Source organism: Chenopodium quinoa, unplaced genomic scaffold (assembly GCF_001683475.1).
Source record: "Chenopodium quinoa cultivar QQ74 unplaced genomic scaffold, ASM168347v1, whole genome shotgun sequence".
NCBI lineage: Eukaryota > Viridiplantae > Streptophyta > Magnoliopsida > Caryophyllales > Amaranthaceae > Chenopodium > Chenopodium quinoa.
In genome coordinates, this window is record NW_018744239.1 from 4390511 (window position 1) to 4448450 (window position 57940).

Consider the following 57940-nt stretch of genomic DNA (forward strand, 5'->3'; position numbering starts at 1 on the left):
TTGTAATAAGGCTAATGAACATGTTTGTCATTCTTGTCCATTCTTGTCCTTTGGGAAAATTAATAAAAACACCTTTTTATGATTCTATGTCTCATACTACTATGCTATTTGATATTGTTCATGGTGATTTATGGACTTCTCCAATTGTCAGCTCTCTTGGTCACAAATATTATGTTCTTTTTCTTGATAATTACACGAATTTTCTATGGACTTTTCCTATCTCTTCTAAATCCTAAGTCTATAATCTTTTTCTTCATGTTGGAACATATATTCGAACTCAATTTGAGAAAGAAATAAGAGCATTCTAATGTACAATGCCGTGAATTTGATAATGATCCATTTAAAAAGTTTTGTCATGACAATGGTATGACTTTTCGTCTTTCGAGTCCATAGACTTTTTCTCAAAATGGCAAAGCAGAAAGAAAAATCAAAACGATCAATAACATTGTTCATACACTTCTTTTCCATGCTTCTATGCCGCCTTCTTTCTGACATCATGCTTTAGAAATTCCACCCATCTTCACATCATCCTTCCTACGAAGATTCTTGGTTACAAGTCTCCAACTCAGATTCTATATTAAAAACATCCTGATTATTCCCATCATCAAGTGTTCGATTGCTTGTGTTATCCTCTATTTCCCTCTACTAAGATTCACAAACTCCAACCTCGCTCTACTCCTTGCGTATTTCTTGGTTATCCAACCAATCATAGGGGTTATAAATGTTTTGATATTTCGATTCGGAAAATAATCATTGCTAAACACATATGGGTTGAAGAAACCGTGTTTCCATTTTCTAAAGTTCACACTCCCTAATCACACCTTATGATTTTCTTGGGGATAAATTGCATATCCTTGACACTCCCGTGATCAAGCACTATCTACATTCGGACTTGGATGTCACATCCGTCCAAACACCCAGCTAGCACCTCCCTTCATTCCTACTACTAGCACACAACAGCAAGGTCCGCAACCCACTTGCGGCTCTCCCCCTTTCTCCCGCAAGCAGGTTGCGAAGTACACTACACTCCCTGCTTCAGCAGCCTGTGCACCAATCTACTGCACAGCAGCCCGCACGCAGCTCACTCTCGCCCGCAAGAGACTCTCCCCCCCGATACCTAGCAGCATGGTGCTATCCCTGCGGGTCAAACGCGGGTGCTGGTGTGGGAGCTGTCTAGCGCAACAAGGCCGAGCAGCATGGGTCTATCCCATCTCTCCAGTCCACTTCTCACTCTTTTCTGCCATCCTAACCTCATCCCATGATGACTCGTAGTCGCCATGGGATCATCAAGCCGAACCTAAAATACCAAGATCGTTCTCTTCTCAATTCTACCTCCATATCACCCATTCCAAAAAAAATCCGGTTCATGCTTTACGTGACCATAATTGGAAAATTGCTATGTAGGAAGAATATGATGCTCTTATTGAAAATGGAACTTGGGCATTGGTTCCATGACCGTCTAATGTGAATATTATTCGTTCGCTGAGGATTTTTTGGTATAAAACGAACTCTAATGGATCTTTTAAGAGACACAAAGCTCGTCTTATTGGTGATGGTAAGACTCAAAGGGAGGGGATTGATTGTGATGAGACTTTCAGTCCGGTTGTGAAATCGGCAACTATTTGTGTGGTTCTTAGCATTGCTTTGTCTAAGTCTTGGCCTATTCATCAATTAGATGTGAAGAATGCTTTCTTACATGGTAACTTCAATGAAACAGTTTATATGTATCAACCTTTGGGGTTCAAGGATCCATCTCGACCGGATCATGTTTGTCTGTTGCGAAAGTCTCTTTATGGTTTAAATCAGGCACCTCGGGCTTGGTATCAACGATTTGCTGATTTTGTGGCATCCATCTGTTTTATTCACAACAAATCGGACACCTCATTATTCATATATCATCATGGTAATGATATTGCTTACATTCTTCTTTATGTTGATGATATTGTGCTCACTACTTCTTCAGAGTCTCTTCGGAAACTTGTCATATCCCGACTTAGCTCTGAATTTACAATGAAAGACTTGGGTCCTTTGAGTTATTTCTTAGGTATTGTTGTCACTCAGAATAAACATGGTTCGTTTATTTCAGTAAAGAAATATGCTCATGACATTATTGAGAAAGCAAGCATGGCTAATTGTAAACCGGCTTCGACTTTTGTTGATTCGAAAGGAAAAATGAGTTATCAGACCTGTTTCGGGGTTTTCTGATGTCCTGCGGGAGAGTTACAATTCCGAGACTGGAACCGGACGCCTGTACCTGCAAAATAACGGAGACTCCTGAGAACTCCGCCTCCAACGGTCAAGTTAGTACCTGATTAAGGAGTAATTAATGCGGAAATTAAAGTAATAAGGTCTCTCTAGGTGAGAGAGTTTAATGTTGGTAATCTGCTTTGTTAGCGAGATCAGCCGGTTATTAGTGTGTTCCGTAACGTTTCTGTTCTGTTCCGTTCTTCAGGTGAGATTAATTGCTTGATCCCCTTTAATGAGGATTAATTAAGTATTTATAGTCTTGAGAAGCGTGCCACTCTCTAGGTTTAGGGTAAACCTAGGGCTGACCGGGCCTCTAAACAGGATTGGGCCTTGTTGGCCGGTTTTCCCATTTGGCATGGGTGGACACGTGGCGTGTCTCAATTGGTCCGTAGAGGACGTATCTGTGATTGACACGTGGCAGGCTCCTATTGGCCTACGTGAAGGACACGTGGCGGAACCTGGTTGGTCCACTTGTCAAACGGTGATTGGTGGATAAAAATCCCCTAATCATTTGCCCCTCACAGGTGTCACGTGACTGGTCACGTGTCACCTGTGACAGGTGTCGCACGGTGACAGGCGACGGCCTGCTACAGGTGTCACCTTGCAAATGGCCGAGAGATTTTCCCGCCCAAATTTTGAATTTGGAAGCGACCCTTCGCCTTCTCACTTTGCCTATATAAGGAAGTGCTGACTTCGGTCATTTTCACATTTGAGAACTTTGCGAGACCATTCGGACCCCTGAACTTGCTCTGACATTTCGGACCTTTTCTGCCTACCGCCTGTTCTGACAAGCCGACTGCACCGGATTTCCAGAACTTCATCAACCGTCACTCGTTCAGGTAACTCAGTTCTCTTACTCTTAATTTTCTTTTTATTTTTTGAAATGGCACCACGGAAGCACACGACACGACCTAAGTTAGTGATCAGCCGGTCACCGGGGACGGCTGAATCTAGGACTAGGAGTGCCGCCTGCCCTTTTCTGGACCCATCTTTGCCCTTTATACAAAGTCCGACTGTATTTGTGTCTATGCAGAACGTGATGGCCAGAACAAAAAAGACTGCTATGATCTCAAACTTGGACGGCTCCTCCCAAAGGGTGCTCATTAGTGAAACATCTGACCAGGCGCCAGATGTAGAAGTGAAACGAGGCGGCTGCCAAGCCGACAGTTCTGAGGGAGGGGTCAAGGTGGTCCCTTCCCATTTCACCGTTGATATGTCTAATTTTCCTCCTTCTTCTTCTAAGGGAGAGGAGGCGGGCCCCTCTGGGAGAGGGGAGGAGTCGTCCTCTTCGGACTCGTTAGAGGACGAGTCCGAGTCCAGCTCTTCTGGCCACGCTTCTCCAGGCTCAGAAGAAAGAAACAGCCGCCTACAAGAGGCGAGGCTTTCTCATGCAGTTGAGAAGGGGGACAATTGGGCGGAGCCGTCCGCCTCTTACAGAGAGGAAAACACCCCCTACTACTGCACGGTACCCCGGGGCCGGATCGCAACCATGCAAGACAAAGTGGAGAGCTTTATAGCTAACCACAGAATGGGCCCGGAATTTTTACTGTTCGTGCCGGATCCAGAAGACACTGTCGTCTGGCCGGCTGGTACCAGCTATGATGACGGCTGCTTTGGCTGCTATGTGGCGGCCATCAAAGCTGGACTGCGCTTCCCATTACATCCGGCTGTTCAGCGGATTTTAGATGGGTATGATTTGGGGTTATGGCAGTTAGCCCCCAACTCTTGGGTAAACGTACTCGGCTATGTGGCCGGGTGCGAAATGTACGGGGTGGAGCCAAGCTTTGAGGCTTTCGCCCACATGAACTATCTCAGCCGGACCCCTAAGTCGGGAGGTACCGGCTGGTATCAATTAACAAGCCATAGGGGCTACCTCATGACGAGAGGTAAGGCGAACAAATGGAAGGATTGGCGGAACACCTTCCTTATCATCGAGGGTTCAGACACGGAGCTGAACAAACGCTTTAACAAGTGGAATAGGGATCCGCCTCTTCTCGCAGGCGGCCGCAGCATGCCGCCTGTTCCCCCAAAGGCTAAAAAAGAGATCCTAGACAAAGGACTCTTCAAAGTAGAGACTAGGGTGAACTCTACTTCAGGGGTACGAGAGCAAGTACCCCTAAACTGCGTCCCGAGCTTCAAGTGGCTCTATGACGAGTACTTTTTGGCCGCCTGTGGCCTCAGCAGTCAGTGCTCTAGAGGTAGCCGGCCTGACAAATACTCTGTTTTTTCACGCTTTGTTTACTTGGGATCTTTACTAACTTTGCTGTTTATTTTTTGCAGCTGACGCCATGAGTAAAATAACAGCATCCAAGACTGCGGCGGCCATGTTGCGGGCCTCTCTCATGCAACAGTCTTGTACCGACTCCCCCAACAAGGGGGCACCCTTGGTAGGCTTCGAAACTCTTCCTCTTTTAGGAGTTGTCTTATGTATATACTAACTCCAAGAGCTTTTTCAGTCGGGCACTCCAAGAGCTTCTTCCTCGCAACAGCCGGACCCCAAGGCCCGGAGGACGACTGTTGCAAGCTCTCCTGGGTCTTCCAGGAAAACAGTGGCGGCTGAGAAGCAGCCGGCCACTTCTTCTAAAACCCCGGCGGGGCCGCCTAGAAGTATGGACATCTACTTGTAAAAACTTTTACACTTGCTTCCTTCTTGACTAGGTCTAACTTGCTTTTTTACGCTTGATGCAGCCGGCCCTCAGGGGCTTGACTTGGTAGAGGTAGCCAAGTCCATGATCAAAGTAGTTCCTCCATCTGAAAGGGAGGCGGTCAGGGGTGCCGGCACCCTTGACCTTGATGGGATTGCAGGGGTCCTTGCTGAGGTATACTTTTTGAGTATTTGAATTCCAGGACGCCTGTTATCTTTTTTGTTTGGAATCTGACGCCTGTTTTTTTTGTACTTAGGCCCTGCTCCGAGTTAACGGCCTTCGCAAGCCGCTTGATCGGAAAAACAAAGAGGTAAAGGCTGCAAAAGCTATGGCCGCCTCTAACTGTGATAAGGCAATGTTTCAAATTGCCCAAAATGAAGTACTGACCATTGATATTCTTTATTATCAGGCGCAGGCTACCGCCGCTGTTCGGGCTCAGTTAGAGGCGACCCAGAAGAAGAATGACGAGCTGGAGGCGACCATCACAAATCTTAAGGCCGAGCTGAAACCTCTTCGCCAAAAAATGTACTCTTACGAAGCCATGGAGAAATCCTTGGCCAGCGTAAAAGAACGCCTGGTGAGCCAAGCGAAGAGTCTTACCCAAGAGCTCTCGGAAAAGGCCGAGAAAGAGAAGAAAGAGCTCGTCCGGGAGATGATGGAAGACTCCGCTCAAATCCAGCGCATGACTTGGGGCCGCCTGTTCCCCAATGCCGACTTTGCCTCTTGGGAAAGAACGTACCGCCAGTGTTCGGAAACATATAATCAAGAGATCCTGGCGGCTGCTGAAGAAGAGGCGTTGGGAGATGCGTTAGAGGAGGAGGAAGAGCCGGTTGTGGCACTTGTGCCACTTGGGGGTAAGGCATCAAAAGAGGATGCAGCTGAAGCCGAGTCCAGCAAGAAGAGTGTTGACCAGGCGGCAGCTGCTAATACTGAACTGCCCCCTTCTTAGGCTTAATGTATTTTTTCCACGGCCTGCGTGCCGTTTGCTTTGTATTTACCCGGCCAGGGGGCCGGGGCTTTGAATATTTTGCTGGTCTTTAATGACCGGCTTATTTTTAATGAATTTTTGTTTTGCTTCAAATTTGTCCAAGTATTCCATATCTAATATCCCATTGTTTACTAGACCGACTGTTGTACATGGCCGAACGTTGCAGACAGGTACGGATAGTTAGTACGCCGCCTATGCCCCTGGACGACTGGTTGTCTGTTTCCAGGATAGACGATCAGTCGGCCATTTATTCAATCGGTATCCGAACTATTTTGTCTGGATCCTTTTAGGCAGGCGTGCCTGTCTTTTTGTAATTTTAACCAAGTAGGAAAGTGGTCTGACCAAGTAAATAGAACATTACCTAGTCGCCAAGGAATTGAGTGGTAGAGATAACAAGCGGCGGGTACCGGTTGTTTCCCTATATTGCCAATGTTGTTGGCTTTTAACTCATAATTTGTTAACCTAGCAAGAGTAGTGGTTGAGAGCCCCTGTTTGTTAAAAACAGGCGGACGACTCATACCTTTTAGGCTCCATACTAAGTTTGAGTGACTATTAAGTTAACATAGGAGTTACTTAGTCTTCGTCACACTCTAGATTGAGTAGTAGAGGTACCAGGCGGCGGAGGCCGGCTGATCCTCTTGATTTGCCAATGTTTGTTGGCTATTAACTCAATAGATTACCTAGTAGGAATAGGGGTTTGAGTGCCCTTGTTTGTTAAAAACAGGCGGATGACTCAAACCTTTTAGGTTCCATACCAAATTTGAGGGAGTGACTATGAGTTAACGTTGGAGTTACTCAGTCGCCGTCACTTTTGTTTGAGAAGTAGAGGTACCAGGCGGCGTAGGCCGGCTAGACCCCTTGATTCGCCAATGTTTGTTGGCTATTAACTCAATAGGTACCCCCTGCATTTATCCCAAGTAATACAGGCGGTCATTTGACTCAGATGTCAACTGCTACCACTGGTTTGGTTAGTGATAGAGTTATCCTTGTCTCAAAAACGGCTACGTGGTTGCCCTTGGGGACAGTCGTATAGGTGCCGTGTAATTAGTTTATAGAACAATGTTCCACCCAAAAGGGAGCTGCTCTCTGCGACGAATTTCATCCGGAGGGATGCCGTCGGACGCCTGCTATGATGTTGGGACAGGTCGTATTTGTTTTGTAGATTTGATCAGTTGGCTTGGCGCCTGGTCTGATCATTCGGCCGGTGGCCTTGGTAAGTTCTTGGTGAACGTAGGTGCTAAGTAAAAGAAGGGTAGCCGCCTGTTAGGCACAGGGTCGGCCAGGCCCTAATCTTTTTAGCTAAGTATTGTGAGTAAAATACTCAATGGAGAGTAGCCGACTGTAAAGATACAGACGGCATGCCCCTCTGAAGATAGAGTGATACTCAATGGAGAGTAGCCGACTGTAAAGGTATAGACGGCATGCCCCTCGTAATACAAAATTGAATAGTAAGTGCAAACTTTATTAAGTAGCTCTTTACTTTACATCATTCAGAAGAAATATTTTTTAAGATTATCTACATTCCAAGTTCGAGGCAACGGTTGTCCGTCTGGTGTTTCCAGACGGTAGGTACCGTCCCTGACTTCCTCATAGATTCGGTAGGGTCCTTCCCAGTTGGGAGTTAGTTTGCCAGACTCATTAGCCCTACCAACTGCTTCCATTTTTCTAAGTACAAAGTCCCCTACTTTGAGTGGACGCCTGTGTAATTTTTTGTTGTATGATCTAGTCATTCTCAGGCGATAGATCTCATGGCGCAAGACAGCATTGCCCCTCTTTTCAGGAAGTGAGTCTAATGCCAGGCGCATGGCTTCCCAGTTTGCCTCTTCGTCATATAGCATTACTCGAAGAGTCGGCTCGTAGTGTTCTATTGGAAGAACAGCTTCCGCACCGTAAGTTAGGAGGAATGGAGTTTCTCCAGTCGCCCCTTTTTCAGTCGTCCTAATGGACCAGAGAACATGTGGTAGTTCATCCGCCCATAGGCCGCCTGCTCGTTCAATCTTTTTCTTGAGACCGTCTGAGATGATTTTATTAAAGGCTTCTACCTGGCCGTTTGCTTGTGGACGGCCGACAGATGCAAAGTAGTTTGCAATTCCTTGGTCACCCAACCAGCTTTTGAGAACAGGCGTCTCAAATTGGGGACCATTATCAAAAACCATAGACATGGGAACCCCGAACCGAGTGATGACATTTTTCCAAATGAATGAAATTACATCTTTCGTTTTGATTCCCTTTACAGCCTCCGCCTCTACCCATTTAGTGAAGTAGTCAACGGCAACAAGTATGTACCTTCTGCCGCCTATAGCAGGCGTATATGGACCCAGAATGTCCATGCCCCACTTAGCAAACGGTAGTGGGCTGTGAATGGTAGTGAGGTCAGTAGCCGAACGGTGAATTAGTTTGCCAAACCTTTGGCACTTGTCACATTTTTTCACCATCTCCATTGCATCTGCTTCCAAAGTAGGCCAAAAGTAGCCCTGCCGCCTTGCCCTTTGAGCAAGCATCCTACCACCTATATGAGAAGCACAGTAACCAGAGTGAAGATCATCTAGTATCTCTCGTCCCTTTTCTGGAGTAACACACTTTAAGAAGGGTTGAAGGTACCCCCTCTTGTGAAGTTCTCCCTTAATCATTTCAAAACAGGTGGCTCGTTTTTTAAGTGCTGCCGCCTGTTGAGGATCATCCGGCAGTGTACCGTTTGTCAGATATGCCCTGATTGGATCCATCCAGGTTGAGCTTCTGTCTAGGATTCCAATAGGGTTTTCCTCGATGCTTCTCTTCTCCATTACTTCCCAAAAAACAGTTCGAGGAGTATCAGAGGAGGCGGATGATGCTAATTTTGACAGTGCATCCGCCTGGTTGTTTTCTGATCTCGGCACTTGGATCAGATGGAAATCCTCAAGGGAGCCGACTGCTTGTCGGACCGCCTGTAAATACTTGATCATGGCCGGATGGGTTGCTTCGTATTCGCCATTGTACTGACTCACTATCAATTGTGAATCGGAACAGGCGTCTATTTTTCTTGCCCCTGCCGCCTTGGACATGCGGATCCCGGCTAGTAAAGCTTCATATTCTGCCTCATTGTTTGAAGCCTGAAAACTGAAGCGTAGAGCATACTCGAACCTGTCGCCCTCTGGCGACTGACATATGACGCCTACTCCACAACCATTTGAAGTAGAGCTTCCATCCACATATACCTTCCAGACTTGGTCTGGAACTTGAGAGTCAGGAGGACGAGTCATCTCTACAATAAAGTCAGCAAAGGCTTGCCCCTTCACTGCTCTTCTAGGCTCGAAAGTAACTTCGAGGCTCTGTATTTCTATGGCCCATTTGATCATTCGGCATGACGACTCCATGATGGTCAGCGGCCGCTTGATAGGTTGGTCTGTATACACGACGACTGTATGTGCCAAAAAGTAGGGCTTCAATTTTTTAACAGCCATGAAGAGTGCAAGACCAAATTTCTCCACTAGGGGATACCTCAACTCGGCATTTTTCAGTACGTGACTGACAAAGTAGACCGGGAACTGACAGCCGTCCCTTTCAGCAAGGAGAACAGCGCTTAACGCATGATCAGAGACGGCCAGGTACATGTAGAGAACCTCTTTGGGCAAAGGGCTGACCAGCCTCGGCAAGGAATGCAAGTGAACTTTTAATTTCTGGAAGGCGGCCTCAGCATCCGGCCCCCATTCAAACCTTGCCTTTTTCTTAATTGCCTGGAAAAAGTATAGGCATTTGTCGCCTGATCGGCTTAGAAATCTTCCCAAGGCCGCCAGACAACCTGTTAACTTCTGAACCTCTCGGATGGTACGAGGCGACTGCATGTCAATGACCGCCTGCACCTTCTCAGGGTTCGCTTCTATTCCTCTCTGATTGATAAGGAATCCGAGAAATTTCCCAGACTCAACTCCAAATACACATTTCTTGGGATTGAGCATGACATGGTGCCGCCTGAGTGTGGCGAAAGTTTCTCGGAGGTCCGACAGATGATCTTTCTGAAGTTTAGTCTTGACAATCATATCATCAATATATGCCTCGACGTTTCTCCCAATCTGATCAAAGAACACTATGTTTATCATTCGTTGGAAGGTAGCCGGGGCATTCTTAAGACCAAACGGCATGACCGTGTAACAGTATAACCCTTGATCAGTGACGAAGGCCGTCTTCTCCTGATCTTTCTTCCATAAAGGAATTTGATGGAAACCAGAATAGGCGTCCATAAAGCTCATCAAGGCATGGCCGGCTGTTGAGTCGACCAGGTTATCAATTTTAGGCAGAGGGTAACTGTCTTTGGGGCACGCCTTGTTTAAGTCTGTGTAGTCTACACACATTTGCCAGGTGCCATTCGGCTTTTTAACAAGCACCACATTTGCAACCCAGTCTGGGAAGTAACATTGCCGAATGAACCCTGCATCAAGTAATTTTTTAACTTCGGCGGCTGCCGCCTGACTTCTTTCTTCGCCATGGTTCCGCTTCTTTTGCCGTACCGGCTTCTTTTTCAGATCCACAGCGAGTTTATGTACCGCAAGATCAGGACTAATGCCTGGCATTTCATGGACTTCAAATGCAAAGATGTCCTTGTATTCTTTCAATAGGTTGTGAAAGTCGTCACCAAGGTTTCTCAGAGCAGTCGTCCCAACTTTGACTGTTCGGTCAGGACGTGAGTCGTCTAATATTAGGTCCGCATGCTCACCAGCCGGCTGAGGGCGGAACTCATCCGGCCGCTCCTCTGCCAATGATTGCTATTTTCTCGCTTTTCTTGCGGACTCTGTCTGGGACGCCTTTCTCTTTTTGCCGCCTGCTTCTTGAACAGGCGCACTCTCCTTGACATTGTCAAGGTCTGTTTTTTCACCACTTGACCCAGTGGCCATAACAGTGGGCTTGACATCCGAGAGATAGCACTCTCGGGCCATCCTCTGATCTCCCCTTAGGGAGCCGACTGTTCCATTATCCCTCTCAAACTTGAGCAACATAAGAGACGGGATTATAACAGCCTTGGAATTATTCAGGGTTGGTCGACCCAGAATCATGTTGTAGGCCGAGAGTTCCTCTACTACTAGGAACCGGACTACCATGTGTCGTCCTTCCCCTTTTTCGCCCAGGCGAATGGGTAAATCTACTCGTCCCAGTGGGTGGACGACTCCTCCTCCAAACCCTATTAAAGGGTGGGAGGCCGGATGTATGCAGTCCGTCTGATATTTCAGTTTCGACAGACATTTGCTGCTGATGAGATCTGAGGAGCTCCCGGTATCTATGAGGATTCGGCCAACTCTCTGGTTGGCCACTTTACATTCAATAACGAGAGGGTCGTCATGCGGCCCCCTTACCCCTCCTAGATCCTCTTCAGTGATGACAATCTCAGGAAATGTATATTTGGACGGCCGTTCTTGGTGAACGGAATTTACATCTAACCGCCTTATATTATCTTTGTTTCCCCTAATAGTGGGGCCGCCTCCTGAGAAGCCGCCTGCAATGGTGTAGACGACTGCATCATCTGTATCGGAGCTGTCGGCCTGTTGATTCTTTTTGGCCGACTGCTTTTTTGAGGAAGTGTTCCCCGTAGATTTCTTGACATAAGTGTCAAGATCACCCTGCTCAGCCAGGCGGTCTAGGTACCGCATGAGACTGATGCAGTCATTGGTGTGATGACCAACGTCATCATGATAAGCACAGATTTTATCTTGGTTCCGGTTGTTTGCAGAACCCTTCATGGGGACCGGCTTCTCAATTGAGATCCGTCCCTTTATATCTTTTAGGATAAACTGGTTATCCTTGTTAAACACATACTTTGGGGAGTATGGTTTGAATTCTTTTTTCTTTTTCTGGGTCGGCTGTTTAGAGGAATCAGCCGCCCAGACCTCTTTTCTTTTCTCATCTTTGTTAGACGACTGTTTCTGTCGTCCTTCTCTTTTGTCGAACCTTTTCCCGTCCGACTGTTTTATCGTACACAGATCAGTCGCCTGTATATAGGCTTCTGCTTCAATCAAGGCCTCTTGAAGAGTCGCCACCCTTTTTCGAACCAAATCAAATTTGAAGGTAGACCCGTCTTTGAGACCTCTAAAAAAGTCTGTATAAGCTACCTCATCCGGTAACCCTTGAATCTGTATTCTCATCAGGTTGAACCGCTTGATGTAAGAACGAAGCCCCTCCTTCTCGCCCTGCTGAATTGTTCCCAAATCAAGGGTCGTTTTCTTTGCAGGGATGTTCATGGCGAAGTTGGAGGCAAATAAGTAAGCAAGCGTCCTGAAGCTATTTACACAACTAGTCGGCAGGTTGCCGAACCATTGCTGTGCGATTCCTTTGAGAGTCGCTGGGAAACACTTGCACCAAGTGGGATCATCCAACCCTTGAAGGTACATCAGGTTGGTGAATGCCATCAGATGGTCTTCTGGGTTAGTAGTGCCGTCATAGGCGCCTACTAGTACATTTTTCACTTTGGCCGGCTGAGCGGCTTCAGTAATTTCCTTGGAGAAGGCCGACGGCTGTTCACCAAGTCTAAGCAACCGTAGCTGCCAGTCCATAGGTTGGACGTTTTTTGCTGTAGGTCCACCAAATGGAGGTGGCTGCATAAAATACTGTTGTTGCGGCACAAATGGTAAGTTTGGTACCGCCTGGGCACTTTGAAAGCCGGACTGACGGGAGGTGCCGCCTGACTGACTCTCATGGTACGACTGAGTATGCCTCATCGAGGCATTTCGCAAACTGTCTTGAAAGTGTGAAGTAGAAGCCGACTCGGACAATCGGTCACTCTTCTTCTGCTCTAGCAGTAGCCGAGCATCTGTGAACGTTTGCTTTGACCCGTCCGCCTGAATATGACGAACCGGTTTCCTATTTCCTGTAGGATAACGGAATTTTGTGAAATCAAGGGCAGGTGGCTCCCGCTTCCTAGATTTAGGATGAGGAGTCGCCTCTCGCCCTTGAACTGGCTTCCTCTTCAGTGAAGTGGAAGGTTTCTTGGCCGACTGCTCCTTGACTGAAGCAGACGGCTTCTTGTTGATCAACTCTTGAATCTCTCCCTTGAAGTCCCTCATGAAGGTCATGAGTTCGTTCCTTGTGATGGGAGCAGACCCATCAGTCGGCTGTTGCCGAGCAGGCGGTGCGCCTGCTGGCTCGCTTCCTGTTTGAAGATGCTCCCGTTCCCTCCTTTCGGTATGACGGGTACGTCGGGCCCTTAGGGTCCCGTCTGGAGCTGTATGAGTTTCAACTTCAAATTCACTTTCGGTGTCATGGTCCGACTGAACTTGAGGGTCGTTTAGGGGACGCCTCTCTTCAGGAGTCGGTACAGACTTGGATGCCATCTCTGAAGTACTCTCCCCACAGACGGCGCCAAATGTTTCGGGGTTTTCTGATGTCCTGCGGGAGAGTTACAATTCCGAGACTGGAACCGGACGCCTGTACCTGCAAAATAACGGAGACTCCTGAGAGCTCCGCCTCCAACGGTCAAGTTAGTACCTGATTAAGGAGTAATTAATGCGGAAATTAAAGTAATAAGGTCTCTCTAGGTGAGAGAGTTTAATGTTGGTAATCTGCTTTGTTAGCGAGATCAGCCGGTTATTAGTGTGTTCCGTAACGTTTCTGTTTTGTTCCGTTCTTCAGGTGAGATTAATTGCTTGATCCCCTTTAATGAGGATTAATTAAGTATTTATAGTCTTGAGAAGCGTGCCACTCTCTAGGTTTAGGGTAAACCTAGGGCTGACCGGGCCTCTAAACAGGATTGGGCCTTGTTGGCCGGTTTTCCCATTTGGCATGGGTGGACACGTGGCGTGTCTCAATTTGGTCCGTAGAGGACGTATCTGTGATTGACACGTGGCAGGCTCCTATTGGCCTACGTGAAGGACACGTGGCGGAACCTGGTTGGTCCACTTGTCAAACGGTGATTGGTGGATAAAAATCCCCTAATTAAGACCGGCGCCCATATAATGATCCTATTGCTTATCGTTCTTTATGTGGTGCTTTACAATACTTGACGTTTACTCGTCCAAATATCTCTTATGTTGTGCAACAAGTTTGCTTATTTATGCATGCTCCTCAGGTTAAACACATGAATGCATTGAAACGAATTATTCGTTACATTCAAGGTACGCCTGAATTTGGTTTGCATTTGTACAAGTCATCCGTTACTTCCCTCTTCTCTTATACGGATGCCGATTGGGGCGGGTGTCCTGACACTCGTCGTTCTACTTCTAGATACTGTGTTTTTCTTGGTGATAACTTGATCTCTTAGTCCTCTAAATGATAACCTACTTTGTCAAACTCTAGTGCTGAAGCAGAGTATCGAGGGGTTGCAAATGTTGTATCCGAATCGTGTTGGGTTCAAAATTTATTATTGAAACTCAAGTGTCCGATTTCAAAGGCGACGCTAGTTTATTGCGATAATGTTAGTGTCATTTACCTCTCTAGTAATCCGGTACAACATCAACGTACTAAACAAATTGAGATGGACATTCACTTTTTTCGTGAGAAGGTCCAACGGGGCGAAGTTCGTGTCCTACATGTGCCATCCCGATACCAGATTGCAGACATCTTCACCAAGGGTCTGCCTAAGGGTTCTATTTGATGATTTTCGGGACAGTCTCAATGTTCATCAACCTCCAGTTTCGACTACGGGGGTGTGATAGATTATGTAAATAATCTATTTATGTATATATTGTTTTGTAATTATTCTTGATAATTATATCTTGTATTATGGTAATTATCTTGTGTAGTTTCCTTGTTTAACCTAGAATACTTTTGTATATATTGGTTAATCATTAATGAGAAAGGCACGACAAATATTCTCATATTCTCTCAATTTATATTATAGTAGTACCATTAGGTGATTAATAGTGCCACTGGATGATTAAATAGTACCATTGAACATTCAGTGGTACTTTTTATGTATGTAGTGGTACCATATATTCATTCAGTGGTACTAACTATGTGTAGAAATAATATCACTACGTAGTCAATGGTATTATATAAGATTTCAGTGGTACATTTAAAAGTGGTCTCACTTACCCATCTCTCTCCTCCTTTCTCTCTTTCATGTGCTTTTCATTATTTTAGTATTTGTATGCATTTACAAATTGGCTATTTCACCAAATGCCACTGAGTAATTGCAAATTTCACCAAATGCCATCAAGGTTTTCAATATTCACCAAATGCCATCGAGTTTTAAGAAAATATCACCAAATGCCATTTCCGTTAGTTGACTGTCAGTGTCCGTTAGTTGACCGTTAGTTGACCCCACCACTTACCACGTGTCACCTTCTACTTGGCCAGTTTTTAAAAAAATAAAAAAAAATAAATAAAATATTATAAAAAAATTAAAAAAACCACCCAACCACCACCCCTTCCACCACCCGCTCCCTGTCGCCGAATCCCGAAACCTTGCTGCCGACGACCTGCACCCTCCTCGGCAGGCGCGCCGGCGGCCGCCGAAGCAAGCCCTCCCCCTCCCTTCTTCTTTCCCGTCGCGAAATCCCTCCTCTCCAACAATTCTCACTGGAGATGGCAACTCTGATTCCGGGAACTCATCGAAAAATTCTGGTGGTTCAATAACCCAAATTCAGCGGTGCAAACTCTCGAAAATAGGGGGAGAAGCCCACCTTCTGCTCGAATCTCAGAAGGCTTAATTAATCAACCTTTTGAGTGGATAATGGAAATTCTGGTGATTAATGGAGTGGATAGCTTGAAATTGAACGGAATTGGTAATTGAAACGGAAATGCTTCGGTTGAGAGTTATTTGAGTGGTAATGGTGGAGTGAAGGGGAGTGAGAATGGTGATGTTAATGGAGGATTGGTTAAGTTTGTTGATGGTGATAGTATGGCGGCGGTGAAGAGTGTGGTGGAGGGGTGTGAGGAAAGGGGGTGCGAGGAAAGGGAGGGGAAGGGGGCTGCCGAAATAGGCTGGCTGGTGGTGGGAGCGCCTGTCGCTACCTGGCTGGTGGGGTTTGGCGGTGGGGTAGCTGGAATGGCTGGCTTGCTGCAAGTTTTGTTTTTGTTTGTTTTTTTTTTTTTTTTTTTTTTTTTTTTGTGTGTGTGTTTTTTTTTGTTATTTTTTATATTTTTTAATAACGAACCAATCAGAAGGTGACACGTGGCAAGTGGTGGGGTCAACTAACGGCTGTCAGTCATTAATGACACTCGGTGAATTTTCTTAAAACTCGGTGGCATTAGGTGAATTTTGAAAACCTTGATGACATTTGGTGAATTTTGCAATTACTCAGTAACATTCGGTGAAATAGCCGATTTACAAATACATAACAACTTCCTCATGCAACTCATTAGTATCAACCAATTTTAGTCTTTTGGACTGATAGGCCCAAGTCACCCACCATACATGAACATGATCATTAATTATCAAAGATATCCTTGTGTAACGTTAATTTGTATCTGGTCAGTGAACCAGACAATAGTAACACTGAGTACAAAGCATCTAGTTTGAGAGATCACAACAAAATCATTATTATGTGATTATTGTGATCATAACCTTAACGATACATCATTTTAAGAATCTTACATTCTTACCTAATTAATCTTGGCCTTCTTTTATAATCATCTTCTATCTAGGTCCTTTCCAACATCTCAACGTATGGAAGAAAAGAACAACTTTTACAATATGCTGACCATCTTAGCACTCAATGCATCGAATAAGAGTATTGTATATATAAATATCATAGTATATATATACAATATGCACCTTTTTTTTTTAATTGCAAAATAGGGGAGTTTCATGGTTTATAGGAGAGGAGAGAGATAGAAAGTGAATTTTAAAAATTTACAAAAAAAATTAAAAAAAAAAAAAGTTATTCATGCGATGAAAAGAGAGATAGAGAGAAATATTGTCCAAATAAAGTAATATTGCAATTAATTTATAATTTCTTTAAATGGAATAGTTACAATTAAAAAATAATGAATAAATATATATGTATCCAAAATATGTTGACGTGACACATCCATTTATAAAGAAAGTTGTGTGAAAATAGGATACGGTTTGTATCCAAGTGCATATGAAACCGTATTCTATTTTGACACAACTTTCTTTATTAATGGACTACGTGGTGGTATATATATATATATATATATATATATATATATATATATATATTTTGAAGAATGGTACATATATACTTGAGAAAACTTAGTACCCCATATTCTCTTTATAAAGTTGAGATTTTGATTAATTTGCTTATTTACACCCTCAAATCTAGTCTTTAAAAGTACGTTGTATGCACAAAAGTATGTTGCATGTGTAATAATATGGATCGGTGAAAGTATTATTTTCTTATTTTGGATCGGCTTTTTATTGTGTCTATTTTTTATTTGAACTATTGTATTTGTAATCACATTAAATCTTGTGTAATCCAGAAGTTGAAAGGGAAATTTAACATTCTTTCTTTTTTAAAGAAAAGTATAATTCTCAAAAAATTGTTTTTACTCTTTACAAATCAAACAATAGAAAATGAGAAAATTATATTGAATTCGGAAAATAATATTTTCCGTCAAATTAAAATAAGTGAAAACTAATTGGGAAGCATTTTCAGCAAATCAAAGCAGCAAATACCTTCATTTTCTTCCTTGACCAGCTTGACAAATCATATGATTGAAAAACATGATTAAAAAAAGTCAAAAAATTGTCATCTAAAACCATAAACTTAAACTTTCTCACTTTTTGGAAGGCATGATTGGCGGACACCAAATCATATACGGAGCTGTAGACCACTTAACTTGGTGAATTAGTGTTTCTAAATTCCTAATTCTATCCTTAAATTATCTAGATAATTAACCAATAATAAAAAAAATTATGCTGATTATTTTCTTAATATATGTTTCTTGTACAATATGCCAGCATTATAATACGCCAAAAAAGTGCAGGAGCCAGTAAGTTAGACAGAATATGTTTAATCATGTTGACAGTTAAGAAAGTATTTTGGTCAGGATTAGGCAAATCTAAGTTGACAATGGACTGACATCCTTATACTGTGAGGCATTTCTCTTACAGACTCAGTCAAATGGATTGATGTTCTTGTTCCAAGTTCAGTCATACAAAGTACAATGTTACTCATCTCATATTAAAATTTAAAAATAATTGTCGTCAAAAATGGAAGTGTAACAATTTAATAAAAATTTGTACATTTGATAAGTGTAACACTTATATAAAAAGGAGAGTGTATATGTTTGCAAATCAATTTCAAATATTAATTACATTCATTTCGCTTAATTAGATATTATTAAAATATCAACTCAACCAAAAGGTTAAGCTAATGGTCATGGATAAAGCCCAACATTGGTTTATATAATCTATCACGTTCCCTCTTATGAGAACTCATTAGGTTTGGAATGTGGATGTAGCATGGGACCCACCATACATAGCTCTTAATATCCCACTTTAAAAGGAGGGGTGGATGATTCGAACCAGTAACTTTTGTATCACGTTGATTCTTAATATCATGTTCGAGAATCAACTCAACCAAAAGTTAAGCTGATGGTTAAAGCCAATAATCGATTTACATACTCTACCATATGATCTTATCTAATTTGATTTTTAAATTTGACTAAATTTACCCTATTTGTTTGATTTGATCTAATCAAAATAAAATATCAAATGGGATATAATTAAATTTGTATTGATGTATTCTTTCCAAATATGAAATTTTCATAATTTTTTTATTACTCCCTCTGCTTTATTTATTTAATTTTTTTTAATTTTTTTTTTAATAAGCTAGAGTTGGATTTGCACATTTGCCAAGACACAACTTTGACCATCAATATCTTTAATTTGAGGTTAGTTAAAATTATGAAAAAATTAATTTATAAAAGTTGACATTATGACAAATCCAACAGCATAGTATATGATCATACTTATATATTATATATTGGTAAAAAAATTAAGTTTATGATAAAATATGAACAGTGGAAAGTCCCAACTCTAGCTTATACAGAAAACGGAGGAAGTACCAAAATAAAGATATTTACCGATAAATAAACACAAGTATAAAGATCTTATCTAATTTGACTTGTTCAAGTTTGATTTGATCATTTATAATACAAACAAATACGCTTAAATAACTAATATAAGGTGAACATATTCTTACTCGCTTCATTTACTTTACCATTTACACCTGGAAATTTTAGTATCTTCATAGAGTTAAATTCAATTTGAATATTAGTCGAAATATTTTCATGTGAGATCTTGTTTAATTCATCGTATTTTGTATGTAATTTATTGATTGAAATTTGTGCAAAAAATGGGATGTAAGAATCCTACTTTAAAAAAGAATCATCTCGCTATCAACTCCTTAAACTCTTTGTTCTCTCTCCTACTCCAAAGAAAAACTTCTGCTGGAAACCTAGGTGCTCGCCGGAGATCCGGGCGCCGCAGCCGTTTCTCCGGCGAGGTTTCCTCCTTTTTCGCTTCTTGTAAATCGGCGAGTCTCCGCCCTTTTGCTTCTTGTAAACCGGCGAGTCTCCGCCCTCCTCTGCTTTCCTTTCTTCTAGTTGGTGAAGATCGCCGGTGAGACTCAAGATTCCCCCTCCTCCTCTTCTCTTTCTTCTCTTCTCCCATCTTCTTTCCCCTTCTCGATCTGCTCTGAGACGACCTCAGATTCTGAGGCGTCACCCTCTTATTTTCTCTTAACCCCTTTTAATTCCAGTCTTGAAGGTGTTGTTGTGACCTTTTCCACGGCTAAGACGATTTAGAGAAGCCCCTTGTTACCCACCTTTGAGAGGGAGGTTCATAGTCAAAGGATTTCGCCGGCGAAACAAGAGGTCTAAGGACTAAGCCTAACACCGCCGTCATAAAGGTCATTGGTAATTTTGACCGTGACGGAAACGGTAAAGTTAGGGTTAGGGTTTCATGGGTCCTTGCGCTGGAGGGCTAGGCCTAACGCCGTCGTCAGGAGTGGTTCGTGACGGAAACGGTGAAGTTAGGGTTAGGGTTTTGAGGTTCTTTGCTATTATGGTTTCGGATTTTGGTTCCGAAAGGGGCTCTCTGGTTTGGTCGCCTTACCTAAGTATGTATTTTCTTCTTGTTATTCAGAGTTTGCTTTATTTTTCAAAGTTATGTATGGTTTATTTTAGCCTTTCTGGGTTGTTGTTCTGTTTTTCTGGTTGTTTTGGCTATAATTTATTGGATGGTTATGTGCGGAGGGAGTTTGGATCCTTTGTCAAGGGATTTGGTTTTGTTGTTGTGTTGGGAGAGTTAACATGTGTAGCTGTTGTGTGGAGGACGAACAAGAAGTTGACCATGGCTAGGGTGAAGTGTGTGTTATGGTGGAATGATTATGGTTGTCATTCTGCTCCCTTCATTGTAGTGATAATTGAGATCATTACTCTTGAATTTTTCTATCCGAAGCAGGCGCCCAAACTTTGTTTTGGGGTTTCTCGAGCCTCGACGTTGTCAAAGCTTTCTTGTCAACAAAAACAGCTTATGTATGAAAGGTCACATGTCCATGTGATCGGTTTGAAGGCCTTAAGTGGTGATAAGTTGATCCCACTAGGTAAAGTTGAACTAGCCATGATCGAACAGTTTCATTACTCTCTGCTCTCTTTATGTTTTGAAGTAGGTACCCGCTCTTTGGCCTATAAAGAAGTCTTGATTCGCAACTTGTCCGGCCAACTCCAGTTATGTATTTTGATTTTTAGTGTCGAAAGTTGTAAAGGCTTAAATGTTAAAAGTCATGTAGTAGTAAGCTTTAGTTTTTATTTCGTATGTTGTAAACTCTGATTTTATTAATATAATTTGCTATTGTCAGAAAAAAAAAAAAAAAAAAAAAAATTGAATCCTACTTAATTTATCTTAGCCTTCTTTCATACTTGACTTCCATCTGTTGGAGGTAGTGCCTCAAATTATAAATCCTAATTTCTAGTGATTCCTCTCTTAGTATTGGTGATTAACATCAGATAAATGTAGTTAGACAAGTGGAACTAGTGAGTTTTGCTAATTTTAAGTCTGTGTGGTAGTATATTAGTGGAGAAATATCTATCATGCTATTAGTGGGGAATTATCTATCTTGTTATTAGTAGGGAGTATATATATCAACTTAATGAAACAGGGGAGATACCCACGTTTACACAATTTATTTTTTTGGGTTTTTCTATATAATAACCCTCTAAATTTCACTTTTTCATATTGTACCCCTCCATTTAGAACTTTTCATACTGTAACCTTAAAATACATTTAGTTTTCATACAGTAACCTTGTCGTTATCCCGCCATTAACAAATTCCGTTAGTGGGGTCCACTCTCCACTTATTAATATTTTTTTTATCGATTTGCGTATTGGAAAATGTTCAGTTAAAAGTTTTGGGAATAATAACCCTCTAAATTTCACCTTTCTACGTTGTGCCCCTTCATTTAGAATTTTCCACAAAGTTAACCCAAAGTACATTTAGTTTCTATACAGTAACCTTGTTGTTATCCCACCGTTAACAAATTTCGTTAGTGGGGCCCACTCTCCACTTATTAATATTTTTTTATTGATTTGCGTGTTGGAAATGGTTCCGTTAAAGGTTTTAGAGGGCTATTTTGGCCCTTAAGGGCCCAAATTGAGCTCATATTTAGGGGAAAAAAATGTAAACGCCTTTTTTTTGCGTATTAAGAAATGTCTTGATTTGCGTGTTTACTTTTTTAATACGTAAAACGAGGTATTTACGTTATTTTTTTGCCACATCTAAACTCAATTTGGAATCTTAAGGACCAAAATAGTCCCCAAAACCTTTAACGGGACAATTTTCAACACGCAAATCAATAAAAAAAAATATTAATAAGTGGAGAGTGGGCCTCACTAATGGAATTTGTTAACGACGGGATAACGGCAAGGTTATTGTATAGAAACAAAATGAATTTTGGGGTTACAGTGTAGAAAGCTCTAAATGAAGGGGCACAACGTTGAAAAGTGAAATGTAGAGTATTACTATATAGAAAAACCCTTATTTTTTTTTAACACTTGCTAGTAATAAAAACTCTACATAGATACTGAGGTTCTCATTTTTGCAAATATGATGGTGAATGCGTATGCACAATGTACTATGTATCCGTTGAATATCAAGTCTAAAACCAAAGAACATGAAGACTAATTTCCATGAACATAACTTGGTAGTATGTAAGTCGTGAAGACTAACTTTAATGAACATATAACCCAAGGATATGAAGAAATGTCTACGACGCATTAGATAGATTATCCGATGAGTTAATGCGTAGATACGACTAATTTTTTATTCTTGATTTCAAAAAATAATATATTATAATATTAAAAGCCACAATAATACCAACGGACAAAATCAATTGATAAATATGAAAAAATAGGGGTTGTTTGGAGCCTTCATCCTTGGGTGGAGCCTTGCATGAGTGATGAAATTAATAAGCAAAGGCAATGAAAGTTGAGAAGTTGAAGGACATCATTATTCATTAAAGATAAAGTTAGCAACTTGGAGTTGGATTCCACTTCAATGACACACAACTACACAAGTACTTCGTACAATGTATTGTCCATTTGTCCCAACTCCAAAATTAATACACATGAAAATGGAAAGCATTTAGTACTCCGTATTCTCTTTATAATGTTGATTTTATTTGTTAGAATGTGCATTGAAATAGTTTGTCCCTACCAACAATTTAACTCATTGTTACAGACTTATAAAGTCATCCATGTGTGCGATATTAGTTGATTTTTCATTTATCTATCTTACATCTGTTGTTGGAAATTACTCCGTAAAAGTTTTCTCAAGAGATCAGGAAAATTTTAAGTAAACTATTTTTCCCTTCTAGAGTCTTATTATGCACTAATATCTAGGTGGTGATTAATTGCCCAAAAGTAGTTTAGACAATTACTTACTACGTATAGCGATATATAGTACCTAAGACATGATATCAAATCTTGTCAACTAGTGACTTTATATCCGCAGATGCACCAAAAAACGCTTTAGGGTGGTCCGACCAAGATTAAGCTAACAATAGGGGGCTCAGAAGGGAGTGTAGATTCTAGTGTATGGAAGAGAATCTAAGCATTACAAAGTACTGCTCCGTTAGTAATTTTATAGTAATCTATTCTATTATACACTTCCATAGACACAGGAATCTGATGAAGGAAGCAAACAAGCTAAGCATGAAACATTGCTTTCCAATTTCATTGACAAAGAACAATAAGACAAAAGCTTACTGTTGCAAAGGTTACAAGCACAAAAAGATAGAATGAGACAAACAAATTTGACATTATGTACTTACAGTTATGTATCATAAAAACACACTCAAAATACTCAAAAGAGTAACATTTACTTGCAGCACTGCTAGTCTAACATCCTACTCTTAGGGACTATGTGTTCACGGGCAAAGATAGCATTGATGATTCACCCACCAAAAGCCATAACTTGATCCACAAAATCTACCTTCAAGGAAGGCCACAATCTTATTGATATGTGGAACGTTTTTACGGACTTAACTCGGGTAATCTGTCTAATGCGTCGTAGACATGTCTCATAGTTGGCCTCTTCTCGGGGATGGTATTAACACAAGCCATAGCGATTTTTAGAACAGCAATTATCTCGTCTTCCTTGTCTGCTTCTTGAGCCAAAGACGGATCTAAAACGTCAATTAGTGGTTGCTTCTCGTCGATGCATTGTTGAATCCATTGAACAAGGTCCAATTCTGAGGTGCCCACTTCAACTAACGCGGATCTTCCAGTGATCATTTCTAGTAAGATCACCCCATATGAGTAGACATCCCACTTTTGTGATGGTTTCACAGCTTTAAAGGATTCGGGAGCTTGGTAGTAAGTAAGTGCATTCGTAGCTGAGATGCTTCCAGCTTCTGATGGTGCACTGCCTGCTTGCTTTTGTTGGGGTTTCTCAGAGGTCATCCTACTAGATTGAAGGGTAGGGGATCCCCCGGCAATATTAGCAAGGCGCCCAAGTCCAAAATCTGCGAGTTTGGGCTCCATACTGTGTCCAAGAAGTATGTTGCTCGGGTTTAAATCACCGTGAACGTATTTTTTGGGGCTGAATTCATGCAAGTACACTAAACCTCTAGCAACACCTTTGATAATTTGTAATCGAATTGACCACGATAATGGTGTAAATGAATCCATCCCTGGCTTCCCTATTGACATATCAACCAATAAAAGCCAATGAAACATATTACAAACCAACATTACAAAGCCAAAATTAATCAACAGGCAAACAGAGTTTCTGAAATTCATACCATGTATTGCAGTGGCTAGGCTTTCATTAGGAACATAGTCATATATGAGCAGCTTCTCATCAACAGACCAATAATATGCCCTTAATGTGACAACATTCGGGTGCCTAAGCTTCCCAATTGCTTCAACTTCGGTTTGGAATTCCTTAAACCTCTGTGAACCGCCTTCGCCTAGTCTTCTCACAGCCAATGTGAGTCCATCTTCAAGCACTACTTTGTACACAATACCAATCCCACTCTTTCCTAACACGAAAGCTGACGCCTTAAGAAGCTCATCTAAATCAAATGCCACTTGAGAATCCAAGGGCACCAAATCATACTGCTCAATGTTCTCTGATAAGGTTTCGGATTCCTCTTTTGTGAAGCAAAAACACTCCCTACTTTCTTTTCCTCCCTTCTCATCCTTACTCTTACAAGGACAAACCCTTGTATAACAATAAGACAACAACCACCCAATTAGACAAATCCCAACAACATCACTCACCACAATGGCTACAATAGCACTTTTACTAAGCCCTTTCCCCTTACTCTTCCCTTCCCTACTCCCTTGGGGTGAATAATCACTAGGCAAGTAAGGGTATGAAGCCGGCGAGACGGCCGAAGAATCCGAAGAACAAGGATTCTTCAATGGAGGTCCACAAAGGCCAGGATTCCCTATAAAAGCAGTAGGTCCTCTATTCATAAGAGCACCAGTTTGAGGAATTGGTCCACTCAAATTGTTATAAGTAAGATCAATATAAACCTTCTCAGGCAACTCACCTAGACTAGCAGGAATCAATCCACTAAACAAATTATGAGAAAAATCAGCAGTACCTTGTAAACTAGACAAGTTCCCCAAATCATTTGGGATAGACCCATTAAACTTATTATAAGACAAATCAAGTTTCTCAAGACCAACCAAAACCCTCCCAAACCCATTTGGGAGACTCCCACTGAAATTATTATGACTCAAAACAAGATTTTTTAGCCTCTTACATTGAAGAATTGAAGAGGGTAAAGACCCATTTAAGAAATTTTGAGACAAATCCAAATTTTGAAGATAATTAAGCTTCCCAATCTCACTTGGTAATGACCCGTATAAGAAATTACCAAAAAGTACTAAACTTTGAAGCCCTTTTACTTGAAAAAGATTAAGGGGTAATGGTCCATAAAACCTATTACTCCTTAAATTAACATGCCTTAATTCTGAAAGAGACCCAATTGAACTAGGAAGATACCCTAGTAATTTTTTCTTGGGTATACTAACAGAAACAACTTTGAGATTTTTACAAGTTATACCATTCCAAGAACATGGGTTTTCATCAGATTGATTCCAATTACTCATAGACCCATCTGGGTCTTGAGTTATGGATCGTTTGAATGATAAAAGTGCAACACCTTCATCATTCAAACAGTTTATTACTGAAGATTTTGAGCTCAAGAGAAGAAGAATTGCACATAAAATGAAGTAACGCATTACTAAAATTAGTCAGTTTGAATGTAAAGATCATAAATTAAGGGTTACCTGAGACGATTATGGGTAGAGTTGGAGGATTCTGAGAAGGGTTTTGGTAGTGGGAAAAGGGGTTGTTAGTGTTGAGAAAATGGAATAAAAATAAAAGGACATGGAAGAAAAAAGCTGAGTGAAAGAGCGAAAGATGGTATAGAAAGATGAGGGTAAAGTTAAATAATTATAGGTCCCTCACTTATATTATGCTCCAACATCATGTACGGAGGGAGTATACATTATACAATTATTGAATTATGCAATGACACAGTTAACTCGTTAAACAAATAAGGCAGCGTAGGGTACACGGAGTGTGTAATATGTACTGTGTACAGTACAATGACTTAACCCAAAATAACTCGATTCGAATGATTTCACTTTGATTTGAAATGTACATGAAATTAGATGGTTCGGCTTTTATTCTATTGATTCGTTCCATAAATTAAAGACTAAAATTGGTTTGTTGCTTATTACTGTTTTGAAGGTTCTAGCGAAAATATATGATTAAGTGATTCGCAATTAACATGAATATGAGTACTCCCTTCAATCCTAAAAAGACTATGATTATTCTTATGTATAAGTAAAATTCGTGGTCCAATTCTAACCTGTTTAACCGAGACATTCTCTTTGGATACATCTTTCGGAAACTAGATTTTTTTATAATATGGAGCATTAGAGAATAAAAATAATATAAAGTCTCGAGGGAAGTGAGACATGAAGAGGTTCGTGAGATAATAAGTTAGGTATTCCAAGGCGAGTAGACGTCTCGGAGATTGTAGTCATTAGTGAGCTCTTTCCCAAATTAAGGTCAAGAAGAACCGCAATTCCCAAATTGCAGCCAAAGTTTTAAGAATTCCCAAAGTACCGTCCACGTCACCGGTTCAGGGGGAAGAAATTTTAAATCCGGTCTACAGCAAAACCGCTACCTGAAGTAGCGGTTTTTACTAATAAACCGCTACTTCAGGTAGCGGTTTCTTTTTAATAAACCGCTACTTCAAGTAGCGGTTTTTGTTTAATAAACCGCTACTTCAAGTAGCGGTTTTCTAGCAAGTATAATTTCCCGATTTCACTTTCCTCTTTCATTTTCGTCTTCTCACCAAAATCCCATCCACGCCTTCCACCAAAATCACACCTCCTTCAACGGAAGCCGGCGCAGCCAAGGAATCCACCGACGCCGCCGGAGCATTCCTCAGCAACGAAGGCCGCCGCTGTTGACGCCGAGGGTTCGACTTTAGTGGTCGGCTTCGCTAATTTCAGAAGAAACGTGCTGATCTTCTTGTTTGTGGTAAGTGCCCTAATTATTTTTTGTATTCAGTTATTGGGTTTGTTGTTGTTATTGAGTTTGTTGTTGTTATTGAGTTTCAGAATTGTATGTATGTGTTGTTGTTGTTGGTTTTGGTTGTGTTGTTGTTGTTAGTGTTCTTGTTTATTGTTGTTGTTATTGAGTTTCGGTTTTGGTTGTGTTGTTGTTGTTAGTGTTCTTGTTTATTGTTGTTGTTATTGAGTTTCAGAATTGTATGTATGTTTGTGGTTGGTTTTGGTTGTTGTTGTTGATTTACTTACCTTACATATAACCCTTGTAGAATTATTAATGGTTTCGATCACATTACTCAGTTTAGGTTGCTATAATTGCTGATTTTGAAAGTGAAAATAGAGCTTCTATACACAAAGTACATGAGCTCAAAGTACATGTAGTCATGACTTATGCCCATGTTGAGCTTCAAGAGGTATTAAGACCTTCATAGCTCAGTTTAGGTTGCTATAATTGTGTAGTTTGCTTGCTTGATGTTAGGACATTGCCACACTGTTAATGAATTTTTGCAATCTAATATCTTTGATTAATAATGGTCTTTTCTAGAATGAAACATGGAGGTTCCGAACTACCCTCTATATTGCTATTGGGGTGGAGAAATTGTCCACAAAGATAGCGATATAACGTATAGGGGTGGGAATCAAAAATTTGTGTTTGTACATTCTGCGATGACATATTCACAAGTTCTGAACAAGCTATATGAAGAATTGAGTGTTGATCCTAGAGGTGTGGAGTTGAAGGTGGTTATGCGTTATCCTATGGCTGGGGCATATGTTGCAATTCCGTTAAATGACGACAACGCTGTTAGAGCTATGTGGATTGCTGTGACTCAGAGTTCTTCTGTTGCAATGCAATTGTTCATTGAACAAGTTCCAAAGGAGCCAGTTGTGCAAACTAACACTGGTTCCTTTCCGGGGATGGATTTTTTTGGTAGTGTGGATCAACCGTTTTCCACTGGTGTTCAAAGTGTGGACATAGGGTCATTCACAAGAATGCTTGTTGATCCACATTATGTCAATGACCATCTCTCACAGTTTAGGTCTCCGGCCTCATCGCCTAATGTTGGAACCTCGACAAGCACACAACCACAAGGCATTCTTGATTCTCTTGACCCAAACAATGTTGATGTATTTGGCGATGCAGAGATGAATGACACTGATGAAGATGATGATGAAGAGGTAATTGAAGCTCGTGATAAGGCAATTAAAGGAAGCGCCCCCACTTCAGACTTCAATGAAGTGGCGCAAGTTGATCCTCGTTTGAATAACTCATGGATGTCTTGGTTAGGAAATGAGACATATAACAATGGGGGAGAATTTGAGGTTGGTCAGCAGTTTGACTCATTGCAACAACTGAAAGATGCTGTGAAATCTTACTCCATAGCTAGAAATCAAACAATTCGAGTTGTGGAGGCAGAGCCAGAGAAATATGTTGTTGAGTGCAAGAGGAAAGAACAATGTAGTTGTTCGTGGAGGCTTAGAGGAGTGAAAGATCCAACACTCTCTACGTTTAAAATTGTGAGGTACAACGGCCCTCACGCAAGTAACTGTGTTGGTGACATCGACTCGGGAGATCATAAGCTACTGACTTCCGAGTTCGTTTGCAATGCTCTTCTAGATGTCATTCGCGTTGATCCTTCATTGAAAATCAAGACAATGGTGCAACTTGTGAAAGAGAAATTTGATGGATTCCAAATAACCTACAAGAGAGCATGGCTAGTGAAACAAAAGGCAATAAAACTCATTTATGGGGGTTGGGAGGGTTCATATGAACAGTTGCCTAAGTACATGCAAGCTCTCAAGGAATCAAATCCTGGAACTGTTGTTGAGTGGAGGTTGTTAGAGTGTACGGTTCCTGGAACACATGTTTTTCAACGAGTCTTTTGGGCATTCAAGCCATGTATTGATGGATTCCGTCACTGCAGACCCCTTATCACCATTGATGGCACTCATTTATATGGCAAATACAAAGGCACTCTACTCATTGCTATGGGAACGGATGCCAATTTTCAACTATTCCCCCTTGCTTTTGCGGTTGTCGAAGGAGAGAACAATGATAGTTGGTCTTGGTTCATGGCTTGTATTCGTGCTCGAGTTACAGATAGGAAAGGGCTATGTGTGATATCTGACAGACATGCTGGTATTTTAGCAGCAATGGAAGAAGTTGGAAGTGGTTGGGAGGAGCCCAATGCCTACCACAAGTACTGTACACGACACTTGGCTTCTAATGTGAACTCAAAATTTAAAAGTGTCGTCATAAAGAACCTCTTTGGCAAAGCAGCTACTGCAAGGCAGAAGAAGAAGTTTGATTACTACATCAACAAAATTGGTGACTTGAATGTAGAGGCCCGTAGGTACTTGATGGAAATTCCGTACAGTAAGTGGTCCATTCATCATGATGGTGGTTTCAGGTTTGGTGTGAAGACTACAAACATGTCGGAAGTTTTCAACGGAGTCTTAAAGGGGGCTCGATGTCTCCCGATAACCGCTTTAGTGCAAATGACCTTTTTCCGGGTTAACTCCTATTTTGCAACTAGAAGAAGTTGGAGTAAAAGAAGACTTAAAGAGGGCCATGAGTTATCGGAAAAGGCTAAGAAGACAATAGAAGCCAACATGGAGAAAGCCGCGCACCATGAGGTTGTTGCTTTTGACTATGATGCCATCGGGTTGTATCAGGTTAGGACCGGTCGTGGAAGAAGAAAAGCTGGTAAAGGTGGTAACTCCCACACTGTGAATCTGTTGAGCAAGACATGTACTTGTGAGAAATTGAGAATATACAAGCTCCCATGCTCTCATGTACTAGCAGTTTGTCGTCATAGAAGCCTATCACATGCAGACTTTGTGGATTCTTTTTTCATGACCGCCGAATATAGGCGTTCATACGCGAAGTGTTTCGCACCAGTTCCTGATCCTTGCCACTGGTTAGCTTACAATGGTCCTACTACTATTGCCAACCCAGATTTGAAAAGAGGCCCAGGCCGACGGTCCACTAGAATTCGAAATGAAATGGATGAGCGTCCCAATTGTGTGAAGAAGGCATGCAGTGTTTGTCGGCGACCTGGGCATAACAAGAAGACATGTCCTACTCTTATTGGTGGATGTGGATCATCTGGGTAACATGATTAATTATATATTCTTGTTTAATATTTATGTTTTTTCTCGAACGCTTAACATTAATTCAATTTTTTGTTATCGTGTAGGTCCCATGGAGCCGGTGATTCGTCCAGGCCCAGTTGATCCATCTGTTCTACGCTTGCAGACTTCCCATAGGAGCCACGATGTTTGGAGTGGCGTAGCTGATAGAGTTCTCTCAGTTAGGGAGCATATGGTCAGCGTGGGACGTGAGTGGAGGGTAGATGGCGGAGTACTAGAGTACGTTAGGCTTGCTGGGTTTTACGGTGTACATAGGATTTTGGGAGGAGGGTTTTTGCTTGATCGATCTCTTCTTACAGCGTTGGTTGAGAGGTGGAGGCAGGAGACACATACTTTCCACCTAGTGGTAGGTGAGGCCACCATTACTTTACAGGATGTCTCCGTCCTGTTAGGTCTGAGAGTGCACGGCCCTCCTGTCATTGGACCTCCATTTGAGGGATGGCATGACCTAGTTGAGGAGTTGCTGGGAGTTCGACCTGGCCATGATGATAACGGTAAGCCGTTTCTGGAGGGACCCTTTGGCGTGCAGGTACAATGTTTGCTTCAAGTTCATGTTCTTACAATTCTATCTTTCAAGAATTATTATTAACATGTCTTTACAGGTGGTTACGTGTCCATCTATCGTGTGCGCATACTGCTTCTGGACTACCATACTACAGAGATGCGTTTGACCATCAGCGCGAGGACCAGGTACAATCGGTGTTTCTTTTTTTTTGTGCATTGTATTTCTTCCATTATGTTAGTCATATACATGTTGACATACTTGTTTTGGGAATTAGATGATTTGGCAGCCATATACTGAGGCGGTGATGGATCGACTTCCGGAGATTTGTCGCTCATACATGCACATTTGGCGTTCACGGGCACCTCTGATATGCTTTGACGTCGTTGAGTTCCACCTCCCAGACCGAGTCCTTCGTCAGTTCGGGTTAGACCAGCCGATCCCACAGGATGTAGACACGGACGTTGCTCTACACAGGAAGGATCGAAGGGGACAGCGTAATTGGGAGATTCGGCATTCGGACCATGTACACGAGTGGAGTCGACGAGAGGCATTAGTCGTCCAGGGATACCCGTTCACTGGGACTTCTTCCCCGGCCATGACAGAGTACATGGCTTGGTACCGTCGCATCACGAGACTGGTCATTACTCCACCTTCGCAGGAGCGCCCCCCGAGTCATTACCAGCCAGCTACCTCTGACCTCCTGCTTGTATGAACTTCACTTCATTTCAATCTAGTTCTTACGTTTTTTATTTCATTTTACTAACATTAAAACTACACTTAAATGTAGGCACATGCATTTGCTGATTTGCACGTCCAGCTATCGGGAGCTACTGAGACCATCTCCCACTTGCCACCAGAGACGGCTATACCATTTGCCATACAGACGATGCAGGGTTTTACATCATTTTGTGGCCAAACCTTGTCTAGGGTGGGGCAGTCACACCTTATTCAGCAGCCTCGACCGTCCACGTCTTCATCTTCTACTGTGCACACTATGCCGATCAGACCACCACCTCATCGTGGAGGCCATTCAGCACGTGCCTTCCGTCCACCGACTCCTTCTCAGCATACTATCATGACATCTCCTCCACTAGTGCATCGCCAGTATCAGAGAAACCGACGGCGTAGCAACACTACGTCTGGGGTTGGAGTTGGCCTGGATGACATTCCAGAGGAGACAGCTGCATCATCTTCATCGTCACCTCATGGGAAGAAGCAACGCCCGAGCTAAGTGTATATTTTGGAACTAAACTAATTTTTTTGTAAATGCTTAGAATTGGATTTTGTTATATTTAATCAATTGAAAAATATTCGACTTTGCAATTTCGACTTCCTTAGATCTTCATAAACTTGTTATTTATGGTGGTTGTGTTGAAAATATGCTATATATCTCATGTTTTACAGGTACACAACTTGCAGGCTTTTTTTTTGAGTGATTATGCAAGTTTGAAAAAAAAAACCAGTCCAGGGTAAACCGCTACTTGAAGTAGCGGTTTTTCAAAGTAAATCGCTACTTGAAGTAGCGGTTTTCCAAAATAAACCGCTACATTAAATAGCGGTTTTTTGTAAACAAACCGCTACTTCAAGTAGCGGTTTTAAACTAAGAAACCGCTACTTGAAGTGGCGGTTTATTGCAAAGAAACCGCTACTTCAAGTAGCGGTTTACCCTGGACCGGAAAAAAAAAACCGGTTTTTTAACCAGTGCTTACGTGGACGGTAGAATGGGAATTCTTAAAACTTTGGCTGCAATTTGGGAATTGCGGTTCTTCTTGACCTTAATTTGGGAAAGAGCTCGTCATTAGTCAAGAAGAGGGGGAAGACACATGTTCAGAATTCCAAAAAAAAAAAAGAGAAAAATAATTTAAAGAAGGTAATGCTACTGTTTTGTCAATGTTCCCTGCTTCTTTCATCGGTTCCGTAGCCTTTGCATTTTGCTATTCACTTGCTGTTTTCTACCAACTTTTTCATGCATTTTTCTTACACTTGGCTTATCAAATCGATAAATTACATATTTTTTTATTCACTTCATAATTTATTAACTTCGGCTCCAATAATAAATGAGGTGATAGCATAAGATTACTAATATTCTGCTTTAAGGAAATAATGTGTAGATCTAGAATAAATACGCAAAATTTAAAAACTAATACTCCCTCTAATCCTTTTTTTTAATGGCTTAAATTATTTCATGTTCTTCTCATTTTCTGAATAAAAAAATTTTAAACAATTATCCTTATTTAGGATTTTTTTGTATGGTAAAAAATTTCATTTACTAGAGTACTAATTGAATTTTTTCAAGCATGATTTTAAATTATAATTCTCATTCTTTTTTTTTTCAAACACCGTATTAATTAGAACAAATTTTCTTATGTGTCTGGCTTCACGGTATGATCGGGATTACTTAGTTAGGAGTTACTCGGTCAAGGGTTACTCAGTCGGGGTTTACTCGGCCGGTCAGAGGTTACTCAGTCAAGGGTTGTGTGGCTGGGGTTATTCGGCTATGTGTTACTCGGTGAGAGGTTACTCGGTTGTTACAGGTTACCCGGTCATTGTTGGTGTGTCAACTTGTCGCACAGTGTGGTTGGCCACACTAAAACAATCGCCGTAATTAGCTTCTTTTTTTTTTTAAGTAAAACTATTTGAAGATTTGACTCTTTATTACTTTAATTATATTCTCATGTATCAAATTTGTTTTACTTATTTATTCCTCTATTATTAAATAGAAAGAACAAAAATGATTGGAGTGAAAGATAAAAGATGTAGTGAATTATTATTCCTAGTTTCTAATTTCCATACATCATTTTCTTACGCGGGAAAAATTGTTGTTATTTGGCCAAAAATTTTGGGGTAAGTATGCTAGAAAGCTTTGGCTAACTAAAGGGGTGATCGTAGTTCTCGCTTCTTTCATGAAACTATGAAATTTCGTTCAAGTAAGAAACAAATTTTTCGCCTCCAAAATGACGATAATTAATGGGTGGATTCACCTACCGACATTGCAAATTTATTTTATACGGAATTTACTAAACGGTTTAAATCTGAGTACCCACATGCTAGGAATCTCTCTTTGACATACATTGATCCAGTTATCACTTCCTTTGATAATATTGAACTAACTCCGTCATTTTTAAATGGAAAAATTTATGGGAATAATCTCATATTTGAGTCATTCGTTTTTAATAATCCCACCTTTGAATTACTTTTTAATAATCTGACCTTTACCCCCCATTCTTTTTTAATGGTCCCAACCGATCATGTAACCTGTTATAACAGGTTACATGACACGTAGCGGCCTGTGATTGTCAAAAAATTAAACCTAAAATTTTAAAAAAAGTTAGATTTTTTAAAAGAAAAAATTAAAAAAATAAAAGTAAAATAACTACCTAGCCCCTTACCCAGCACCAGATCCGGCCAGCTGCCTAAACCCGTTCTCTCCCGCGGCTCCAGCCACCCAGCACCGGATCCGGCCACCCAGCCCCCGACCACATCACCAGTACCGGCGTCGGTGCGCGACGATCCCCTCCCTAATCAGAGGAGATCGATTTCAACTAAGGTGGAGATATGGGTGAAGGTGGCTAAGGTCGCAGTTTAGGTAGGGTGATGGGGTGGTGGTTTTGGTTCAGGTAGGGTGATGGGGTGGTGGTTTCGATTCAGGTAGGGTGATGGGGTGGTGGCTTCGGTTCAGTTGGTGAAGGCAATAGTAGTTTGGTAGGTGGTCTCGGGTTGGGGTATGAGGTGGTGGACTGGTGGTGAACTAGAAACCCAACCCAATCCTAACCCTACACGCCTTCTCCGTCCCGATCTCGACCCCCTCCCCTTCCCCCGTTCCGATTCCGGCAACTGGTGGTGGACTGGTCGTGATGGGCTGGAATCGTTGGTGGTTTAGGGGAGGGGTTGGCTGGGTTTTCGGGGGAGGGTCTGGGGTGTTGGTGGTTTAGGGGAGGGGGTTAAGCAGCGTCGGCGTTGGGTGGTCGGAATCAGGGCGGGGAAGGAGGGGAGGCTGGTGGGGTGGTTTAGGGGTTCGCGTCTGGTGGGATGGTGGTTCTAGGGTTTGGGTTTAGGTGGTGGTGGGGATGGTGGTGGGCTGGTGGCTGAATTGGATTTGGGTTTTTTAATTTTTTTTTTTTTTGTTTTTTTTTACCAATTATGTAATGACATGTGTATTTTAAACCAAAAAAAAACCTACCTCTTCAACTGGTTACTGGTCACCCGGGACCATTAAAAAAGAATAGGGGGTAAAAGTCGGATTATTAAAAAATAATCCAAAGGTGAAATTATTAAAAACGAGAGGCCCAAAGGTGGGATTATTCCCATGAATTTTTCCTTTTCAGATTCTGAAATCAAGTCTGCTTTTTTTGATATGTCCCCATATAAGGCCGCAGGTTTCGATGGGTTTGGCCCAAAAATTTTCCAACATTATTGGTCAATTATTGGCCCGGATATTTGTAAAGATGTGAAAGGTTTTTTCTTTAATGGTATTTTGTTAAAAGAGCTAAATCACACAATTATCACTTTAATTCCAAAAATTGCGAATCCATTCAAAGCAAGTCAATATAGACCCATTAGTTTGTGTACCACTATCTACAAAGCTATTTCTAGAATGCTCATAAATCGTTTGAAACCTTTCCTAAAGAAAATAATCGGCCCGTATCAAAATGCTTTTGCTCCTAATCATGCTATTCGGGATAATATCCTTTTAGTCCATGAAATTCTACATCTTTTTAACAAATCCAAAAGTATGAAAGGTTGGCTAGCTCTTAAACTTGATATGGAAAAGGCTTATGATCGTATGGAATGAGACTTCTTATGGACTACTTTTACTGCTTTTGGATTTTGTCCCACTTGGGTAAAATGGATTAAAGCTTGTGTCACTACGGTTTCTTACTTTCCTGCTGTTAACTATACGACTACTAATCTCATTAAGCCTTCTCGCGGCTTTCGCTAGGGCGATCCACTTTCTCATTCTCTTTTTCTTATTTGTATGGAAGTTTTATCTAAGAAGTTGTTATTACTTAGCAAACAACGAAATTTAGGAATAGGGATAAAATTTGCCCCAACGGCTCCTCTTATTCCATGTCTTCTTTTTGCGAATGATAGTTTACTAATTTGTAGAGCAACTGCTACCTCCTGTAATTCCTTACATACTACTTTATCAAAATTTGCTTCTCTTTCGGGCCAAATAATAAATTTCCATAAGTCCTCTATTATTTTCTCTAAGTATGTCACTAATCAGTCTAAAGCATCCTTGGCTAGCTATTTTAATATGACCCCAAGATCTTTCTTGGGTCGTTATCTTGGGGTCATTTTAAATTCTACTTCCTATACCAAAGTTAATTTTCAGCATCTAATCTCTAAAGTTGATCAGAAAATTAATATGTGGTTTTCTAATTTAGTTTTCAAAGTAGGAAAGGTTGTTCTTATCCAAAGCCACTTAGAGGCTATCCCGTCTTACGCTATGCCTACAGCTAGGTTACCAGTTTCTGTCACCTCTTCACTGGATAAAATTAATAGGGATTTCTTTTGGAAGCAAACCCCGACTAAATCAGGATTACCAATGGTTGCCTAGAATACTATTTGCCAGCCTAAAAGTCAGGGTGGTCTTGGGTTACGAAAATCTGATGCTGTAAACTCTGCATTTTTAGCTAATTTAGGGTGGAAGGTTATGTCCGACCCTTCTAATTTATGGGTCTAATATCTGTTACTGCTAATGTAATACTCTGTATTTTTTATAATATTTTTATGTATATAAATGATTTATTTTATTTATTTTTGTAGATTAAAATGATTCATTTCGTTTTAAAAGAAATTAATAATTTAAATATTATGTAAGTGTGCGTAGAATAATATGGGTCACTAATTGAGGCAATAAAAGTGTTTTGAATTGGGTCATCTTTATTTAAATAGTTAGATCAATTTGTTGGGAAATTGAGGACACTTAAGAGCCCAATAAGTTGGCCCCAAAGGATAAAGTCAAGGGGGAGTAGGATTTAGTAATGACAGTTTTGTAATTATGAGTTTTTGTTTTAAAAGGGGATTATAAATACGTCAAAACCTCAAGATTATTCACTCAAAAATCATAATTGTCAGATTTCACAAAAAAATCCCAAAAGTTTTCTCTTTATTTTCTCTATCCTTTTACTCCTTATTTTTTCTCTCTTTTTCCCTCTCCTTTCCCACGCCTCTCTCTCTCCTCTTCACCCTCACGCACGCCGACCACTGGCGCCACCACCACCACCGGCGAGCGGCGGAAACATCGACAGCAGTCGTGCGCCCCTCCTTCTCTCTATCTCCTTTGGTTTTTGCGATTTGGTATTATTATATAAAAAAAAACTCTTTTCTCTTCCTAATTTAATTCTACTGTTTTCATTAATTTGAAGCATGATTTTGATTATGTTTTGGTATTAATTTTAGGTATTTGATGTTGTTAAATTATTTATATAATTTTCAGATTTTTATTCAATCAAAAACCCCAATTTACAAACCCTAAAATTTGGGAATTTAATGTTTATGGTTAGAGTTTGATCCTAGGTTGTTGTTGTTGTTTAATTAATGGTTTAAACATATTACAAACCCTACTTTTTAATTATTGAGTTAGAGTTTGATTACCCATAAAAAGGAAAAAGGTTTCAATGATTTAAATATGATTTTCTAGTCTATTAGTGATGTTTATATTAAATAAGTATGCTGGAATTTTATTTAAGTCATACAGATTAAGTATTTTTGAAAGGATTTGAAGTACCCACTTAGGGAAAAGGTTTTATGGCTTTTATGTCATTAAATTGGGTTAATTAGTAAGGTTTAAAGAGTATTATAGTTGCTAGAAATTGTGAGAATAGTAGATTAATTATAGTTATGTATTCTTATTTGTAGGAAGCTTCAAACTAGGTGATTTTTAGCGAGTGTTGCCGAGTTTAGGCATTATTCAAGGAACGTATGTGCACAAGAATATTTGTGTATGCGTAGTATCATGCTAGGATTTTTAAAGTATGATTTAAGTGATGAATTTATAGTATGTTTGGTTGATTATATGCTTGGAATTGATTTAGGTTGAGCATAAATTGTTATGCAAGCATGTGAATATATTATTTGAGGCATGATACAAGTTGAGTATGTATGAATCATGGAAGTATGTTTTATTTTCAAGTATCAAGAAAGCATGTATTTAATAAGCAAGACTTATATATAAATTAAAGAGCTAAAGTTAGAATTATTGAGCATGATTCATGAATTTATTTCTCACCATTTATTACTAGTGTTGAGTCAAGAAGTTAGTTTATTTATTTACTCACTCATGTAAGTTGAGTTTGAGTTAACGAAGTTTAGTAGTGCATTTTATGCACCAAGGTAGTAATCATGCAATTTCGTGCACAAAACAAGGCAAGGAACCTTAATTAAAATAAAAAGTATGTGCTCACTAATTAATTCAAGAATGAATTGGAAGTATGTATTAATTGTTATTATGTTTGTTCTTGATTGATTGGTTTGAGTTATCACGATTTAAATTGGTAAATCACGTAAAGTGTAAGAGGATACGCACCAAACCCTTGGAGCGTATATACCTTGAGTATGAACATATGGGGGGAGTTATGGGGTTTTATATTTAACCATAGCTTTTACAGGGGTACATGACGCTTTACTTTCTTTTATTATTAATGCACTGGAATTCCGTCACAAGGTGACATAGTAGGTGCCAATTAAGGTAGCTCCCTAATTGGAAACTCAATATTTAAATGGGCTATTTTCAAGGAAGGAAACGCATTCGATGCGTAATCCAAAATTAGTATTAATAATTAATATTTCTAGTTATGAGTCAAAGGTAAGTTGACTTGAGATTGTATGACGAGCATGTTTTAATTATTTTATTTTGATGCTAGGATATTCATGTTAGTGTGGTGCATATGTACTCACCTTTTGCTGATTCGTACTTTTGTGTTTGTGTTTGGCTTTCCTTTGGATTGACCCCCAACTATGACCCATTTTTATGGTTAGTAGAGGGTTGAAATAAAGAGGGAGTAATAGATACTTGAAGCATGAAGAGCATGATGGGATAGAGTGCAGAGAATTGCTTGTTATTTTTGAATTATTGGTTATTGTTTATGGACTAACAATATCATGTTTGTTTTTAATTGGTTTTTAAGAAGGGCCATGTTTGATTTGCTTCCAACTTGTGATTGTTTTATTCTACATTAGTTTTGAGGTTGTGAACTCAAGTTTTATTTTTTAAAAGTTGGTTTTTGTTTTTAGATTTATATTGTGTGACTTTGAAAATTGCCTTAGCCGTTATCACGGTGGTGGTAATATTTTGGTTATTTCCTAAAAAGGGTTTTATTTTGAGTAAAATGAGTATTTTTAAAAGAAGAAAATTTCCAGGGTATTACAGCTAAATACCTTCAATTCGTCATTCCCATTTTCTTACGTATCTCCCTCGTTTGACGGACTCTTGGATTTGGAAAAAAATCCTTCAGATTCGTCCCCTCTTATTTAGAGGTCTTTGCTGGAAGGTTGGTAATGGCTCTTCTATCCTCTTTTGGTTGATATTTAGTGTGCTACTACCAATCTTATTGTTGTGTTAAATTTGGATCCTAAACTAATCCCGAATATTGATAATATTGTGGATATGTTTATTCGAGATGATAATTCTTGGGATGTTCTTCTTCTTTCTGTCCTTTCTAATGATTTAGTTCAAACCATTCGAGGGATCCCTCTTCTTTCTTCCCTTATTCCTGATGAACCTTGCTGGGGTCTCTCAAAGATGGTCAATTTTCTGTTAAATTTGCTACATGGTTGGTTCACGACCTCCCTACTTCTTCCCCTAAATGGGAGTTTCACTGGTTATGGAGATTGAATATTCCGCCTAAGATTTTTTTTTTTTTGTGGCAACTCTTCCGTAATAGCCTTCCTACTAGCTTAGACACACTCTTGCCTCCAGAAATATTGGAATTCCTTCCCTTTGTGTTTTTTGTAATGCTCGCCCCGAGTCTCAACAAACATTTATTCCTTCACATTGCTCTTTCGCTTATGCACTATGGTCTTCTCCCTCGGTATGTCACTGGATTGGGGCTCTTTGTCCCTCTTCCCAACACCTAGATTTTTTTTTGTACAATCAAACTTCACTCTTCTCATCTTCTCCCTAAGGTTGCTATCCTTTTTTGGAGTACTTGGAAATGTCGTAATGCAGTTATCTTTAAGAGCTCATCGCCCAACATAACTACTGTCTATATTCGTGCTTTCTCTCTTTTTAAGGAATGGCAAGCTCGTTCTTTTTTAGACTCCTATTTACCAACCCGATAATTTGCCCCACTGCCAGCCTCTACATCCGACTTCCACTACCGTCTCTTGGTCCCCCTACCGGTCGGATACTGTAAACTTAATTTTGATGGCTATGCTACATCACTTAATCCAGCTTCAGCTGGAGTAGTGCTTAGGGATCACTTAGGGATCATATTGCTAGTCGTTCATACAACTTGGGTTCTTGTCCAGCTTTTCTTGCTGAAGCTATTGCCCTTGTAATGGTCTTCTTTTGGCACAAGACCATAACATCTCTCATATTTTCATTGAAGGGAATAATCTAACTATCATTAATATTTTGCAGAGCCATTTTAGTTGTCCTTGGAAGCTTCACCTCCTAATGTCAGATATCAAGACAATTTTGGAATCTTTTCGGGCTTTCAAGTCTCAACATGAGAAGGAAATCGGGCCGCATACTATGTTGCTTCTCTTGGTTACTCTACTCCGACTCATCAAGATATCAACCCTTTTATGGACAACAAGTTTTCTTATTTTTTACTCCTTGATAAATTAGATCACGATCTTGTGAGAAGACGGTCCTAATTTTCCCATATACTTTACTTTAAAAAAAAAAAAAAAACGTCATTTTCTTACCCAAAACGGGATTTTAGTTTTACAAATTTGACGCTGGATTGGTGGGCTCACATTGTCAAGTAAATTGATCAACGGCTGTAATGTAGTGTTTTAGAGAAGTGGGGTCCACAATTAACATTATTGCTCCCACGTGTGAAAAAGTTGATCCGACGCTCCGTCAAACTGATGAACTGGCAACTACGACTGAGTACCAAACGACTAAACCGGTAACCATAATAAATACGACCACCGTCGGCTTTTATTCTAAACCATGAGACTACCCGCTCGAGCCACTATAGAAGTAATCAATTCATCATGATGAGCCCGACCCAGCCTGATTTTTACTACTCTAAACCACGAGAGTACGAGACTACCCATAAATACTCGCGCCGTCGGTTTATATTCTAAACCACGAGTACAAGACTACCCCCAACGGTCCCAAGGGCCACTAGTACCCGACTCAACGATAATTAACATTATAAGTTTATAGCCCATCAGTTGGGAAATGAAAACCAACCCAACCTGATTATGTTCAACCCCAAATCAAACTTATATGAATTTTGATTATTCGATAATGAAATGATCTATTTTAACCTGGAACTCATTTAATTAGTTGAAACACGTGACTCGTTTAATGACTTAATCCAAACCATTTACAACCGAAATTGTTTCATCCCAAGGATAATATGAATAAATTGATTTGTTTTAACCTATAGCTTGTTATACTGAAAATGTTACAACTTGAAATAAGAAAATAAAAATTAAACAATAAGATTATGGCTAAATTTTGATACAATTTTAATCCTAGTCATGCATATACTTTTTGTATTGATTGTACTTCCAACAAGAGATACCACTTCTTTTTACCATAATTAAAGTGGCTACATGCGTTATAACTAGTCATTTTCAAGAGCTCCTTTAATTATTAGTCATACAATAAGGGAATCGATGTCCGCACACTATTCTTAAAAGTATTTTTTTTTTTTTAAAAACAACAATTAACGTTAATAACGGCAAATAGGTAAATACACATTTTAATTGGTATAATTATCCAAACAATAGTCATAAGATTTAAAATCATTAAATCACACAAGGAAAAACTTAAAGACAATTAACATCATATTAATAGGGGCATAGAGGTAAACAAACATTTTGAAAGATATAATTGTTTTCACACTATTCATAAGTGTTTTCTCGTACTTTAGGTATGGATTCTATAAATATAGGTGTTATGGTCAAAATTAAGGCACGTCTTAACGCCCAACATGTCGCACGACACCAAAGGAAGACGGACGATCCTGTAACTCATTTAGCGAAAGATGGGGAAGTGATAATGGTCCACGATATCATTATAAATGTTGCCAAGTAAAGAATATCATGATAACAATTTAAATTCCGTCCAGATAAGTCCACAATGAAGAAATAAGTCCAAGACTTAGTCAAATAACGGTTTTCCTACATTTTAGGGAAGTTGTTGCCAGCTTTCAACGGCCCTTTAGCTAGGGTTTAATATTCATAATCAACATTATAAATAGCATAGCCCTTGTACTCAGTAGATACACAGTTCATACGCACTCTACTCTCAACTCTAAGCTCTCATACTTATTGTATTCATAATTATTCATAGTGAAACGGTGGTCTTGCACCACTACTAGAAATAGGCCGTTTTCCGACGGAATTGTACCAACGGACCTAAAATTCCGTTGGAAATTTTGAAATTTTCGACGAATTTGGATCCGTCAGAATATTCCGTCGGAAAATGCCGTTTCCAACGGAAATTTCCTCAAAAGTATTCTGACGGTAATTAATTCCTTCGAAAATAATAGCTTCCGACGGAATATTCCCTCGGAAAATATCTTTCGTCGGAAGCTATACGGAATTGATTTCCGTCGGAACATGTTCAGCATAGATTTTCGAAATTTCCTCTTCGTTTTCTCTTTCCTCCTCTCTTTTCCCGGAGCCCCTTCTCTTCTTTTTCTCTTTCCTCCTCCTTTACCCGTATTCTTTCCTCCTCCTTTTCTTTTTCTCTTTCCTCCTCTTCCCGTATTCTTTCCTTCTCTTTCCTCCACCTCTTCTCTTCCTCTTCCTTCCTTCATTTTTGTTCACACTCTACGCATGAAACACCAAAGAACTAAATAAGGTTTTTCATGTCAAATTCGACCATGAAAACCCTAGATCTAGAGTTTTCATGGTCGAATTTGACCTTTAAAACCCAAATTCAAGGCAATTTAGGGGTTTTGATGGAATTCAAGGTAAGTGGTCGAATTACTTTGTTTTCTTTTTTTGACATTTTTGTTTCGAAATTTCTGGGTTTTTTTTCTGGGTTTTTTTTTCGAATTACTTCGTTTTTTGTTTCGATTTATTTTTGTTTTTTTTTTGAAATTTTTGTTTTGAAATATCTTGTTTTTGCGAGATCTATTTCTGGATTTTTTTTTGTATCGAATTATTTCTGGGTTTTTTTGTTTCGAATTATTACTGGGTTAGGGTGGTCGTGGTGGGTTAGGGGTTACGGTGGTTGGGTTAAGGGTGTGGGGTGGGGTTACTGTGGTACGGTTCTGGTGGGTGGGGGTGGCTGTGGGTGGGTTGAGGTGGTGAGCAGGGGTGGATTTGGGTGGGATAAGGGGTCTGGTCTGGGTTGGGGCTGGTGGTGCTGTGGGTTAGAAAAGGGGGTTTTGGTGGGTTGGGATGCGGGTTAGCGTGGGTTTAGGGTAAGGGTGGTGGTGATTGGTGTTATGAGGTGGTGACATGCCATGCCGGTGGTGGCAGGGCGTGTTTTTTTGTTATTTTTTTTATTGACTTTTCCGACGGAAATATGCCTCTTCCGACGGAAATTTCTGTCGGAAACCTCTCCAACTCCGACGGAAATTTTCGTCGGAAAATTGCGACGGAATTTCGTTAAAAGTCAAAACTAGCTCCGACAGAATGAATTTCGTCGAAAATTCCGTTGGAAAAGTGGCTTCTGACGGAATTTCCCTCGGAAAACGTCAAATTTCCTACAAAGGGTATTGTGACAGACTAATTCCGACGGAATTCTGTCAGAAGGCCGTTTTCTGACAGATTTTCCGATGTTTCTGACGGAAAAATTTCGTCAGAATCCAGCTGTTTTCTTGTAGTGCACCCACCCGCAGTTTTTCCCACGTTTGGGTTTTCTGCGTCACCAAAATACCTTGTTCTTTATTCGCTTTAAACTTTAATTTTGCTCATTTTCTATAGTTTCTTCTCTAGCCAACGAACGTCCCAGCCTTAGGTCGCCCTTAGGCGAAATTTGGCATAAACAATTTGGCGCCCACCGTGGGGCCGACGACTAGATTTCCATTCATAAATTTCAAAAACCTTTCCCTATAACCGATCGTCCAGCACTCATGGGTTCTTTAGAAGAAAAAATGACTATCGAGCAGCTCATGCAGGAGGGGTCGCAAGACTCAAGAAGAGCTCGCGCAACAGAAAGCGGAGAACGCACGACTCGCCGAGGAAATCCAGAAGACCGTCAACACCCTCGGGAACGAGTTGGACTCCGTCCACAGCAGTACGCTAGGTCGGCGCCGCAACCGGCGACATCCCCACTATGATGAACCCAAACTCCTAATATGAATCACGTGGTGAGGATGAAGAAGGCGATGCTGAACGCACAGACCAAGAGTATGACGACGAGGCATATCCGACTGCCCAGAGGCTGAATAAGATCGAGGCTCAGAACGCCAAGTTGCTTCGCCTGCTGAAGAGGCTGCCTGGTGCGCCAGTTCCAACCGTACTGGAAGAGCCTGACAGTTTCGCTGCGTTGCCCTTCGTGGAAGAGATATCAATGGTTGATATCCCTAGAAGGCTCAACATTCCTCTTCCAATGACGCTCTATGATGGAAGTACTTGTTTGTTGGAGCATTTCAATCATTACAAGCAAAGGATGTGGCAGTATTCTATCCTCCGCAACCTGCTCGAGCCAGTCCTCTGCAAATCATTTGGAGCTACCCTTACAGGGCCTGCCCTTGAATGGATGTGTGATATCAAACGTCGCTCAATTACTAATTTTCAAACTTTGTGTAATAGGTTTTACAGCAAGTTCAGCAACAAGTGCAAAGTTGAAAAGCAGACGAGCGACCTATACTGCGTCGTCCAGACAAGCGGCGAGTCCATCAAGTCATACTTCAACATGTTTAACAAGGAAATGTTCGACATCAAAGGATATGACGTCCAAAAAGCCATAAAATCCTTCAAGAGAGGACTGTCGCTAGATTCGGAGCTTTACAAAGAGCTGATCAAGTATCCTTGCGTGACCTTCGAAGAAGTCGGAACTCGCGCCCTAGCCTAGATGCGACTGGAGGACGACATCACTATCAGAAAAGGCATCAAGTCCTTGCCTACCATTAGTAACGAAAGGATCGACAAACGGTCCAACGACAAGAAAAGCTGGCGTCATAAACCCTAAGACAGGCCAGGTCAGGGAAATAATGTCAATAACGTTGATAAAGCTAACAATGCACAAAGCTTTGTTGATAGGTCCTAGAAGCAAAATGCTGACGCATACCCCGACATTGCTGAGTACGGATTCTGCGTTGACATCGGGGGCGTGGTGAATGCCTTGCATTCCTTAGCTATTGTCGCCCGTTGGCCTAGGAAGAGCGACAAGCCAGATGAAAGCAAAGACAAATCCAAGTGGTGCGACTACCATAGCGATCGTGGCCATCATACTGAAGATTGCAATGCCTTGAGGAGAAAAATAGCCTTCATCTTGAAGAAAGGTCATCTAAAGGAGCTGGTGGGAAAAGGCCAAGTAACAAAGAGACGTCGCCTCAATAGCCTCCTAAAGCCCCGGCGATCACTAAGGTAGTCAATGTTATCTCTGATGGATCTGATATTTGTGGACTAACGTACTCTGCAGCAAAGAAAATAGCAAGAACATGTACCCCCGAGGAAGCTGTTCCAAAAGACGCAAGATCAAACCAAGATAAAGCTTTAGGAGCGACGGTAATCTCCTTCGATGACTGCGACTTGGGAGACTATTGAGAAGAGCATCATGATTCACTAGTGATATCCCTTACCATTGGTGTAATACCCCAAATTTTTTAGTATATTTAGTCAATGTTTTTTTTTTTTCAAAAATAAACTTTTAAATTAATTATTATTTTCTATTTTCGGATTAAAAAAAAAAAACCTAATTTTGGATAATTTCCAGAAACTGATTTTGAACACTGAAAAAAAAAAAAAGAACAGAAACTGATTTCCTAGAATTGGTTTTATCGGATTGAAATCAAGAACAAACTTTATTAGAAAATCAATTCTTATCTTGTAGACCTTCTGGATAAATCCTCCTTCACAACAATAAATTTATAAATTCCCAATCCCACCCAAATTGCCGTGAGGAACACTAGCTTCACGAAGCTTTCTTTTTTTCCTCAAACATATTCTTCTTTAATTTGTATCATCTGCTACAATACCAACCATAATTGATTGAGTATAGTGGTAAGCCATGTTTCTTCTTCACTTTCATCCTTCTTGACAATAATTGTCAGCCAACCCACTATGAACTACGTACATTTTTATATGGCTTCTTCCGATTCATAGTTAAGGAGTATGATTTAAAAAAAAATATTAAAAGGTTTTTGTTGTTTTTCCGTAACTGTAAGACAATTCTTACAATTACAGCATATAGTAGGCGAGCAAAACAATGGTGGGAAAGATGAGTTAATTACTTTATCAAGTTCTTAGAGTTTGGCAGACTTTTTTTAAAAAAACAATTTACTTTCTCCTTTCTTACGTAATGAATGAAGCATTGGTTTATTACTATAACGGACATTAACAAGTGTTAATTAGTGGTCTAACTATTTCGATTAGTGTACTAAGACTAACTTAGACCCTTTTATTTGTAGACGGAGGAGGCTATTAGGTGAACGTTTCAGAGGTTAATTAGCACGATCAAAGTAATTTTCAATGTCCATCATCTTTAAAATCCTGTTAGGAAATTGTTTTGAAATATTGTGTGCCAACTATGTGCTTATGTAATTATATGTGATGAGTGTGTTACTGTATGATATTATGGAATCATATTATATACTAGTTTTCTATATTTGTGTACTAGTATAAGTATTTTTGAAAATTTGATTAATTGGTATCGTATGAGTTTTTTTTAAAATAATTAAAATCTTGGGAATTGGGTGATTGATTGTATGTAATTGATGGTCTCCAAGGCCTATTGGAAAACAAGTTGTAACTAGTGTGTCATGTAGAATGACTATGTTCTAATAATATTGAAATTGAAATATTGTTACTTGGGATTAAATTGATTAGTGCAATACTTATGTGCAATGTGATCGGGCAATTTAATCTATTAAAATGAACATTAAATATAAGAAGGGAAATGAAACCCGAAAGGGGTGAAGAACAGGTTTCCCACTTGTAGTTATGGTGGCTACTAGTTGGTTTAAATTACTAATCACTGGGTATTAGTGAGGGGTGTGCACACTAGGGACATTCTATTTAAATTAATGGCCATTTGGGGTTATGTGCGACCCTCTATAAAGTAGGTGGTGACAGGGACTAGTCTCGCCTTACTGACGTTCTCTTTCCCTTTCTTAATAATAAGTAATAAAAGTGTTATGTGACAATTTGATATTGGTTTAGTATTATAATGCCTATGTAGCTGTATTATGTATAAAATGTTTTTCGAACTAAAATTATTTATCTTACGGGATGGAGTTGGAATTACTCATTTTATCTGATTTTGGGAGTTTTCTCTCTTTTCTTGTTTCTAATTTATTTTGCAGGTTGGTAAGAGGGTACTCGGTTACGTGTAGGGAGACGTTAGAATAATCACCTAACTAAGACAATTTAGTTTACTTCTGAACTTATTTATTTTCCTTTTAATTATTGTTTTTAAAATAATTTGCAGTTTTTATTTAATGACTATTTTATTTTGCCACCGCTTAGACCACTTAGTTATTAAATTGTATTTCGTTTTGCTTGCATTTATTTTCTACGGAAAATAAGTGTAGCAGTAACACTCCTAGGGTTCGATGGTCGGGTTTGAAAGTTAAAAAGGTTACTCTTATTATTTTTAAAAGACTCGAATTTTGGGGGTGTTACAAATTGGTATGTAGAGCCAAGGTTTTTCAAATTTAGGGACTAAAATGAATTAAATTAAAGGCTTAGGTTTAAAACTTGTATAAAATTTTGTAAATTGATTTAAGTTTAGGAAAACCGTGAGTGTGATAAGGGATCTATGTGTTTTATATTACTTTTATCATGTACTTAAGATGTGGTTATTTATTTTCTTTTATTAGACGATGGTACGAGAGCGTAAAACTGCAAGAAAGGCGGGTTCTAGGAAGAATACAAATGTATTACCTGATTCTCCCTATAGGATTCGTATGAAGTACAACAAAGACATTCGACGTTATGTCTACCATTTGAATCTTTGCATTGAACATTTTCATTACAATGTGCTTGAGGGCGAATCTGACTACCTTACTCCAGAGAGACGATCTCAAATTCTTTTACGCAAGCTACTTGACAGGGGACCTTTTGCTCAACTTAAGAAGAAGTATGTTAATTTATACATTGAGGGTGAACCAAATGTTAAATACTATTATAATGGAAGATGGATCCCTACTGTGGAATACCTTGAGAAGGCGATGATGGAAGCCAAGCGAGAATTTAACTATAACTTGGATGATGACAACGAGGAGGAGCCCCATGACAGTGAAGCTCGTGAAAGTGAAGGGGAAAATGATGGTTGAAAATTCAAGCTGCGTTTAGATTACTTAGTTAGAGCCTTTATATTATGTTTATTAAAAATAAAAGTCAGTTCCTTATTATTGGAAACTGTAGTACTATTTAATTAGTAGTTTTTATAGTATTGAAATTATTTGGGGTCCAAATAACTATATTTGGGCCTAGTCCATAAATGAAAATAAATAAAGCCCAAATGGAAAGGTCCAACCCTCCGGCCCATATGTCAGGTCAGTCAACGAAGCCTAGTCAAATGATCAGTCCATTTGACTCCACAAGCCCACTTCATTCATTTGGACAAAGGTATAAAAGCTCAATTATCTCATTCATTATATTCATTCACTCATATTGCCTCAAGAAACAAACACTCTTGCACAACTATTCTCTCGTCTTTTTACACTCATTCTGACTTCGGCATCGGAGGGGCCTTCCTCAGCACAACCCCCGAGGCCAGCTTACGTTTGTTCAGCTGTGCAGGAAATCCTCAATTCGGTCATCACTCGAATTGGGCTTCATCTCCACTTATCTGAAGGACTTGCCGAAGGTCCCATTGTTTTTACCGAAACAATTTGGCGTTGTTTGTGGGGATTCTTACAAAAAGTCAGCCAAAAATCTCATACCAATCTTAGCCAACGCAAAAAATTGACTAAGAGTGGAAAAAACATCAAAAAAGCGAGAAAGATGGGCATAATCATGGTGAGGACCGATAGGACACCCTCACCGTCGCCTGAACCATCCATCTCCAACTCTCTGAGGGGAGAGAATCTGCGCAAGGGACCTTCCTCCCGACGGGTTCACCAAGCTGGGAACTCGCCCATGAGGATAGCCCTCCGCAGAGCATGCATTCACTTTCCCATCCGAATTCAACTCCTCCCACCGTTCCTTCAACTGAAGAGGTGGCGAGGGCAGTGGCTGTCTGCATGGAGTTCATGAAAGCCCTGGGTGGACGCCTCCCATCCGTGCACAATGCTCCTCCTTCACCCCTGTCGAAGCCGGAAGAGGAAACTGGCCTCGGGAGGGGAAGGACGAATTCCACCCTCCAAGGGAGAAGGAAGCGGAGGAGCCGAAAGCCTGGACGGGACAGGACGGGAACGACAAGGGGACTCCGGTCACTTTGAAAATTCCCATGTCCGGAACTCAAAGGACTTCCCAAGCAGCCACAAAGCTTCTCGCCGAAGCGTTTATGAGCACCTTGGGGAAAGGAAGAAGGACATTCACAACCGTCTCACTTATCCTGAAGGCTCCCGCCCAAAACTGTCATGCGGAGGGACACCCCTTACTTCCACCTCTCTAAGAGGGAGAAGTGAGGTTCCTTTAGAAAGAGTGAAGGGAAAGGCCGTGATGGTTCCTACCAGTTCACCTTTCCAGAGGTGGATATTGGAGGAACACGTGCCGACGGTCAAAATTCTGGCACACATCACTTACGATGGTACTTCGAATCCAAAGGACCACATAGCCTCTTACGTGGGGCATATGTCAGTCATGGATTACCAAAGGGCTGAAGGAATGCTCTATAACGGGTTGGAATGATCTCTCCAACAAGTTTAAGAGCAAGTTTTCTATGGCTAACCGCCGAGAGAAAAATACTGCAGAGCTTATGAGCCTGCAGAAGGCGGAAGACGAAAGTCTCCGAGATTACTTGACTCGCTTCAGCAACGAGTTGTCCAGAATCACAAGTCTAGGCCAAATTCTAGCCGTATTCGCACTACGGAATGGCTTATAAGCTGGAAAGTTTCTGGATTTCATGGTCATGCATCCTCCACAGACCTTGGAAGAAGCCCTCGATGCTTCGGATAAATTCCTCCGAGCCGAGGAATGGAACAAGGAAAAGTCGCAGTCTCAATCAGGGGCTGTGAAGCCAAAAGGCCAACCAGCCGAAGTTCCAGGGTCGAGGAAAGGGAAGGCGAAGGCCTCAGAACCTCCCTCGACTGCCGAGCCAAAGAAGGATAAGGCTCCCTACACAGGGAAGTTCGAATCTTTCACCCCTCTCACCTTACCACATACTAAGATCTTTAATGCGACGAGGGAGGAGGGAAGATTTAAAAAACCGAAGCCACCTCCTTCTTGGCACCAGAAGAAAGGGAAGGATCATTGGTGCGAGTTTTATGAATCTCGTGGACACCACACCGAAGATTGCCTTCGGCTGAAGGACCAGATCGAAGAGCTGGTCCAAAACGGGTACTTAAAAAAGTACGTCGTTGAGCGCCGCGAAGAAAAGAAAGCTGAGAGAGATTCTCAACAAGATTTGGATTACCTGCGAAAAAGGGATAAACTGCATGAGGGAGGAAACCATGATATCCTCATTATTTTTGGAGGGATTTCTCAGAATGCGCTGAAACGCCACCTGAGAGGGCTGACCCATCAGATACATCACGCTGAATTCCGAAGGCCACAGTCTCCGGTGCTGAACATGATGTTCACAGTCGAAGATTGCAGGGGGGTGGTGTACCCCTATGATAATCCATTGGTAATCATGACGGGCATCGCAAACCACAACGTCTACCGAACACTGGTAGACGGTGGCAGCGGGGCGAATATACTTTTCCGAAAGGCATTCAACCAGCTGAAGTTGGAGAGCAGACACCTAACTCTAGTTCCCTACCCGGTAACTGGGTTTAATGGCTCTTCTTCATATCCAGATCGGAAAATTCTTCTTCCCATTAGCCTCGGCCAAGACTGAGCGAAGCGGAGCATCATGGCCGAATTCTTGGTCATTGATGCCCCATTAGTATACAACGTCATTATGGGGAGACCCCTCATCCATGACGTTCAAGGAATTGTCTTGACGTACCATCAAGCGATGATTTACGTTTCAGACGAAGGGCGCTCCGAAAAAATCTTGGGCAGCCAAAAGGAGGTCCGAGAATGCAATTTCCTCAAACCATCCAAAAGTCGCCGCAACGACAAGGATGATGAGGAAGAAAAAGAAAAAGAGCGAGGTACTAAAAGGCTTAAAGGCCTAAGTGCTTCGGCTCAGGGGTCCCCATCTAAAAGAACATCTTTGGGGACCGGAAAGGCTAGTTCTTCGGCTGGGTCGAAAGACTCAGAAGAAGAACAGCCGAAGTCAGGAAGGTCTGCTGATAATGACAGTAGACCCGAATCTGAAGAATCTGGCTTCAAATCTATGGAGCTAAATGAGCAAACTGAACAATACCGTTGACCGAAGGAGATGCCGAAAAATGCGTCAACATCGGGCAAGGGCTCGATCCGAGCTTCCGGATCGAGCTAATCCAGCTCCTTCGGGACAACCGAGATGTGTTCGCATTCTCAGCAACTGACATGCCTCGGATTGATTCGAACCTCATCTCTCACAAACTTAATGTCGACCCCATATGTCGGCTTGTAAAGCAAAAGAAGCGAAATTATTCCGCTTAAAAGAACCAGGACATCGCAGCCGAAGTAAAAAAACCTCTTGATGTGGGGTTCATTTAACCTTGCCAATATCCGGAATGGCTGGCTAATGTGGTGATGGTTTAGAAGGCAAATGGCACCTGGAGAATGTGCGTTGACTTCACGGACCTAAATAGGGCATGTCCGAATGACTTCTATCCGTTGCCGAGAATTAATCAGCTAGTCGACTCGACGAGTGGCCATGCTCTGCTTAGTTTCATGGACGCATTTTTTGGGTACCTTAGATCTTCATGCACACCGATGACAGAGTAAAAACGACATTCGTTACAAGTGCCGGGGTGTATAACTACAAGATGATGCCCTTCGGCTTGAAAAACGCCAGAGCGACATATCAGAGGTTGGGGGACCAAGTGTTCGCCGAGCAAAAAGGCCGCAACATGGAAGTTTATGTCGATGACTCCATCGTCAAAAGCTAAAAGGCTGAAGATCATGTTGTAGACCTAGCCGAAACGTTTGCCACTCTAAGAAAACATCAAATGAAGCTGAATCCAAAGAAGTGTGTCTTCGGTGTGAAGTTAAGAAAATTCCTCGGTTTCATGGTCAACAAAAGGGGGATTGATGCCAATCCCGCCAAGGTTCAAGCAGCTCTTAACCTTCCTGAGCCGAAAACAAAAAGGGACGTTCAGCGTCTTACTAGGATGATGGCTGCCGTATCCAGGTTCATCTCCAAAGCCTCGGATAAAGATTTTCCCTTCTTCAAGGCCCTCAAGCTCCCAAAATTGAAAGAGCTCATCTTGGAAGAAGAACAAAAGACAGCCTTTCAGCAACTCCGAGAGCACCTGGCTCATCTCCCAACGCTGGCAAGACCAGCCGAAGGAGAAACCCTATACTTGTATGTGGTGGTCAGTCCGGCCACTGTTAGTGCGGTGTTGTTAAGTCCAGCAACCGATCTACTTTATCAGCCACACTCTAACAGACCCCGAAACCCGCTACCCGTTGCTCGAAAAAGTTGCATATGCAGTGGTGGTAGCGGCTTGGAAATTAAGGCCCTATTTTGACTCACATCAAATAGTGGTCTTGACAGATCAACCGTTGGAAAAAGTCCTCGGCAAGGTGGAAAAGTCAGGCAGACTAACGAAGTAGGCCTTTGAGCTCACTGAGTTCAGCATAAGCTACCAGCCGAGGGCAGCTATCAAAGCCCAAGCCTTAGCAGATTTCCAAGCCGAATGTTCCAATCAGGAAATACTCGACGAAGGAGAAAAGACTTAGACTGTTTTCACGGATGGCTCAGCTACCGTGAATGGATTGAGGGCAGGGGTAGTTATTATCTCTCCCGAAGGAAAAATTTTCGAGTATGCACTCAAATGTTCGTTTAAGGCCTCCAACAACGAAGCCGAATATAAGGCCTAGAACTGTGCATAGCCCTAGAAGCCGAACATGTCTTTTTAAAGACAGACTCTCAGCTAGTCGCCAATCAGATCTGAGGCGAATATGAGGCTAAGGAGCCCTCCATGATCTCTTATCTCGCCAAGATCAAAACAGTCATAGCGAAGCTGAGAACCTTTGAAATTGAGTTGATCCCAAGGGGTCAAAATGCTCAAGCCGATGCGCTCTCCAAACTTGCAAGTTCATCTCTCACCGAGCTGAACCGATCTGTATATGTAGAGGTGCGCCGAAACAGAAGCATCGAACAAGAACCTGAGGTTTTATGTGTCAAGGCTGAACAAAGCTGGATGGACTCCATCCTCTCTTATAAGCTTCGGGGAGAGCTTCCCGAAGACCGAATCTTGGCCACAAAACTGAAAAGAATTGGCTCAAGATTCATTGTTTACAATGGGGAACTCCTGAAGAAATCCTTCTCAGCCCCATTGCTGAAATGTGTGGGTCCAACAGATGCGGACTACATCCTTCGAGAAATTCACTTCGGCATCTGTGGAAACCATATAGGGGGGAGGAACCTGGCCCACAAAGCGTTAAGGGCAGGGTATAATTGGCCAACTATGATTTTAGATGCCAAGGAACTGGTGAGAAAATGCGAAAAATGCCCAAAATTCGCACCAGTCATCCATTGGCCGTCGTGAGACCTTCAGCCAATCTTGAATCCTCTTCCTGTTGCCCAATGGGGATTGGACATACTGGGGCCATTTCCTGAAGCTCCTTATCAGAAAAAGTGGATGATAGTCGGCATTAACTATTTCAACAAATAGATTGAAGCCGAAGGAGCTTCAAACATAACTGAGCAAACTGTCAGGAAATTCATCTGGTAGAACATCATTACTCACTTCGGCATCCCAAAGGTATTTGTCTTCGATCATGGAAGGCAATTTGATAATCTACCGCTAAGGCGATATATACAGATCAGTTCGGCATTAAGTTGGCATATTCGGCAGTTTGCCATCCTCAAAGCGATGGCCAAGCCGAAGCCGTAAATAAGCAAATACTCAACGCCTTGAAGAAGAGAGTTGAAGATCAAAAGTCCAAGTGGATAGAGGAACTTCCCAGAACTCTATGGTCACTTCGGACAACTGAAAAAGAAGCAACGAGGCATTCACCTTTTGAGTTGGTGTATGGATCCGAGGCTGTTTTACTAGTAGAAATTGGTCCAGAAAGTCTTCGAGTCAACCAGTTCTCAGGCGAAGAAAATGGGCACCTCATGAAAGAATCCCTTGATTTCCTAGATGAAATCCGAGATTCAGCTAGAGACGGAATGGAAGCATACAAATAAAGAATTAGCAAATTCTATAACCGAAGGGTCTAAACAAGACTTATCAAAATTGGAGACCTTATTCTCCGGAATGCTGCTGCTGTCCAGAAGGGCCACATCCATGGAAAGCTTTCGACAAACTGGGAAGGGCCTTATGAGATATACGATGAGCTCCAACAAGGAACTTATCGACTTCGGCAATTAGATGGAACTGAGCTGAAAAACCACTGGAATGTTGATGTACTTAAGAGATACCATGTGTAAAACCCGTTGTGGGAAAACAATCTATGTAAGTACATTTTCTTCAATCAATGAAAGGCCTTTGAGCCACAGTTCATCTCAAATCTATTACGTTTTTTTCTGCCTTCATGGTTTTTCAAAAGTTCAAGATTTACACTCGGTGTTGTCTGGAGTATTGCATAGTGATGCACTGTACTTCAGCAAGCCGAAGAGTCTGCCGAAATGGGGGCAACGAATAGAACCTCAAAGTATTGCATAATGATGCACTGTACTTCGGACGGATTCGTTGCTCTCGGCAAAGAGGTCATAGACGCATCTAAGAGCACAACCGAAAATAGGAATTGAGTAGAACCCCGGGACATTGCATAAATGATGCATTGTGTTTCGGCAGATCAATTTCGGGTTGTGGTTACACCTCTGAAGTATTTCATGGTCATGCCTTGTGCTTTAGACGATCACTGCCCTGGAATTTTGTCTTAGATAGTTGTTCCCTCTGATGAATAAAAACCAGACAAGGGAAAAACATAAAACAAAGAATTTCCCTAAGGCAAAACCTTCGGACGAGCCGAAGGAATGGGGTCCGCATACTCAGAACTTTGAAGACATTATCTCCAAAATTCTGAGGGGGGCAAGAGGTATTCACCCAGTTAAACTCCCAGTCGAGGCCCACACTTGGAAAATCTTCAAGTAGAATCCGAGTAAAAAGGGCAAGGCAGAAATAATGGAGTAGAGATATTCAAAGGACTCGGATTCTACTTGATGGTCGCTCGCCAGGTGAGCTTTCAGATTTCTTATTTCTTTCAAGTTTTCCCTTTGCCCTTGTTTTGACTTTTGATTTTTTGTTTTCCTGATTTTTGCACAAAATTCTGCGAGTAAGCGCCTTCAGGTAATTTCTACTTTACTTTCTGTAGGTCGTTCATAACCATTTCCTTGCTGTGGAAATGAACGACGAGCTGAGACCCTGAATGTCGGGCTCAGATTGCCGAGCTAAAGTAGGTGAAAGCCGAAGAAGAAGCCTCAGCTGTGAAGTTGGAGATGCGGAACGTCAGCGACAACTTCCTCTCTTTTTGCCAAGGCCTGGAGCAGGCTGTTTTTTCCGTGGCTAGACGAAGGCCATGCTCTAATCCAGGAATACGAGGCTGAAAGTATTGCTGACTTCAAATCCCGTATTGAAGACAGGATGAAGAGAGAGGTTGAGACTCGGCATCTCCAGGCTTCAGATTATGAAGGTCAGATTGTTCGCATATAAAATGAAGCTAAGGACAAGAAATCTGAGCTTGAGGCTGAGATCAAGAGGCTGAAGGATGAGCTGCAGGTTGAGAAGGACAGATCTGCTCAAGTCAAGACAGAGCTCGTAGCTGCGCAAAAACTGTTGGAGACTCGGATTTATGCCGAGGAACACTATGCAGAGGGCTTCGAAAATGGCTGGAAGACTGCTCGGCGTCTGGCTTTTCATATTGAGCCTAAAATCAACTTGGACCAAGCCGAGGACTGGTCCATGGACCCTAATGATGCTCATATGACCCAGGCCAGTTAGGCTGAAGTGGACTTCCTAGTCCATCAAGCCGAGGCAGAGGCTCGAGTTGAGAAGGAGGAGGAGGCTAAGAAGGAAAAAGAGGCTGAGAAGCCTGAACGGGAGCTTGTCCTCCCTGCCTCATCTTTGGCTGGGACTGCGCCCTCTCAAGTTCCCCTTGCTAATGCTGATACTAAAGTCGAAGCATAGGAACTCAGGCAGCCATCTTCAGAATGGTGCGGATCAACCTGCGCTTAATTGGTTAATGCCGCATCTGTTTTTGCCTGTGTTTTTATATTCAGCTTGCCTTTGTACAAACTTCAAACTTGTTTTTGTGTACTCTCGGCAGCTGTGTTTCCACTTTGTGGGCGGCTGCCGATCTTTAGAATTTGCTTCTACTATTCTGAACTTGAATATTTTCTCAGCGCTTTTGCTAATCAAAACTGCAACTTGATGCTTATTTGAATGATGAAATAGAATTTCAGTTTTTCTTCTTACTTGCTTGCTTGTGTTTGTAACTTCTAAACTTAGCCGTTTTTGCGAATTTCTTCAAAATTTGGCTAAGTATGAAGCTTTGGCTTGGCAAGTATTTAGCTGAACACTTTCTTTGTCCTTTGGCTTGGCAAGTAGCGACCATCAAGTAGAATCCGAGTAAAAAGGGCAAGGCCCACACTTGGAAAAGATTGCTAAGATTCTACAACTATTCAAGCCCTAACATGCTGAGCAAGTAGAATGAGACATGCATCCGAAGACCTATACTTAGCGAAATTCTTACAAAGTATGAAAGCTATGTATAACATGCATGCTCAAGCTGAAGGAAATAAAGGAGCTGAAGATTTATACTTAAGAAATTTCTCGCAAATTGAGAAAGCAGTAAGAACTCACCAAAGTATCTTACAAGTGCTCGTCGTTGGAACCTCCTTCCTTATGGGCTCCCTCTTCTCTTGGCTTAGCAACTGAGGCAGAGGGCTCTGCTTCGGTTTGTGGAGCAGAAGCAGCTTCAACAGCAACAACTTCTTCAGCCAGGTGAAGGAAGAAGGGGTCAATCTTCTAATGCCAGGCCTTTTGCCTCTAATACTCTAAGGCGCTGACAATTTGAAGTTTCCTCGACTGGATGGCAAGGGGCCGATCTTTAACCCCGGTGATCTTCGGCGTATTGGTGAGTGGTTCCCTTTCCTCACTGATCCCGAGCACTTCGTAATCAATGCCCGAGTTCGCTTCGTACAACTCTGAAAAGTCAAAGAAAACGAAGATGAGTTCACCTGAAAAAGTTAAGTTCACAAGTCAGCAAGCAACAGAAAGAATAAAAGCATAAAAAGACTTCGGCCCCAGCCGAATCCCCTTACCGCCTTGGTATCTTCGGCTGAGGCCGACGACAGGGAGCATCTTCTCCTCGAAGATGTAATGAAAACAGGGCAACCAGGTGCTCGGCATGTTGGCCATTCGACCAGTAACAATCATCTTATTTCGGCCAAACAACTCCATTTGGCGATGATCAAGGTCATTAAATTCATCGGGGCTGATGTTTTTCTGGTTTTCTCAGATACCGGGGAGCCCCGAAATAGTTCGGATGAGCTTCATTAGAGGGTGCTTGGATCCAGATCCATTGCCCTCTCCAATTTTTATCCGAATTGTCATTCGGATAAGACGTGAGAAATCCCTTCTCATCCTCTATCTGCCACCACCCAGGGCCATGCCACCTGCTAGATTGGGTGTTCGGCGTAAGTTTGTGAATGCATCGGAAACAGTTAACGCTCCGCTCAAATCCACAAAATAAGCAGACCAAAAGCTAGGTCATGTTTCTTCGGACACTCAATGGGGTCAGCTGAGATAAGGATATGTTGTATCCGTTCAGCAGTTTGATCACGAAAGAGTGAACCGAAAATCGAAGCCCGTTTTGCAATTACCGAGTGTAGACCCCGATATACCTTGGTGGGGGTCGGTGAATCCTGTCATCGGCACGAGGCATTCGACACCAATATCCATCTTCTTCCATAATGCCGTAATATATCTCGAGTTGTTCGGCAAAATGGTATTGGGAATCATTCT

At 41.3% G+C, this 57940-nt stretch overlaps 4 protein-coding genes across 4 annotated transcripts; 3 read left to right on the plus strand and 1 right to left on the minus strand.

Moving 5' to 3' along the window:
• Nucleotides 1-22958: 22958 nt before the first annotated feature.
• On the minus strand, nucleotides 22959-25731 carry LOC110694231 (receptor protein kinase-like protein ZAR1). The gene is made up of 2 exons (XM_021871408.1): nucleotides 24055-25731; nucleotides 22959-23952 (listed from the first exon to the last, which is right to left on the minus strand). Exons 1-2 carry the CDS (start codon nucleotides 25505-25507, stop codon nucleotides 23285-23287), a joined length of 2121 nt encoding a protein of 706 aa, XP_021727100.1. The 5' UTR covers nucleotides 25508-25731; the 3' UTR covers nucleotides 22959-23284.
• An 844-nt stretch (nucleotides 25732-26575) lies between these two features.
• Nucleotides 26576-29965, plus strand: LOC110694288. The gene is made up of 2 exons (XM_021871466.1): nucleotides 26576-26822; nucleotides 27396-29965. Exon 2 carries the CDS (start codon nucleotides 27404-27406, stop codon nucleotides 29963-29965), a length of 2562 nt encoding a protein of 853 aa, XP_021727158.1. The 5' UTR covers nucleotides 26576-26822; nucleotides 27396-27403.
• Nucleotides 29966-30053: 88 nt separating this feature from the next.
• On the plus strand, nucleotides 30054-31829 carry LOC110694289 (serine/threonine-protein phosphatase 7 long form homolog). The gene is made up of 5 exons (XM_021871467.1): nucleotides 30054-30347; nucleotides 30454-30530; nucleotides 30604-30691; nucleotides 30781-31212; nucleotides 31294-31829. The coding sequence occupies exons 1-5, from the start codon at nucleotides 30054-30056 to the stop codon at nucleotides 31735-31737; spliced, it is 1335 nt and encodes a 444-aa protein (XP_021727159.1). The 3' UTR covers nucleotides 31738-31829.
• A 17998-nt stretch (nucleotides 31830-49827) lies between these two features.
• LOC110694290 lies at nucleotides 49828-50763 on the plus strand. Its single transcript, XM_021871468.1, has one exon. The coding sequence runs from the start codon at nucleotides 49828-49830 to the stop codon at nucleotides 50761-50763; it is 936 nt and encodes a 311-aa protein (XP_021727160.1).
• The last annotated feature ends 7177 nt before the right edge of the window (nucleotides 50764-57940 follow it).

What these genes read in the sequence shown, in the direction of transcription:
- LOC110694290 (XM_021871468.1), top strand. Translation starts at nt 49,828, where the DNA reads ATGGTCATGCATCCTCCACAGACCTTGGAAGAAGCCCTCGATGCTTCG.
- LOC110694288 (XM_021871466.1), top strand. Translation starts at nt 27,404, where the DNA reads ATGGAGGTTCCGAACTACCCTCTATATTGCTATTGGGGTGGAGAAATT.
- LOC110694231 (XM_021871408.1), bottom strand. Translation starts at nt 25,507, where the DNA reads ATGCGTTACTTCATTTTATGTGCAATTCTTCTTCTCTTGAGCTCAAAA. An exon ending in CCTAGCCACTGCAATACATG is followed by an intron (nt 23,953 to 24,054) that starts GTATGAATTTCA and finishes ATATGTCAATAG; the next exon opens with GGAAGCCAGGGATGGATTCA.
- LOC110694289 (XM_021871467.1), top strand. Translation starts at nt 30,054, where the DNA reads ATGGAGCCGGTGATTCGTCCAGGCCCAGTTGATCCATCTGTTCTACGC. An exon ending in CACATACTTTCCACCTAGTG is followed by an intron (nt 30,348 to 30,453) that starts GTAGGTGAGGCC and finishes GGCATGACCTAG; the next exon opens with TTGAGGAGTTGCTGGGAGTT. An exon ending in CTACCTCTGACCTCCTGCTT is followed by an intron (nt 31,213 to 31,293) that starts GTATGAACTTCA and finishes ACTTAAATGTAG; the next exon opens with GCACATGCATTTGCTGATTT.